The following is a 60,948-nucleotide window of genomic DNA, read 5'->3' on the forward strand; positions in this document are numbered from 1 at the left end:
GTCGAAAGGTACAAACACATTGCCACCTGCATGGCAATTTTCCCTGTCTTGGGGAGGAGCGAGCGACGAAGAAAGGCACCGAGCCCCTGGCTGACGCGACGGTCAGGCTGCTAGGGATGCGAGGAACAGCACCCAGACCGCACGGGTTCGGCGGGATGCTCTCCTCGCAAGCTTTCTTCTAGCATCTCCTCCACCGAAGACTATGCGGGGGGTCGAGCTGGCGGACAGCACCCTCCGCACCGGCTCCACGAGAGCAACCTTGTTGTCGGGGGGGACGATGCGAAGAACAGCCACCAGACCTGTCACTAACGCCACGGTCAGGCGGCTCCATCCCCCTTCAGGCTAGGGGACATCGCAGGAGCAGGACCCCTTGGGCCCAATGCTCTTCTGCTGATCCCACTGAAGCTGAGGGATGGTGCGCACGCCCTCTCCGGTCTTCTCCCGCCGCTCACAAGCATTCTTCTAGCACCAAGGCATAAAAAAGCCAGGCCACCCCATCTGGGGGCCGGTTACGAAAGGCAAAGGAAAACATTATAAGACTCGGGCGATGCTGGAAAAAAGAGCAGGGAAGCTGGAGAAGAAAGGGAACCCCACGACCCCTATTTATGGCTGCGTCGGGCGCCAAGCTTCAAGCCTGTCGAAGGACAAGGGTTTGGACCGCTCGTGACGGTGCGGCGCTCCACGAGCAAAGGATGCCCTCGGTTACCGCGCCGAGACACGACCGAACGAAATAAAGCGAAGCTGAGCCCCTGGACGCTAAGCGGCGCAACATCGGCTCAGGCCGACCGCCCTCGAACGGCGCGCCACAAGGCAACCAGGAGAAGCGGGGCCAAGGCCCTGAGCGCGGGACAATGCGATGAAAGCGCCAGCTGCCGAGCAGCAGGCGCCATCGTCGCCCTGGCCCCCCTCAACGCGCAGACACGTCTTGTCCCCGGAACAAACAAACAAACAAACAAAGAGGCACACGCCTCGAAGTACTCCCCCCGTGGACGTAATACCCCAACCGACGAGTTGTCGCATCCGCCGGGCTGGCGTTCAGGCGCGCCTGGCGGGTGCACGACATTGACCGATCACGTCAAGGGAGAAATTGCCGAATTACCCTTTGGCCGAATCACTTGACTCGACCAAAGCCGCGGGGGCTACTGTCGGGTACCACGATCAGGGACACCCTAATCGGGGTACTAAGATCACTCTAAAACACAAACACATGATTAAGGCAATTGGACCCACGAAGACCCACTGCCTCCTTCCGATCTGAAAGAAAGGAGAGAACTCGAAGAAGCCCTGCATACGGCCCATTCGCCCCCTTCTCGGGCCCACAGGAGGATCTCCGCCTCGCTCGAGGACTCCCGTCGAGACCCCTCGACTGCGCCCCGCATCTCCGCCTCGCTCGAGGCCACCCCTCGGCGTAAGGGACAAAGGGCCCTGCCACTCACCCGCTCGTCGTATAGAGGCTTTAAGTGCCAACCACTCTTCCACAGTGCACAGAACAGACGGCGTCAGGCCGCCATTCCCCACAGTGGCTGTGACCGGAGTCCCATCCGCCAACTCCTGTCACTGCTCCGCCATCCCGGGCACTGTGGTAGCACTGCGAGACCTGCGACGCGGGATGCAGCGTGCTCGGCACTGCTCCCCGTATTATTCTGCCAACTCCGGCCGTCCGGACTCCACCTTATCACGCGCATGGCCCCGGACCCATCTCCCGCTTGGAAAGGGGTCCGGCGACGCCACGCGCCCTTCCAAGAGGGATGCCCATCACTCGTAGCCGGGGGCCCGGACCTCCCTCCTCGAGGGGTCCGGGACTTCCACGTGTCTCCCGGACCTCCTGATGTGCATGCCACCACTCCGTCCTGGGGGGTCCGGGACCGCCGCGTGCCCCGCCACCGCTGGAGCACGCAGGGCCCTGACCTGTAGGACACATGGAACGACACGCCTGGAGGACTGAACACCCTACAACGATGACCACGCCGCCTGCTAGGGTTGGTAAGACGCCAGCGCGATCTCCGCAAGACCATGGACGCTATCCAGGGCGACCGCCACGCCTGCCGCCATGCCCCACAGTGTACTTCTTACAGTGTTCGACCACTACACCCCCCGCGATTCGGGGGGAAGACGATGACTTCCACGTTCCCCTACTCATGTACGCCGCCCCTCCTTGTGACTATAAAAGGGGGAGGCGGGCTTCCTTTAAGGGGGAACGTTCTGGACATCAGCGACCAAGTTACCAACACTCACGATCATCGTCACCTCTCAGCACCAATGCGCACACACTGCAACTGATTCCTCCTCTAACAGAGACTTGGGAGCATCTCTCCTTCTCTCGCCTTGCTTGTACCCCCTACTACAAGCACTCCGGGTGCAAGATAATACAGTGCCCTCGCACACCCCTTTGCAGGACGTACGGCCCCGCGGCCGGAACCAGGATAAACCCATGCGTTACTGTGTTGCCTCTTGCATCATCATTTGGGACGAGAAAACACGCAGCATTTTACTAGTTGGGATCCGGACCCCCCGGGTCAGGACGCCGACATGATGATTAGCACACCATAATTGGACTATGAAAACTGTAGCTATGAATTAATTATAGAAAAATATATATCTAAAGCTTTAGGAAAAACTTTAGTAAAGTATATCATATCATATGTTCACTTGATAGATCTACTCATGTAGAGTCCAATAAAATTGGATTTTCTATTTTATGATGTTTTGTATTTACTATGATTTTTCAAAATTTAGCCAAAATAAATATAAAGAAAAAGAGAAAAACCACTGAGGGAAAATAGTCAGAGAGGTCATGAATCTGATATCACAAGTCTGAGGAGTCCAGACAAATGGTTTCATTGTCCAGGGAGGCAATGCGGACTCGTCCCAAAGTTCAGAGAGGTAAAAAGAACTTTTTCCTCCAAAAAACATATGAAAAAAGAACTTATATCCTAACCTTACTAACTAATTCCTCTGAGACACGGTAGAAAAGAATTTTAAAATACTCATAAAAATAGTAAATATAAGGCACCTATCTTTTAGGCTCTAATCATCATTTCTAAAAAAAGTACACCCTGTATTATTACAAAGTAATATAAAGTAACTTCATACTTCTATATTTAAATTAGACACTTCTATCCTTACAAAAAATAGCCTAAATAATTATTAATTTTCATCTAAATTTCTTGCCTATTCAATTACACAAAAGGTAACCCTTTAATTTGCATATAAATTAAACACATATGCTATTATTAAAAATAACCTAAGTGGAATAATTTGAATCTAAATTACTTACATATGTTACCATGAAAATATCTCAAGGTATACATTTAAAGGATCCTAACTTACCTAGCTATTTATTTCAGTGATTTTTTTTGGAACAAAAATATTAACAGTTTAAACGATGTGCACTAACATATAAATTGTGTATACATGTATAGGGGAAGCGATGTGAACGTGGATTTTTCATGTTAAATGTGTAGCTCACATTAAAGGTTCATTTAAAGAAATATCAAACACATATGCAGGTGTGACATAAAGTGAGAGAAAAAACTATGGATGTGGATGAAAAAGTGTATAAATCAATTACTAACTAAGTCTATCACAATTCAATAAAAGAGATGAGTATGTATCTATATGTGCATTGCACATTTAATAAACTAGGTGATACCCCGCGCGTTGCTGCGGGATTTCTTAAATTTAACGTGAAATTTGAAAGTAGAAAAATTAAGATGATTGCATGGCAACATTCATAAAAAAATTGATGGAAAACATAAATAGATGGCCCTAGTGGACATTGATGTGGCATTTGATATAATGGATTCCTATATGATGCGAATAACTTGCATGTTAAGAGAAATAGAGTTAATGACTTTAGTAGGTGTCATCTATATAGGCTATATAGTTGATATGAATTTTACTTGTATGTTATTTTTTATCAAAATCTGGTAGAAATCGATAAACTAACGTCAATAGAATATTTGATCACATTATAAAAGAATAGGTGCTCAAAGAAATAGAGTATGTATATGAGTCTTTACCTTAATAGATTAAAGATTAAAAGTATTGCAAAAATAGAGTATGTATATGACTTTATGTAAATAGATTAAAGATTAAATGTTTTGCACATAGTAGAGATCATATGGACATTTTCTTGTTTATTGAATCTCATAAAAATCGATAAGCTAAAAGAAGAAACACCAATATATTATTTGATCACTTTATAGAAGAATAGGTGATGAAAAAAATAACATATGTATATGATTTTATTTTAGTTAATTAAAGACTAAAAGTATTGCATATTGTAGAGATGACATGAATATTTTTTATAATTAATAAGGTAGTTGAAATTTAGTGGGACACTTAGTGGGGAATGATGTGGACACCTTGTATGAAGAGAGAAATAGTTAGTGGGTGCTATCTATATAGGATATATAGATGAGAAAGAGTGAGAGATAGACAATTTAGGATATTAGCTATAAGCCCTAAGTTTTAATAAATTTATAATACTTATGTCTTAAAATTATTAGCCCGTGTAGGAACACATGTTGGTGACTAGCAAATATAATGCGAGTGTTGTTTTACTTTTCCTCAGAGAAAGAAAAAAGAAACTTCTTCTCTAGGGAAAAAATGCTACTTTCAGCTACTAACCTTATCACCATGAATTCTGAGTCGGTTGTGGGCATTTCTTTAATGAGACATTTTTGAAAACTAGAAGCCATATTTTAAATCTGGGTGTCACTTTTAACATTATATTGCTTCAAACTCATAAATATGGCTTGACATTTGACATGCTAATAGAGTTTCTTGGTGTTCAAAAGTCCAGAGCTAAATCTTAAATGCTTGAAAATGAAACTCCAAAAATCATATTAAAGTTCGGAGAGCGTTAAAATGTGGCTTATGATGTGTTCTCCAGGACTTCGTATGTATCTTGTTTATAGTTTTGGTTTCCCATGTGCATGGATATTGTTGCCTAGTACTTTTCATAATAAAGATGAAAGAAGGTATGAGTTGTGTTCCAAGATTATGTACATTTGCATGGGACCATTCTGATACTTTCTGCTTATGATTAAATGGTACAACGTAAACAGCTCCACCACATCATGTACCTTTTCGCTTATATTAATTTGCAAGGTCCTTTCATCACACTACACCCAATTCTATGATATAGAATTTCAAGAACAACTAGTGAAAATAAAACAAATATACGACACAATGTGAAGATGTTTGCATTGGCCACGCCCTTGAAGTTTTTCCTTTTCTCTCCTCTCCACGCCCTACAACATAGCCCCGATTGTCTTCTCGAGCGGACTCTGGCAAAGACAAGGTGTTTGGGTTAGGGTTAGAGTCATAGGTTAAGGTTGTTGGGTTCAAGCTCTGCTAAGCCTCCCTCATATCGAGCATAAAATAATCTGAGAGTAATTATTCCAGCTCAGCACTAGAGGTGATTGATATCGGGCAAGAGTGGTGAAGAATGCCCAATCAGTAGAGTCAGAGGCAGGTCATCAAAATGAGGCTGAGCCGCTGTTGGTAGTGTCAACTGGCATATTGCACAGCAGATGAAGCAATGATGGAAACAACAGGACTGGTCAGTAACAGTCGTGGTCTCTTGTTACATTGGCCAAAAAAATGCGAATAACAATGAAGGCATACGTTATACACGGCACAGCAACATGCATGTATCTAAACTGCTGCTGGTTCTTATTCTTTAGTCATATGATCAGCACCCCCTCCCCATGCTTGTCCTTGTCCTATCATCAATGAAAGACTCGTCGTGCTTAAACCAGTTCCCCTATAGAGCTGCGGTCTCCATCTCAAGAACGACGCGCGACACGCGCCCAAGGCAGTCATGCCATGCGTTCGCCACCGGGGGATGCCACCTGACCCGCCGTTCCCTCCTCCTCGTCGTCGTCGCTGCTCCTCCCGGCGTCCACCTTGCCGCTCCCGTAGCGGCTCGCGCACACGAGGTACACCGCAAAGTCCGCGACGGCCAGCACGGCGAGCAGGAAGTAGAACCTGTCGAGGTGTCCCTGGTTCAGGTCGGCGGGGATCCACCCTGGCCGCCCGCGCGTCGTGGTGACCCTGGTCACCGCGCTCACGATGACGTCGCTGAAGTAGTTGCCGAGCGACATGGACATCATGCAGAGCGCGCTCCCGAAGCTCTTGAGCCCGTCGGGCATCTGGCCGTTGAAGAACTCGAGCTGGCCGACGTACATCATCACCTCCGACACGCCGATCAGCGCGTACTGCGGCACCTGCCACATGATGTGCAGGTCGCTGCTCATCGCCGTGGTGGCCCCGGCCTTCCTGAAGTGCTCGACCGTCCCGGCCGTGGCCATGGCCAGGGCGCCGACGACCAGGCCGAGGCCCATCCTCTGCAGCTCGGTGGGGCCGGCCGGGCGCCCGGTGAGCCTCGCCAGGAACGGGCAGATGGCGCGGCGGTACAGGAAGATGGTGGTGGCGACGGCGAGGATGTCGAAGGCCGACATGCTGGAGGGCGGGACGGAGAAGCCGGCGAATGGGGTGGTGCGGCGCATCGCGGCGCCCTGCACGACAAAGAGCGAGGCCATCTGGGTGAAGACGACGGAGTAGAGGATGGTGCAGAGCCAGATGGGGAGGAGCCGCAGGATGCTCTTGACCTCCTCCACCTGCGTCACCGTGCACAGCTTCCAGGGGTCGCGCGCGCCGAACTTGGCGTCCGCGTCCACCTGCGCCGCGCGGTCCAAGAAACTGAAGCCCTGCGTGTGCAGGAGCTTCTTGCCACCGGCATCCGCCTTCTCGTCGTCCTCGTACAGGGTGACCACGCCGGGCGACGCGCCGACGGCCTTCCAGTTCCTGCAGGCGGCGAAGGCGACCTGGCAGACCCTGCCGATCGGGTTCCCGCCGGGCTGGAAGTAGCGGTACCGGAGCGTCCCGCTGAGGAAGAGCAGCAGCGCGGTGGCGGCGGCCGCGGTGGACGCCCAGAACCCCAGCGCCCACCGCCCCTCGTCCTCGAGGTAGCTGAGGAAGGTGTTGGAGAAGAGCGAGCCGAGGTTGAGGGCGAGGTAGAAGTAGCTGAAGAAGGAGACCTTGGAGTGCGCCTCGGCGGGGTCCTCCTCGTCGAACTGGTCGGCGCCGAAGGTGGCGATGTTGGGCTGGTACCCGCCGTTGCCGAAGGCGATCATGTACAGCGCGATGTAGAAGATCCCCAGCTCCTTGCCGGAGTGCGCGCCGCACGGCGCCTGCTCCATCCCGCACCCCTCCGGCCTGATCAGGTAGAGGCGCGACGACACCGACAGCAGCGCCAGGCCCTGCAGCAGCAGCAGCAGCAAGGGTGGACAGCCACCGGTCAGCCCTGTAATCTTGGATCGATCCATGTACGTACAGTCCAACATGACCGACGGCGGTCCACTTCGATCGGATCGAGTAGCTTTCCATGGGGACGAAATCGATACTGTGCTACGAGCACCAGCACGTACAAAAGAGCACGTGTTTGCTTGCACGTACACATCAGCAACTAACTGCTCACTCCTAGCCTCTACCAAAATTTCAGATTCGATCCGAGACGGTGCGCGACTTACGAGCACGAAGATGGCCTGGAAGATGGCGCAGGTCTTGTACCGCCCCCAGAAGGAGTCGCTGAGGAAGGCGCCGATGAGGGAGAACATGTACACGGTGCCCGTCCACTTGCTAACGTTGTTGGCGGCGTCGCCGTTGCTCTGCCCCAGCACCCGCGTCAGGAACAGCACCAGGTTCACGTTCACGCCGAAGAAGGCCAGCGTCGCCAGGCCCTGGTTCACTGCAGCCACACACACAAACACACCACGTCAGCAACCGTCGACCGACTCGATCGATCCCCACTAACCAAGGCCTAGCCTTTCTCGATCGCCCCCGGCGTACGACGTGCCAATTAGGTCCGGTGGCCAATCGACAGACGTCGACGTACGCACACACACACAGAGTACCGGCAAAAAGGTGCTCGACAAGCACGCAAACAGTATGGGGAGGCTCGGCTTTCGGGGGGTTCCGATCGACCGATCGAAAGCAATGCGGAACCGGCCGCCGAACAGACAGCCAGCCGGAGAGCGCGTCGCTTTAGCCGTTCCGGCGGCCGGCCATGGGCCTGCGGCTGCCGGCAGCCACACATCACGACAGGGCACGCAGATCAGCTGGCAGCTGGTGGATCATGGACCTCCGTCCCCTAATGGGATCCTGATGTGGCATGAGTAATGCGTGCAAGCAGCCTCCCCGTGACCGGGAACCCCCCGGTTCCGACCCCGGGCGCTGCTGCTGCATGGCCGATGTCACCTCACTACCTCAGCATGCAGGATCTCCATAGAAAAGACCTGGCGCCCCACCGCCACTTCGAGGAGCGGCACCTCGCTCGGAGCAACTCGGCCGATCGTGCATTCATGTGTGTTGCAAGAGTTAACCGGCCGAAAGGCCAGGGCGTAAAAAGTTTTCTCCTTTTGTTTCCCTTTTGCTAGAAATGAATTTGTCGCGTGCTGCTAGCTACTAGGAGATTAGCTGCAGATTTTTTTTCACAAATTTTTAGTAAGAAAGCAGGAAGGGCAGGAATGGTTGGGCAGCAGAATTATTATACGTACAGAGGATGAGGCCGCCGGCGAGCCATCCTCCCGATTTCCCCTTCACGGCGGGGCGGTTCTTGATGTCGACGGAGCCGTCGAGGGTATACTCGCAGCACTTGGACGGCGTCGGCGTCGGTGCGGCCATCGTCGTCTCCTCGTCTTCCACGAGGATCACCCTCATCTTCATGTCCCCGTCGTTACTGGCAGGCTGCAAGCAATATCGAACTACATACTGTTAGAAGCCAGTGTACCTCTGAATAATTAAAGCTCTTACACATGTCCATCACCTAGCTATGCAGAGAACTTCAGGGGAAAATAAGAACAGCTAAAAATTAAGCAGCATGCATGATGGCTGTACCAAGAACGTACGAGCAAGGGGAGAGTGTATTCGCACTAACCATTTCTCCCCTCCTCTCACTCGCGAGCAAGCTAGTCGATCAAGCCGAGGCAGCTAGCTAGCTGCTTGTGTGAGGAGGCCGGCCGGCCGGGAGGGAGGAAGGGGATGGTGATAGATGGACCTGATGGCTGATGGTGGTAGAGCGAGGGGGAGGGGGTTGGTGCGATTTATAGAGCTCGGAAAGGGGCCGCCGGCCGCGGGCAGCGTGGCTTACAGCTTAATGTGCAGAAAACAAAAAAGAAATGAAAGGGCTGGCTGCAGCGAGTGTAAGTCTTACTCACGTGATGTCACTCGTGCAGGTATCTTAGGTAGATGCACCACAAGGTGGCGTCGCGATCAGCGGTGACTGTCGCCGCCCCTGCTAGCCTTTTCTATTTCTCCCCTGCTTCCATTTTTTGGGGGCGTTTTTGCCTGTCCGCGCAGAGCTCCCTTCTGTCAGAGCTTTACTCAACCTCGGGGTTGAATTTGGGTTGGTGGTGCGGGCAAACATGTTCTGTTTCAGTAACTCGTAGTAGTGGCCGTGGCTTGTCACTTGCCGGATTCCGGTAGTATTGACCGAATAAACTTTTTTTTTTAGTATAGCTTGCTATCGGTCTGCGTTTAGCCGAGTGACAGCCGTGATTCCTTCGTAGAATCGCTTCTGCCGCGAAACGTGGCAAGAAGCGCGCGTCGAAGACGTTGTTGCTCGCTCTGGCAGCCTACATCATGGACTGCAGCAGGAGTGGCCTTCTACTGTGCATCCGGCCGGGTTTTGTCATCTTACTATTACTAGAGTAAAATGCATGGCGGGTCCCTAAACTTATCTTGTTGTGTCATCGCAGTCCCCAAACTTCCAAAAATACGATTCTGAGTCCCCAAAGTTGTTAATTGGTTCATCGTGAGGTCCAAATCACAATTACCTTTGTTAAACGTGAACCTGACATGTGGGGCCCACATGTCAGATTTACCTTCCTCCTTCCTCTACCTGCCATGGCGAGCCGAGCTGCTTGCTGCTGCCCTCCTCCCTCCCAGCGTCGGCCGCCGCGCAGCTCTCTCCTCCTTCCCCGCGTCGGCCGCCGCACGGCCCTCATCCCTCCCGCGCCGGCCATGGCACGCGGCCCTCGAGATCCGGCCATGGCGAGTGGGCCGGCTCGAGCTCCCTCGCCGGTGTGCCCCACCTCCGGCCTCCCGCGCTTCTCTCTCCCTCCGCCACTGCGCCCCTCCTCCCCAGCGCCATCCGCTGCTCCCTCGACCGCCGCCCACCTCCACTGCCGCCGCGCCGCCCCCCTCTGCGCCCTCCTCTCTCCCCGACGCGCTCCCTGTCTCGGCGGAGGCCGGCACCGCGCCGAATCTGCGCGCGGCGGAGGCTATGGTGTGGCGGCGCCCCGCCGGCCGGAACCGCGCACGTTGGACACGGCTGCGTGGCGAGCAGGTCCAGGTAGCTCCGGTGCGGCGGCTTCCAGCGAGTGGCGACGCACGCGCGCGGTGCGTCGGCGTTGCGGTGCGGCGGCTTCCAGCGTGCAGCGTGCGAGGTGCGGCGGCAATGCGGCACGACAACGCGCGGCAAGGCAGCGGCGAAGGCTCCTGCTCCCTTCGTCGACACGCTCGAGCTCGAGCTCGGCCGCCGGCGCCCGTCCTCCCTCCCTCCCCTGCGCCGTTGAGCTCGGTGGCCTCGAGCTCCGCCGCTCCCTCCGCCACTACGCCCCTCCTCCCCGGCGCCCTCCGCTGCTCCCTCGGTCGCCGGACACCTCCGCCGCCGCCGCGCCGCCCCCTCTGCGCCCTCCTCCCTCCCAGGCGCGCTCCCTGTTCGCCGGAGGCCCGCACCGCGCTGGATCTGCGCGCAGTGGAGGCTATGGCGCAGCGGCGCCTCGCCGGCTGCTCCGCCCCGCCGGCAGGATCCGCGCGCGGCGGACACGGCTGCGTGGCGAGCAGGTCCGGGTAGCTATGGCGCGGTGGTGCAGCGGCTTCCGGCGAGCGGCGCGCGGTGCGTCGGCGGCACGCGCGCTGAGCGGCCGCGGCGCACACGCGGTGCGGCGGCTTCTGGCGAGCGGCGGCGCGCGCGGTGTGGATCTGACATGTGGGCCCACATGTCAGTTCCACGTTTAGCATGAGTAATTGTAGTTTGGACCTCACGTGAACCAATTAACAACTTTGGGGACTCAGAATCGTATTTTTGGGAGTTTGGGGACCGCAGTGACGCAACAAGACAAGTTTATAGACCCACCATGCATTTTACTCCTATTACTAACTAGATGATACCCCGCGCGTTGCTGCGGGATTTCTTAAATTTAACGTGAAATTTGAAAGTAAAAAAATTAAGATGATTGCATGGCAACATTCGCAAAAAAAATCAATGGAAAACATAAATAGATGTCCCTAGTGGACGTTGATGTGACATTTGATATAATAGATTCCTATATGATGCGGATAACTTGCATGTTAAGAGAAATAGAGTTAATGACTTTAGTAGGTGTCATCTATATAGGTTATATAGTTGATATGAATTTTACTTGCATGTTATTTTTTATCAAGATCTGGTAGAAATTGATAAACTAACGTCAATAGAACATTTGATCACATTATAAAAGAATATGTGCTCAAAGAAGATCACATTATAAAAAGAATATGTGCTCAAAGAAATAGAGTATGTATATGAGTCTTTACGTTAATAGATTAAAGATTAAAAGTATTGCAAAAATAGAGTATGTATATGACCTTACGTTAATAGATTAAAGATTAAAAATATTGCACATAGTAGAGATCATATGGACATTTTTCTTGTTTATTGAATCTCGTAAAAATCAATAAGCTAAAAGAAGAAACACCAATAGAATATTTGATCACATTATAGAAGAATAGGTGATGAAAAAATAGTGTATGTATATGATTTTACTTTAATTAATTAAAAATTAAAATATTGTATATTGTAGAGATGACATGAACATTTTTTTAATTAATAAGGTTGTTGAAAGTTAGTGGGACACTTAGTGAAGAATGATGTGGACACCTTGCATGAAGAGAGAAATAGTTAGTGGGTGTTATCTATATAGAATATATTACTAATTAGAGGCTCCTTTGGAGTCTTCACATGAAACCACCTAGGATCCTAGGTGGATACTCTAAAAAAATAGAGAAATCCTATAAATTCTCACAAAAATAAAAAACATCGTGCCATCAATCCAACAACTCTAATTATAAAAACCATCAGATCTGTTAACTTTTCTAATAAATTACCCACATTTGCCATTATAAAAATAGACTAAAATAATCTCCTAAACATGTATCTAAATTACCCACCTCTGCCATTATAAAAATATCTAAAGTAACCCCCTAATCTTTGTATAAATTACCCACCCATACATTACAAAAATAATACAAATACCCCCTAAATTTGCATATACATTATCCAATTATGTCATAATTATTACAATTTAAATTACTCCTAAATCTGAATCTAAAATATTAAAGTGTGCCAATATAAATTCTAAATTATTATTTCTATCATTATTAATATATTATTTGTATTATTATTTATATAAAAATACTACCCACGATATATGTCACTATATATTTATGTATGATGGAAGAGATAAGAATCTCAATTCACAAATAAATAGTTGAACTAAATATATATCAAATACCTATGGATGTGTGATGCAAAATAAAATCTATTGTAACTAGATATTAATAAATAAATATTTTAGAGTATGTGTTAAAATATTTAATAGATGAAAAAGGGCGTGAGATAGATAATTATAATTATTAATCTTATTCTTATATTAATTCTAATTAGTCCGTGCGGGAGCACGAGTTGATAGACTAGTGTACAAAAGTTGTCCAGTCGTGTGAACCTGATGTATTTTGGTCCAGGATATAGTGATGACAGGTGGGCCAAGCTGCTGCACGTACAAAGAATCGGTTCCAATGTGCGATTCTGCAACGAGAATAAAATCACCTTCAATTATCCAAGTTACATTATCCCTTTTATGTTATAATACGATGTGGATCATCTGTTTAGAAAATTTGAAATTGACATGATTCAGAAAAGTATTAAAATGGAAACAGAGAGAATCTCTCTAACTCTTTGAATGCAACTGTTAAAATTTTTATATTTTTATTTGAATAAATTGAATAAATAGGAAAAAACTACCTATTAGATCTAACTAACCTAATGAGGCCTAATTATCTATCACCTATTAAATCGAACTGAAATAACATGACCTGATCATCTGATTTGTTAGTTGTGTGACAAGTCATATGACAATTGACAAACATTGTATTCGTGACAAACTTGCAAAAAAGATATATGTAACTCTATTTTGGAGTGTGCTCATCATAAATAACTTTCATAACATGACAAGTGTACATGATGTTTCATGACACAATTTAGTGATACCTGAAATGAAGGGTTATATATTTTAATTTTTTTTTTGCGATAAGGGAAGATATATTAATGTGGAGCACAGTACATCCCTCTTTTATAACTAGGTCCAGAAAGAAACAAAAAATTACAAGGAAGTCCCTAGAAATCATGTTCATCTTCTTCCTTTCATCGCCCGGTTGATCGACGCCCACACCTCCAGATCCTCCATCAGCAGACTCCAAGCCTTGGTTAAGCTGCATGAGCCACCACCTGAGACCATCCAAGGTGGATGTAAAGCGTTGAACGAACCTCAGCAGTCTCACCAACAGAGGAAGAAGAGGAGTAATCTCCAAGCTCATCACTGCAGACTTGCCGGAGAAGGAGCTGGCACCATTGCCTCGGCTAAGAAGCAGTAGCCCAGCAGATAATCCACCGCTAGCGAAGAAATCACCAGTGCAGAAACCAAAGCCCCCGGGGGAGCACCCAAGATCTATCCCCATCGCCACTAGTAGCAGATAGACCAGAAACAAAATCCACTCCGCCGCATCGGTAGCAGCAGCAGGCACAGAAGCGCCGACAGCCCCAAACAGCGGAAGGAAAAGCAGCCGTAGCAGATCCAGCGGATCCCCGAACGAACGACCTAAATCGGCCGACAGAAACCGCACCAAATCGCCGGCAGAGGAGAGGTGCATAGACCTCAGCAAAAGACCTCCGAGGACGACGCCAAGACCGCCATCGTCGTCGGAGAAGACCTTTATTCTCCGACGGAGCAGCTCCTCCAACGCCACCGCTCCCGGAACTGTAGCACTGCCGTCACCGAACGACGACGAGCTAAACCTAACTACCCTAGATCTACAAACTACCTAGGAAGTAAACACAACCGGCGGCCGATTCCTCGCCCTCCTTCTTCTCCGGCACCGGACGCCGGAAAAGAAGGAGGCCGCCGGAATCGGCCCCGGACGCGGCGTCTCCCTCCCTTTCGCCCGGTACTGTAGCACTCCAGAAAGAAGGGGAAGGAACTGGAAGCTTATAGATTTTAATTATTGTGCCCTGACATGACATGTAATGAAAATATGTAACTAATAGTTGGAAATGAGTCGGTTATACATATGTAGCATATATTTCATGACACGTGATTGTTCAGTTTGTTTTGGGGAAGTGACAAAGTACAAATAAGCAATATACATAACTTATCAAGACAAATCGTGATAATGCACATATGGTTCTAAGAGATAAAATAAAGTAGTATCGTCGGTAAGGAATACCTTGGATGCGACATTAAGTTCTTAGAAACATTATAAATTAAACCACATACATGTTTTGGGCCTATTGACAAGGACTCGACTCATTCGACAACTATCTTGCTAGTCATTGGGAATTGTGCTGAGATAGTAGTAGTATGCATGAGGTAGGCTGCAGTTTTGTGACATATAAAAAAAACTTTGGATAAAGTTTTTTTTTAAAACTTTGGAAAGGCCGTTACAATTTCTTTAACACTAATAATTGAACTACTAAATTTTTACACTAGTTGAAATAATAGACTTTATAAATATAGTGTACTCCACGGTAGGCTGATAATATTTAGTACACCCGCAAAAAAAAAAGATAATATTTAGTACTAGTTGAAATAATAGATTTTTAAAGTAATACTGTACAAAATGATGTAGGCTCACGAATGTATACCTTATTACAATTTATTTAATAGTAGTTTAAATAATAGACTTTTGAATACAATACACTACTAGGTCAGCCTATAATATTTAGTACTAGTTGAAATGGTACGCATTAGAATCATGACTTATGTATACGTACGCGACATTTGTTTTGAAATTTGTGGGTGGAATTTTTGTTAAGATGCATGTGAAAAATATTTTAAAAGATGTACGTGAAACTATGTACTCCCTCCGTTCCAAATTATAAGTCATTCCAAGAATCTTGGAGAGTCAAACTTTTCTAAGTTTGACCAAATTTATACAATAAGATAATAATATTTACGATATCAATTAAGTATCATTAGATTCTTTGTTAGTTATATTTTCATAGTATACCTATTTGATGTCATAAATCTTTGTATTTTTCTCTATAATTTGGGTCAAACATTGAGATGGTTTGACTCTCTAAGATTCTTGGAATGACTTATAATTTGGAACGGAGGGAGTATGTGACATTATATGGTTGTCAAAGATGTACAAATCAGGAGGTTGTGGGCAAAGGTTAGGCAAAGCGTGGCAGCAACCGATTGTATGGCAAACGAATCATGCGCCACATTATGGCCATGTTTGGCGAGAAAACGGCGCTATGCAATGTGAAGTATATATATCTAACGAAGTTTGGCAAGCCGTGGGTGTTTTTCTTGGGCATGTATTTGACGAACAGATGTAGTAGGTATTTTTCTTGTATAGAAGGTGGCAAAACCGAGATGCCCAATTATTTCTCTTTTACCTTTAGTTAATTGTTTTATCTCTTCTAAAATTTAGGGTTCATATTTATTTGTTCTCGTCCCTCAATTATGCAGTGGCAGCAGCAGCCGAGCGCGACCAATGTTCCTGAATTATTGAGGCGCATTTCCTCCGGATAACAATTATTCAAGCACCTGATATTGATCTCGGAATGGTGGTGGCCTCATGCTTTGGATATATACATCTGAATCTATTCAAGTGGCGGGAGGATGAGTCAGAATCGAAGATTATCCACCAAGTACATGGCATGACAGGCGCAGGCTAAGGATCGCTCGTAGGGGATCGATGATTTGATTCAGGACTGTAGATCAACAGGGAATGGCGCATTTACTGCCACCCACAAGGCCACAAGTAAAGTTTCTGTGGGCGAGGGCGCGAGCACGGGCGCGCCGCTCGGCCGCTCGCTGTCGGAGGTTGCGTCGACACCGGCGGACTGGCGGCAGTGGCTGCCGATGCGCCACCAGGTTTTACCACCGGTCCCTGAGCCCGCGCACTCGTCGCTCTCGCCGCGAGCGCGGGGCGGCAGCGAATTCGCCGGTGGCGCTCCGGCCCTGCCGATCTCAGTGTCAGTGAGCAGTGCGGGGACTGGCCGCGGGCTCTGTGGCTCACAGCGCCCGCGTGTTTTACAGCTCACCATTGGCCACTGTTTGGCTGCGATCAGGTTGGCACCCTCGTACACGCGCGCGCGGGCCGCTGGGATCCGTCAGCTTTGATGTGGATTCTATTTCTATATGATCTCTCTTGAGTGAGTGGCCGCGCGCTGTCAAATCCCCGTCCCGTCTTCTCGCCCTCGCGGTGTTCCATGTCCTCGACTTGCTGACTTGCAGCGCTCAAGGCTAGAGAGGTCAGCTATTCAGCTGTTTTCAGCAATCAGCAAAGCCAAATCATAGCCGAACGGATCGTGACAGATTCCACCCCCTCCCTTGTTGATGGCACCAGCAGTGGCTGCGCGAACTACTAGTACCCTGTTGATTCAGGCTATGGCTTACGATCTGCCCAAGCCCAGCCCTAACTTAGCCTTGGGCGGAGCCGGATTTGCTTGTTAATTAGTGCCTCGCTCCTTATTGTGCTCAGCCCGGCACAAGGCCATCTTTCGTGTCGTCAGTGCAGGTTGCTACTTTGCGCTGCAATGGCCACAGGCGATTACAATCTGACAAAACCTCTCTATCTACCATTCTACCTTTTACTTTACACATCAAACAAGTAGCGTACAGCTGATTTCCCAAAAGTAACCGGTGGGGAGCAGACGGGGCTATAGCTAGTGAACCCGCAACAGAAAAGAGCAACTAGGAGCACGCCTTTTGCCACGGCCCAATGGCGTCGAGCGACGCCTGCTTTCTTCGGGGCGCCCTCTGACGAACTGCACGTTCTGAGCTTCTCACCCGGACATACATTCGATACGATTGCAGCACGTTGGCATTTGGCAATTACTAACCCGACGACCATTTGGAGACCTAAAGGCCTCCGTGAAAGTTCACATCAAGCGGCAAAGCTTACCGGGAGGTAGGACACTACTCCAATCCTCTGCCACCTTTAACGCAATTTAAAACCAAATCTGCAGATCATCCAATGCAAAAACGTACTGAGATCGAACTGCTGGTGATCGAACCCCAACTAAGCCGGCCGGGCATTTCGGCCTTTCCTGTTAGGCCAAAAGCAGCAGCAGACTCATCCCCCCCAATCCCGTCGTCGTCGTGTACTCCATCTTTGGACGCCGAGTTCGCCGTGCCGCCATGGACGTGCAGGAGCTCCGCGTGGCGAGCGCCGCCGGGCGGAGGCCCACGTCGGCACCCGAACCGGCCGTATCGCCCCCGCGATCTGCCGATCTCTCCCCGGGCGGGACGGGCGTGGAGCGTCCTCCGTTCTGCTCCCTCTTTTCGCCCGGGCGCGCGCGCGTATAAGTGGAGGGGAATATCAGGGCGTACCGCGTACGCGCACGCCCTGTTGTTGGCTTATCGCTCGCACGCCTGCCCGCCATGCCGCCCCGTCACGACCCACTTCTCCGCTCGTCGCCCGGCCGGCCCCATCGACCGCGACCGGTACGGTTCCGACGACGACATCGGCGTCGACCACCCGATCGGCGCCTCGGCCGGTCATGCGTGCGCCCGTGCCCCACCACTCGGCCGGGACCCGGGAGATTGCCAGACGCGGGCGAGCACCGCACGCTGCCTGCATGCGCACAGCCACAGCCGCCGGCTGGATAGGCAGCTGGCGACCCGTGTGCCGTGCGCGCGACTGCGACGAGCTGGCCGCCGGCCGGGCGCCGCTGTTGTGCCCCGACACGGAGGCGTTGGGCGAACTATTTCAGGTTCCGGTCGTCCGATCACAGTCCGGTTGTGGCGGAATCGCGGGCGGACGCACAGGCCGACAGGACATACCAGCGAGCAGCGACTCGCACAACAGTGAGCGCGCACGAGCGAGAGGCTGCCCGCGAAGCTGCGTTCCAGGCAACTTGCCCGCGCGGGTGTGTTTTGGTTCGACATGTGCAGCTTTCGCTGGAGCCTTTTTCCCCCTCCTCGATCGCTCGCACACTGATGAACTGGACGGCCCTGCTCCGGTAGACGCACGCATAGTCGGAGGGATCCTGACCTACCGTTCCTCTGCGGCGCGAGTCCTTTTACCTCCTCAGCAGGGGTGGGCGGTCGGGCTAGCGCGTGACAGCAGTGTGTGTGCGTGCGTGCTCCTTGTCATCTATTCATTCCTACAAGAAGCCCCTTTCAGTGTGGGGGTGTACCGTTGAATGCGCCCAAACGTTCTTGTCGGCAAGTCAGGTATGATGGAAGGGAATATATGCATATAGCCCGCATAACAGCATCGTCAGATGTGTGTTTGCATTGTGTTTGTGTGCATCCGCACCGCTTTTGTCTGTACTACTGTGGGTCTGTGGCGTATAGCTAGGCGTGTAGCATGTGGTGCGTGAATGTACGAACGAACACGTCTGATATATGGTGCAACACTGATTATAATGAACCAGTAGTATGCCCTCTCAAAAGATAGATGAATAATCCAGTTTTTTTTAGAAAAACTATTCAAACATAGTATACTAGCCTATCAATCTGTGCCTCCGCACGGCTAATTAGAGTTGATATAAAAAAGCTTATAACTAATAATTATATTATCAATTTCACGTCCTCTATCATCTACTCTAAAATACATATTTATCATTATCTAGTTGCAATAGAATTTATTTTGCAGAACACCTCCATATATATTTGATATATATTTAGTTGACCATTTGTTTGTGAATTGGTATTCTTATCTCTTCCATCATACATGAATATATGGTGATACATATCATGGATAATATGATTATATAAATAATAACATAATAATATATAAATAATGATAGGGATAGTAATCTAGAATATATTGGTGCACTTTAATATTTTGTTACAATTACATAATTTAGATTCATATTTAGGAGTTACCAACTTTTAATACATAATTGGATAATTTATATGCAAATTTAGGATGTTATTTGTATTATTTTTATAATAAAATAGGTGGGTAATTTACATGAAGATTAGAAGGTCAATTTATATTTTTTTTATAATGCCATAGATGGATAATTTGCATGAAGATTAGGGGGTTACATGCTTAGAGAGTTACTTTAGTCTATTTTCATAATAGCCGAGGTGCGTAATTTATTAGAAAAGATAACCGATTCAATGGCTATTATAATTAGAGTTGTCGGATTGATGGTAGGATGTTTCAAATTTTTATAAGAATTTTAGGATTTTTCTATTTTTGAAGTGTCCACCAAGAATTTTAGTTGGCTTCACGTGGTGGCTTAAATGGAAACCTCCAATTAGTAATAGTAAGATGGATCTTAATGAAGTAAGGTTCTCGAAACAAAACATATATATGTACACAACATTTGTTAAACTGATAAAGTAAGTAATTGCATTGTGCTTTTCCAGTGCATAAAGATCGATTTCATAAAGCGGGCTAGAATTAGGTAATCCATGTCGTTACCATCTCCTTTTCCCTTTTCTCCCGTGCTATTGATTTGGCAAATTTACCCGGACCCGGCATCTGACTACCTGAGCTACGCCCTGCATTTTACAGGAACACAACTTCCAGGCTAATAAACAAATCCAGCCTGTTTTAGTGCGTTCAGATGAGTAAAGAGCGATGAGTAGGTTTAATTGAACGACATCGATTTCAAATCTATTTAACTAGCATGGATTAGGACTTCCAATCATTGCTTTCATATTCATAGCTCCTCTCCGATATGAGATCTGCATGCCACCAGACATATCTGGTACTATTACTCTAGCACGGAGACATGTATGACACGCACGCATGCAGCTGCGTTTTCAGGTCGCCAAGGAGCAGCTGGCTAAGTGCATTCTAGCAGATCGTCTGACAGGAGGCTGATGGCTCACTTTACAGTCCGGGGGAGCAACTAATCTAATGTAAACGACGCATTTCCACACTAACCTTTCGCTTTACTCCTAATCCTCGCATAGTCGTCATGGATCAACAACACTTACACGAAATCTTCCAGACCTCGCCAATCTGTCGTCGCGTCACACCAGCTCTCGATCGCCACGAAAAACGCCGGCAGGCCTGCTCGCTGCTAGCTACCTCTACCAATCTGTTACGGCTAGTAGGGCTGCTAGCTAGCTAGGAATACCGGTTTCTTGATGTAAACCGCGAGACATGACACTAGGGTGTGTGACATACCTAATTCGATCGCCACACTACCCACGGCCAGGCATTTTAGGTGGTGGTTACTGGCTGCATACGAAAACTCGACCGACCTGCCGCTCACCTGAAACCAAGCGCGTGACGTTGCTGTCGTGGCGTTCGCGCAGCGAGCGGCGCCGGGCACTCCTCCCTTTAGCCCGGCCGTCGCCCTCCGATGGCGCCCCACCACCACCCCCGATCCCTGTCCGCCGCTCGCGCGCGCGGGCGGACGGCGAAGTGGACCTGTGGACGGGACGGGTGCGCCGGATGTATAGTAGGCTAGTAGCTGTAGCCACGGCATCTGCATGACAGCTCGAGCCGTCACTCGCGTCGCCTCCGATGGAGAGAGGTGCGATCCGTTCCGTAGTCTGGACGTCGACGAGGCGGGGGGCGGAAGCGGAAGAGCACCAGTACGGCGATCGCCTGACCCGACGAGGTTTCGGCTAGTATACCTGCGGCGGCTGTGGTTGCTCCGGTGGTTGGTAGCTGTTGGGAATCGTCGTGCCTGCAGGTGGTGGAGATGGCGCGCACCTTCGCGCGCGCGCTTACGGCCATGCACCACCATGGCCGTGATTTACTGATTTTTGAAGGCCTTTCAGTGTCTGAAATCCGTTGATCAGAGAATAAGACAGCCTCCTGCAGCGCCGCACCGGCAGATAAGTGAGGGCGATCCATCATCCATGTATCTGTGATATGGTAGGTAAGGTCCATAAATACTTGTTACCTTTTTTTTCCCCTTCTGATTCCCGATGGCTTTTCGTCCTATACTCCTATGCGCCGACGATGACATGCTTGTGTGTGTGTGTGTGTTTTTGATGAAACATGCTTGTGGCTGGGCATGCTTGTGTTGTGGTCAGTGTCACTGTGGCTGGGCATACGAACGATGCCTGACGGTTAAAGTTTGTCCATGCATCGTGCAGGACTGCAGGTAGCTAGCCAAGTGCAGGGTATAGGTACAGCATTCCAGCATCGTAGCGCCAAATTTCCCCACCACTTGCTTCAATGTGTCACTGTACCCTGTAAAAACAGCTCAACCTGGCCGAAGATAAGTCAAAAAAGCTGACTTTTTTTTTGCAGCAAAATCTTTGGTCTGAAATCTCTAGGAAAACGAATCCGGTATTTGACAGCAATAGCCAATACTAATAGCTAAGGTAGGTCTGCTCCCTGCTTTTCTTTCTTGTAACCTTTTTCTATTATCAAAATTTGACAGAAGGAGCATGCATTTGCATGTAAATTTCGGACAAAATACAAGAAATAAACGTTAGAATCTGTCACATCGAATCAATTCCCAATGATTAAAATGTCATGTTTGCTTTTGACAAAGCATGCCAAAACATAAAAAGGTGCTTTCAGATTTGTGTGCTGTGGGACTCGACAAACAGTACATCCTAAGATTTTCAGTATCCTGCGGGAGCATAAGCTCCTCAAACCCTTTTCTACAGACACATATGACCTAAAAGCCATATAGTTTTTCACTTTTTCTTGTACACAAAACGTGCCCTGAAGGCAAGCTGTCAACATGATCCGGGCCAGCATACTTCCACAGTTTCGGTGTTGCCAATAGCTCCGAGTCCAAAAATAAAGTCCTGCTAATAGTTCAATGCCATTCGATTTTGGGGGCCATATCCGAAACGTCGTTTCATTCCACATCACCGTGGATCCAGGTTACACTGATATGGATAAGCTAGAACAGTTCCAGGAATAGGACTCTGGCCCTGATAAAATGCTACCATACTACCGTACAGTCACAAAAAAGGAACCTTCAATAAACAAACGAGAATAGGAAATAGCCAAGAACGCTTGCAATGGTGGAACTGGAAAATTGAGACTAATGTACATGTGTTTTTTTATAAAAAAAGATCGATGCTATTTTGATAAACATATACAAATATATTGTAGATATAGTTGTGAAAGATTTTGATGGGCTTTTTTCAGTTTTAAAAATGGAATTGATGTTATAAAACTCTTACAAGGACGGACATATAACTATATACAAGTATATGCAACAACTGTATATTAATATACAAAATATTTTCCTTATATAAATATAATTTTTCCACATATTATAAACTAATCATATCAATCCACAATGTTCTATTACGCCGTACCGAAATGAGCAACATAAAAACTTTCCTCCTCTCAGGATTGACAATTATTTTGTAGTCTTATATCGTCGGTCCACGTCGTCACGCCCTAATCTGTAACCACACACCAAATTGTCTATGGGTGTGTTTTGTTCCACCCGGTAAACGCAAAAAAGCCGTAAACGCATTAAAGTGAAAAGGAATCTTACTAATTTGAAGTACTAAATGAAGTCTATTTATAAAACTTTTTGCATGGATGGGCTGTAAATCGCGAGACGAATCTAATGAGCCTACTTAATCCATGATTTGCAACAGAGATGCTACAGTAACTATCCGCTAATTATTGATTAATCATGGATTAATTATGTTGGGATCTTTGCTTCTTAGAAGCCCAGACAGGGAGCATGAACAGTAAGTAAGATGATAGAGAAAATAAATGTCGAACTCTCCAATAATGATCAGAAAAATTCCCCCCTTTACACTGTGGAGTGAGGGGGCTATTTATACCCCTAGCCCTCGGCCAGGTTTTCCTAAATTGCCCCCTCCCATCTCATTTACAGCTCACTCTCAGCCGGTTCCGGGGTAAAATTACAAGGTGAGAGGTTTACAAATCCGACCTTCTCACGTATTCGGGAGGTGTACAGATCCGACCTTCTCACATATTCACGTTTTGCTCACATGTCTTCAACCGATGAAGGATACGACAACCTTCGGGTACCTCCGGGAGTTTGGGTCATGGAGGTTCCTTCGATCGACCAGCCGTCATCCTCGTTCCCGGTCGTGGGATCTTTTCCCGAAGGTCTTGATCTTCGAGTTTATGCTTCCGGGAGGCCGGTCGCCACCTTCGGCACGACGGAAGTGGCACCCTTCGGTCCGAAGGTCTTGATGTCTGGGCTTGCGCCTCTGTGCAGCCATTCGTTGCCTTCGGCCTTCAGAAGGTTATGTCCTTCAGACCGAAGGTCATGGTTTCTGAGCTTCCGCTTCTTAGAGTTCATCCGGTACCTTCGGGTATGCTTGGCTCCATTTCGTTGTGGCCCTGCAAACAGGTTAGGGAGCATTTCTGAGGGTGAGGGCTTGACCCGAAGGTCCAATCCCCAACAGTAGCCCCTCGAGGGCGAGGTCCGAAGCCGACAGTCCGAACCCTTGTTATTAAAGAAGATTGCGTGTAACCTTCGGGAAGCTCCCGAGGAAAAACGTCTCCCGAACCGTCGGCTGCAATGGTCGGTTTTTGTTGTATACGTGTCGTTCTCCGATTGCGCCGCTTGGGCTGCCGTCTCCTCGGTTTTACCGCTGGAACTGTTCCTTTTCACCGCCTATATAAGCGGAGGAGGGGGGGTAAAACATAGCCCTCTCGAGATTTGCTTTCCTTCGTCGCTTTTTGCTATAAAGTGCTTTGTCCGAAGGTTCTGGTTTTGTGCGTGGTGAAGCTGCTCGTTTCTTCGGTGTAAGTAACTTTGCGGCTCATGGCTCACACTAAATAGACAGCGAGGTTGATCGAAGGTTTGTTTGAGCCTTTGTTTCTAATTTGGCTTTGTTTTTATTTATTTTTGTAGTTATGGCATTCATTAAGAGGGCGGTTGTAAGCATCTAGGCCCTCAAGGTATGTTTCGGTGATTAATGACAACCATTATTGTGACTAATGAGTTTGTGCAGCTTAATAGATCATTATCGCTCATTTGGTCATATGTCAAAAGAGGCCCCTCAATTTCATTATTCAAAAAGGCGATCTCGGTATTCAACTCATATATATGTCAAGACTAAGGATCTTTCTAGTCCTAAGTGTCATAAGGTTGAGAAGGACACTTAGGTTAGTATAGATTTTATAGTTTTGTAGTGATCGCACTATTAAGAGGGGTTAAGGCCAAGTAACTTGAGCATGGACATGGTCAATCAAAAATGGATGCACACTATGGTCACTCAGGTTCCTAGAAGTTCAAATAAGTGGTTTTCAACTCATATCTCAAGAACATTTGGATTTCATTCAAGACTCAAATCAGAAAAAGGCAAAATCAGAAAAAGTCTTTAACACCGGTTTAACCGACGCTTATATTTTTCTATACGTCGGTTAAACGAAGTCAGCAGAGTCTGGACAAGTCAACACACCGGTTAAACCGACGTGTTTGAATTTAACGTCGGTGCATTAATCCAGAGTAGGTTTTCTCCAGGGTGTTTCAAGGTTCTATACACCGGTTAAACCAACGATGTTTGAATTAAGACGTCGGTGCAATTGACCAGTGAGATGGTTTTTTCAGGGATTTCTGAAGTTGTTCTCACCGGTTAAACCGACGATGGTTTTGAGTTAACATCGGTGCAGTTGTCCAGAGACTTAGTTTTTCAGTTGATCAGTGGACAACTACACTCACCGGTTAAACCGATGATACGTCGGTTAATCTGCTCAAGTTGTAACGGCTAGTTTTCAGAAGGGACAGTTTACATTCATCGGTTAAACCGACGCTGGCTATTGGAGGATCATCGGATTAACCGGCGTTGCGCAGTTTTCTGGCAGTTTTTCTCCAACGGCTCTATTCGTATGAGCTGCCTATATATACCCCTCCAATGGTCATTTTGCCACTCTTGACACCAGGCAACATTCATACACTTATACTATAGTCAAGAGCCGCCTTGAGCTTCATCTTCCATCAAATTGATCATTCAATCATTCAAGAAGCAAGGCTAAGGACTTGAGTAGAGAGAAGCTTGTGTGCATCCGTTCTTGGTGATCGGTTCTTGCTCAAGTGAAGGCCCTAGCTTGTTACTCTTGGTGATTGGCATCACCTAGGCGATCTTGGTGATCGAGGTGTTTCTCGTGGAGCTTGCCAAGGATTGTGGGAGCCCGGAGAAGAAAATTGTACGTGGCTTGATCTCCACCACGCCGGGATGGTGAACGGAGACTCTTAGTGAGCACCCACATCTCGGTGACATGGGAGGTGACAAAACTCTTTGTGAGTGTCACAACATGGATTAGGGGTGTGTGCCAACACATCGATACCACGGGAAAAAATCCGGTCGTCTCTTGTCCACTCTCTTTATTTCAAGCATTTTCTTTCATGCAATTTATTCATGTGCTTGACTTAGAGATCATAACTTAGCTCTACCTTACTAGGCTTTACTTTTCGTTATTTCTCTCATAGCTTATGTAGGTAGCTTAGTTATCCGGTTGGTGAATTGGTGCCTTACTAGCATTGCATAGGTTAAGGTTGCTTTATTGTGTTTTAGAAATTGAAAAAGGCCCAATTCACCCCCCCTCTTGGTCCATCGATCCTTTCAGCGGTTCTCCGTACAGACTCTGGTCCAACTTCCGAAGGAGAGGCGGGTGGTTCGCAACCTTCTCAGCAACAGCAGTCTAGCGAGAGCCTTTTTGCTGTGTCTGCGGACCTATCGAAACTGATGGCTCCGGAGAAACGTAAGACTATGCTTTTCGAGCCATCTGTCGTATCTCAGAGCATGATAGACTTCTACGTTACGAAGGGCTACTTCGCCGAGGGGGTTTGTCGCCCTCCGGGGGCAGAATTGATTCCCGTACCGGAGACCGGCGAGGTTGTGGTTTTTAAGGATTTTTTTACAGCGGGACTTAGACTTCCGATGGATCCAATTGTGCCGAAGCTTTTGGAGCCATTCAACGCAAAGCTACATCATTTCACTCCGAACGGGATTGTTACATTGGCCAAATTTCTGTGGGTAGTGCGAAGCTTCGGAGGGGAGGTGTCTGTGGATGCCTTTTGCAGACTTTTTCAGCTGCACTGCTAGCCTCGTAAGGTATATGTAGATGATGATGCCGAGCTTAGCGAGGTTCAAAACGGCTGCTGCACCTTCGTTCCTCGTAAGCCGAATAAAAGGACTGGCCTGTTGAAGGTTATGCTCTCGATAGCTTACAAGAACAAGTGGGAGGGTAACTGGTTGGGGTACTGGTTCTACGCGAAGATTGGCTTCCCTGATTCCGAAGGTTCTAGCGAGGAGAAGTATCCTCTTGCTTCGGATATTGAGTTGTTCGATCATGTTTATCAGCCTGCCTTCAACAAACGTGGGCCAGGTTTCAAGTCGTGCCTGGAAGCTTTTATGTCGGCTTGCCAAGTTTGTGGTGGCAGGGATGCTGTCGAGGAATTTCTGGCTGCCAAGGTTTGGCCATTGGCTGCTGGCTGGTCTCCGTTGAGGTTCGAGTGCAAGCGTTTTGTTGGTTTGAAGTACGATGTGATTTCTCCGGTTTTTGGGCTTCAGAGACCCGAAGGTGCCAGCGACGAAGTTATTGTTGATGAGCTAGAGCGTCGGGCTGCGGAGATACTGGGGCCATGGAACAAAAAGGAGTACCGTTCTTTGGTGGAGGTGTGCAGAGGGAACCTTCGGTTGAACCGGTGCCTAGCTGAGATGGGCGTCGCTTACGAGCTTCGGCCAGTTCCGGCTAACGCCGTTCCAAGGATGACGCCGCCAGGGAACGTAGGTTCGGAGGTCCCTGAGGCGAAATCCAGAGGTAAGGGTAAGGTGGAGGAGGCGGGGAGCTCCGGGGCTACCAGTACGCGGGGGCGTGGTCGTGGACGGAAACCCTGAGCACGAAGGTTTCAGTTGCGCGGGCTGAGAGCGCCAAGAGAAAGGCGTAAAATGAAGAGGTTTCTTCGGGCGACAGCGGTACGCCCTCATTTATGGAAGAGCTCATGGGGACGGTGGGCGGGGAGATTGTAGTTCCCGAAGGGAGGCTTTTTAGATCCCGTTATGATCTTAGCGATGAGTACGGGACCATGCTTTTCGGTTCCGGTCGTCGGGTTGAGGTGGCGAAAGCGTTGATTAATCTTCATTGTTCATCCGAAGGTACGACGAAATGCCGGAGGATTCAGAGCCTCGTCAAGACCGGGGCCAAGCCTGCGGACCTTCCGAAGCCGCCCGTGCCGAAGGGGGCTTCCCCGACGGCTGATGTTCTGAAGGACTCGGCTCTGGCGCCGAAGGACGCGCAGCCTGTTCCTGCGGTGAACATCGAGGAGGGGGAGATCTTGGTAGGTGAGACGCTGATGGCGCTCAGAGGTGGGGAGGCTCGTGGAGGTTCCTCTATTCCACCTTCGGACAAAGAGGTGGAGGGTTTGGAGGGGATGCCCTTCGACGAGTCTGGTAAGTTTCACCTACTTGGCTTTTCCTTATTTCCTGGCTCGTTCGCCGCTTCCGAGGGGGTTTTTGCTTATGTTATTTTGTGCAGCTGTATCGGCGTCGATGCAGCAGCTCTTGGCCGTGATCCATTGGCCAGGCGCGACTGGGATTCTCCCTCCCGAGAAAGGTCTGGGGTCTTGCTTTATTTTTGTCTCTTGATAAATTTTTAGTGTTTCCGAAGGTGATTTTGTTTTTGATTCAGGATTTGATGCAGCCGTGGCAGAGGCGTCTACCTCCGACGCTGCTTTCATTGTTGCTGAGCTGAGCAAGAAGCTTGCCCACGCCAGCCGAGCTTTGATGTAGAAGGCCAAAGCGAATGCGGACCTTCGGGTGGCGAGTGCCACCGAGAGACTGGGTTTGGCTGATAAGCTCCGGCAGGCTGAGGTTGAAATTCTTGTTTTGAAGGACGAGAACCAGCAACTGAAAACCAGGTGCTCGAGGCTAGAGTCTGTTGCTTCGGATAATGAGAACGTTCTGGAGAGCCTTCGGAGGACCGTGGAGGGTGATGCGAACGAGAAGGCTGACCTTAAGAGTAGGATCACGGAGTTGGAGTGGGTTCAGACTAGAATGGTTGAACTCGAGCGGGTCATACCCGAGGTTGCCAGACGGGCCGAAGGAGTGTACCAAGAGTACAAGAAGGCTCTTGGTGCCCTTGGAGCTGAGCCTTTGCCCTTGCCTGAGCCGGTCGAAGGTCTTCAAGTTTTCTTTCTGCTTTTGTACTGGTTGATGTCGGAATTCGAGGGCCTTGGTGAGGTGATGAGCGTGGCAAATGACAACGCAGCCTCTGTTTCCTTCGAGGGGCTTGTTGGGAATCTTCTTCGTGCCGGCACAATTGATCTTGCCCGACTCGATGGTTTTCATTATGTGCCCTACGAAGGCTTGGCAGTGGAGGTGTCAAAAATTCAAGAGTTAAAGGCTGCATTTTTTGAGTGGTTCTGGGAAACTTCTGGGAAGGTTGCTGTTCGGACTCTGGCGGCCGCAGCTGCTGAGGTAGGGTTGTTTTCAGCAACCTTTCGCTTTGTCTTTTGTTTGTTTTTTGATTGGTTTTGACTATTTGGTGCAGGAGGCGTCTCCTGATCGGCCTTCGGAGGATATTCGAATGTCCGAGGATCGGAGATCTCCTTCGGGGAATGTTGCTGCTGGTTCTTCCGGGGCTCAGGTCTAAAGATTAGCTTGTGGGGATTTGTTTTGAGGACTTGGAATTGTTTGTAAATATTCCCGTACTGCAGGACGCAAACAGTGCTAGGGTATTGATGAGTTGGGAGGCTTTCAGCCTTGCTCATCCTGGATGCAGCGTTGCGGAGTACTTATGCTGGTCCAGTCGTGATTCGTTGTAACTTTCGTTTTGTTGTCTGAACGCTACCTTCGCAAAGCTTTTCAAAGTGTATAAAATTCTTTCTAGGCCTATTATTGCACCTTTCGGGTTGCCTTTCTGTGCGTATCCTTCGATTTGTCCTTCTGGATGCAACCTTCGAGATTCCTTCTTCTCATCCTTCGAGGTGCTTTGAAATGCGCATCCTTCGAGATGCTTTGATCTGCGCATCCTTCGAGATGTTTTGATGTGTGCATCCTTCGAGATGCTTTGTTCGCATCCTTCGGGGTGTTCTGATAAGTGCATCCTTCGAGATGATTTGATGTGTACATCCTTCGAGATGCTTTGATGTGTGCATCCTTCGAGATGCTTTGATGTGTGCATCCTTTTAGATGCTTTGATGAGTGCATCCCTCGAGATGCTTTGTTCTCATCCTTCGGGATGTTTTGATATGTGCATCCTTCGAGGTGCTTTGTTACACTTGGTAAAAACACTTCCTGTATTCTTCGGCTTCGTTAGTGGTGTTAGGACCCGAGGAGTTAAGTGCGAGAGGAATTTTAAGAAAAACGTCTCCCCCCTTTCTCGCACTTGGTTCGTTGGTGTCCCTATTTCGAAGGTTTGGGGTTTGTGCTTTTGGTGCGTTAGTGCTTTGGTGGTCGTGATTCGTTCGGGTAACAAGTTGTTGCCATAAGAGGCAATGCGCGCAAATTTTGTTGGAAAAACGTCTCCCCCCTTACCTGCGCAGCGTTGTCTCATTGGTTTGTCGAATGATGGATGCCGAGGGTTCGGAAAGAAAAAACGTCTCCCCCCTTTCTGGCATCCGTCTTTCGATTCTTTCGAGTCGCTTTTTTTTGCCGTAGGTTTTTTGGTTCGGACCACTTGTAAGGTCTTAGCCCCTGCTTTTTTGCACTCATTGAGCGTTTGCTTTTTTGCCGAAGGTTTTTTGGTTCGGACCATTTGTAAGGTCAAAACCCCTTGGCGTTTCTGCACTTATTGTGCTCTTGTGCCGAAAGTTTTTGGGTTCGGACCTTTTGAAAGGTCGAAGTCCCTTGGTGTTTTTGCACTTATTGTGCCTTTGTGCCGAAGGTTTTTTTGGTTCGGACCATTTGTATGGTCGAAGCCCCTTGGCGTTTTTGCACTTATTGTGCATTTGTGCCGAAGGTTTTTTGGTTCGGACCTTTTGAAAGGTCGAAGCCCCTTGGCGTTTTTGCACTTATTATGCGTTTGTGCCGAAGGTTTTTTGGTTCGGACCTTTTGAAAGGTCGAAGCCCCTTGGCGTTTTTGCACTTATTGTGCGTTTGCATTTCTACCGAAGGTTTTTTGGTTCGGACCATTTGTATGGTCGAAGCCCCTTGGCGTTTTTGCACTTATTGTGCGTTTGTGCCGAAGGTTTTTTGGTTCGGACCTTTTGAAAGGTCGAAGCCCCTTGGCGTTTTTGCACTTATTGTGCGTTTGCTTTTCTGCCGAAGGTTTTTTGGTTCGGACCATTTGTATGGTCGAAGCCCCTTGGCGTTTTTGCACTTATTGTGCGTTTGCGATGATAAGTATGCAAAGTTTGCGGGTTCTGCATACTTTGCTAACTTACTGTTTAGTTTAGCATGCAGATGCTTGCCGAAGCTTGCCATTTTGGCTGCTTAGGCGAGAGTGACACTGTTTGGGGAAAATTCATTGTATTTAGATAGTTTACACTGGGTCCACCTCGTCAAAAACCCCACCTCCTGTGCGGAGTTTCCCCTTGTGAGGAAAAGAGTACGGCCCGTTTACATTGTATGAAATAACTAAAAATAAACGCGAAGGTCCGCGATCGCTTATAGATTCGCGATGCGTCCTTTTTACAAACTTAAATGTAGTATTTTTTGAGGCTGTCGGCATTCCATGGATGCTGCAGCTCTTTGCCTTCGGCGTCGGACAAGTGAAATGACCCTGGCCTGTTGCTTTTTATTACAAGGAATGGTCCTTCCCACTTGGGTTGTAGTTTGCTGGAGGTTTCGGCATTTGACTTCCTTTTTAGGACCCAGTATCCGACTGCGATGTCCTTTTTCACTATTTTCTTGTCTCTCCACTTTGTTGTTTCTTGTTGATACTTTTCTAGATTTTCCGAAGCTTGCAAGATGTCTAGCTCTATGAGGTCTTTGTCCTCAGAGGGTGTGTCCTTGACTTGATGGGTCACCCTTAGGCTTCGATTTTTAAGCACTTCTGGTGTCATTGCTTCAGCACCATATAGTAGCCTGAATGGAGTGAACTTGGTGGTTCTTGATTCTGAGGTGTTGTGGGACTAGATGACCTTCGGGAGTTCATCTGCCCATTTACCCTTTTTCTGATCAAACAGACACTTCTTGATGTTGCCGAAGATGATGCCATTGGCCCTTTCGACAGCCCCGTTTGATTGTGGGTGGTACACCGAAGCAAAGATTAGCTTCATGCCCAGACTGTAACAGAATTCTCTGAAGAGCTGCGAATCAAACTGTTTTCCGTTATCGATGGTGATCTCCCTTGGGACCCCGAATCTGCAGACGATGTTCTGCCAAAAGAATTTTCTGATTGTTTCCGATGTGATGTTGATGAGTGGCTTGGCTTCGATCCATTTTGTAAAGTACTCAACAGCAACTGCTGCGTACTTGTAATTACCCTGAGCTGTGGGTAGGGGGCCCACTAGATCAATTCTCCATCTTTGAAGAGGCCAGGTGGGGGGTATCAGCTGAATTGGTTCCGAAGGATTTGTGGACTTTGGGCCCATCATTTGGCATGCTTGGCATGTTTTCACTATGTGTTGAGCATCCTTCAGGGCTGTTGGCCAGAAGAATCCTTGCCTGAAGGCTCTGGAGACAAGTTGTCTGAAGCCAATGTGGGATCCGCAAGACCCGGAGTGAATTTCCTTGAGGAGCTCGATTCCTTCGGTCGTTGAGATGCACTTTAACCATGGGCTGGTTACACCTGACTTGAACAATTCTCCCTCGGAGATAACGTATCCCCTAGCTCTTTGAAACATTTTCTTTTCCTCTTTCTCATTTGACAGCTCAATGTTTCCCCGAAGGTACTCCATTATAGGTGTTCTCCAATCTTCGGCTGAGATGACTGAGATCTGTTTTTCTTTCTTCGGCTTGATCGAAGGTTCTGTGATTTCTTCAAAAAATAGATCTGATGGTAACTGCTCTTTTCTTGATGCTGCCTTCGCCAGTTTGTCTGCTTCGTCGTTCATGTGCCTCGGGATATGAACGATGTCGAAGCCTTTGAAATATTTCTCCATGGATCTAACTGCATCAAGGTACTCGATAAGCTCGGGTTTTCTTGCCTCTGAGTCCTTTTCGATGTGATCTCTGACAACCTTCGAGTCTGTTTTGACTATGAAGTTTTGATGGCCAAGGGCTTTCATTTTGCGAAGTCCCAGGAGCAAGGCTTCGTACTCGGTTGTGTTGTTGGTAGATGACTCTAGGTTGCCGAAGGTAAGGCGTGCTGCGTATCTTGTTTTTGCTCCCGAAGGAGACTCTATGATTACAGCAATTCCCGCTCCGTCGTTACACCAGGCCCCGTCGCAGTGCACGATCCAAGTTTCAGTCGTAGGTTCCTCCTTGAATGTTGGGGATGTCCAATCGGCAATGAAGTCTGCTAGTACTTGTTATTTAATGGTTGTTCTTCTTTCGAAGTCTATATAGAACTCCGAAGCCCATTTTGCAATTCTGACTGAGGCCTCTCTGTTGCTGAACAAGTCATGCAGGGGTTGATCTGTGACCACGATTATCTTGTGAGCTTCGAAATAGTGTTGAAGCTTCCGGGCAGACATGACTACTGCATATGCGATTTTTTCTAGCTCTGAGTACAGGAACTTCGAGCCTGCGAGAGCTTCGGATACGAAATAAACAGGTAGTTGCTTCTTTTTTCCTTCGCTCTCTCTCTCTCTCTCTCGAGCACGAGCGTTGCGCTGACTGCGGAGTAGGATGCTGCGATGTATAGGAGCAACACATCCTTCGGGTCAGGTGAGGTCATTTTGACCATGTTCTGAAGGTGGTTTTTGAGCGCCTTGAGGGCTTCGCTTTGCTCAGGGCCCCACTCAAATTTGTTTGCGTTGCGAAGGACCTTGAAGAATGGTAGGCTTCGGTCTGCAGAGCGTGGGATGAATCTGTTTAGGGCTGCAATCCGCCCTGTAAGTTTCTGTACGTCCCTGATGGACTTTGGCTCCTCCATGTTCCAAAGAGCTTTTACTTTGTCAGGGTTTGCTTCGATGCCTTTGGTTGACACTAGGCATCCTAGCACCTTTCCTTTGTGAACTCCAAAAATGCACTTGCTGGGGTTCAAGGACAGTCCTGCTTTTCTTAAGCTTGCAAAGGTTTCGGCCAGGTCTGCCACGTGGTTGCTTCTTATTGAACTGGTTACAACGATGTCATCAACGTAAGCCAGGACGTTCCTTCTAAGTTGATGCTCTAAGACGACAGAAGACATTCTTGAAAAGGACTGTCCTGCATTCTTTAGTCCTTCGGGCATCCTCACGAAGCAGTAGGTGCCGAAGGGGGTTATGAAACTTGTTTTTTCTTCGTCCTCTTTCCTCATCCAGATCTGATGGTATCCGGAGAAACAGTCCAGTAGAGACATCAGTTGACTGTTTGCTGCATCATCGACGACTCTGTCGATCCTTGGCAATGGAAAATCATCCTTCGGACAGGCTTTATTGAGGTCAGTGAAGTCAATGCACATGCACCATTTGTCGTTCTTCTTTTTGACCGGCACAGTATTTGCCAGCAATGTTGGGTACTTGACTTCTCTAATGACATTTGCATCTAGCAGTCTCTGGACTTCGGCCTTGACTGCTGCAACTTTTTCATCTGCCATTTTGCGAAGCTTCTGCTTCTTCGGCTTGATGTTTGGGTTGGTGTCCAGGCGATGCTCGATGATGTCTCTGCTGACTCCCCGAAGGTCGTTGGCGGACCATGCAAAAACATCTTGGTTCTTGCGGAGGAACTCGAGAAGTTCTTTCTCCTCTTCAGGCTCTAGCGTTGCATTGATAGTCACCATTTTGTCGGGGAGGTGTACATCGAGGGGGACTTTCTTGACTTCACAGTCTTCTTCGAAGGTTGTTTTCTCGCTGTCCCCTTGATGCTTTTCGATGGTAACTGGCTTGGATTCAGTCCGAAGATTGTGCACATTTTTCTGTCCTGGGGTGTATCCCCGTTCAATGTCCCGAGCAAGTTGCTGATCCCCGCGAACGGTGATGACCCCTGCGGGAGCTGGCATTTTCATGCACAAGTATAGTTGATGGACGATAGCTTCGAACTTGTTACTTGTTCCTCTTCCTAAGATTGCGCGGTATGGGTACGACATTTCTACCACGTCGAAGGTGATGTGCTTTGTTCTTGTGTTGGCCGTATCTCCGAAGGACACGGGGAGTGACAGTTTGCCTATTGCGTTCACTCTCTTTCCTCCGAATCCCATTAAAGGGATTTCCGAAGGCTGAAGCAGGCTTCGGTCGATACCCATCTTATCGAAGGTATCGGAGAAGATGATGTCTGCAGAACTGCCGGTGTCAACTAGTATCTTGCCAATCCTCCAGCCCTGAATGTTTGCCTCGATGACAAGAGCGTCCGTGTGTGGGTAGCTGATGAGGTTGACATCTTCTTCAGAGAAGGTGATCGGAGAGTGTGACCACTGGGTTCTCTTGGTTGGACCTTCGGAGACGATGCAATGGACTTGCCTGAAGTAGTCCCTGCGTTGCCTCTTGTTTTCGAAGTCCAGGGTAGAACCTCCGGAGATGGGCATGATCATGCCGAAGGATGGTAGTGCCGCGGGTTGGCTGTTTGTGTTTTGGTTTTCTTGTTTTGGTGGGTGAGCTGGGGGTGGTGGTAGCTGCTCCTGAGTGGGTTGAGCTTGGGTTGTGGGTTGAAGGGTTTGCGTTGGAGGGTTTGGCTGCGGCTGCCAACTGTGATTGTAGTTGTAGTTAAACATGGGTGGGCGGTATGCTTGTGTAAATGGTTGAGGTGGAACGAACGGAGGCTGTGTGTACTGAATTTGTTGAGGTTGTAGGGTCTGTGGCCATGTAGTGTGCCCAACTAGCTTGGCCTTTTTCTCGGCCTCCATTCTGTCAAGGGTTTTTTTTCTTCTCCGGACACTGGTTTGTTCTGTGGTCGGAGTCAGATCCATGGAAGTGACAAAAGAATTTTTTGGGATCATGGGAAGGTCCACGACCTCGGCCCCTTCCTCTGCCGCGACCTCTGCCTCGTGCCCCGGACGAAGGCTGCTTGTCGTTTGAGCGTTGGGGCTCCGGCTCTGGTGGTGTCATGAGGGGATCGAAGGTTATCTGATCCTCATCTTCGTGCGAAGTTTCCAGAGGTAAGATGAGCTGGTGTGCTGGCTGCTGTTCTTGCTTCCATGTTTGCTGGTTGTATTTTTCAGCCTGACGCATGATTCTTCTTTGCTCGACCCTTCTGCGATGGTCGGCGTCTGACTTCGCATACTTTTCTGCTTCTGAATAAAGTTCCTCTAGAGTCCTCGGAGGCTCTCTTATGAGGTGAGAGGCAAGCTGACCAGGCAGGAGTCCCTCGATGCATTTTTCTATCGCATCTTTCTCTGGGAAGTTTGGAATTTGAGCCTTCTTTTGGACGAACCTCCGGAAGTAGTCATAGAGAGGTTCGCGGTCATGCTGGGAGCACTTGAAATCTTTGACAGTGTTGGTAGTGAGCCTTCTGAAGCCCTGGAAGTCCTGGAGGAGCCTTCCTTTCAGCTGATACCAATTGTTGATTGATTGCGGAGGCAGGTACGAATACCAGTTAGCCACAGAACCTTCGCAGGCCATGACGAAGGACTTGGCCATGGTGGAGTCGTCGCCTCCGGTCGAAGCGATGGTTGCTTCGTAGGCCATGAGGAACTGAGTTGGATCTGTTGTGGCGTTGTACTTGGGGAGCTGAGTTGGCTTGTAGCCGAGCGGCCATGACGTTCGCTGCAGAGCGACTGAGAGTGGTGAGGTCGGGTTAAATGGGAGGTTGACCGGCGGTGGCCTTTGGTTCTCATTATGAGCGAAGGCTGTCTGTAGGATGACGCGGTTTTCTTGCTGGGAGGAACCTTCGGGCATTTCTTGGTATGCCCTCTGTAAGCTTTCAACTTCTGCCTCCATCTCTGCTAGCCTGCGCCTGGCCTCGGCTAGCTTGTTGGCTTGGTCCATTGCCCTCTTTTTGGTAGCAAGCTGGGCTTCGATGTTCTTTTTCTTCATTTCGAGGGCTTTGAGCTTGAGTGTTGTTTCTGTGAGTTGATGAACTTCGGCGTTTTCAATGTTATCAAACAGGTCTCCATGAGCAACTTCGTTGTTGATGTCTTCCATTTGTGGGTTGGCTCCTTCGTGCTGTGGTTGGGGGCCGTCGAGGGTGCGGCCAGGCTCAGTGGAGGTGCTTGTGGTGCCGGCGGTGGCTTTCTTCTTCGCTGGGGCCATCGAGGGTTGTCTTACGTGCTGGAACGGTGGGCGCCGTTGTTGGGATCTTTGCTTCTTAGATGCCCAGACAGGGAGCATGAACAGTAAGTAAGATGATAGAGAAAGTAAATGTCGAACTCTCCAATAATGATCAGAAAATTCCCCCCTTACACTGTGGAGTGAGGGGCTATTTATACCCCTAGCCCTCAGCCAGGTTTTCCTAAATTGCCCCCTCCCAGCTCATTTACAGCTCACTCTCAGCCGGTTCCGGGGTAAAATTACAAGGTGAGAGGTTTACAAATCCGACCTTCTCACGTATTCGGGAGGTGTACAGATCCGACCTTCTCACATATTCACATTTTGCTCACATGTCTTCAACCGATGAAGGATACGACAACCTTCGGGTACCTCCGGGAGTTTGGGTCATAGAGGTTCCTTCGATTGACCAGCCATTATCCTCGTTCCCGGTCGTGGGATCTTTTCCCGAAGGTCTTGATATTCGAGTTTATGCTTCCGGGAGGCCGGTCGCCACCTTCGGCACGACGGAAGTGGCACCCTTCGGTCCGAAGGTCTTGATGTCTGGGCTTGCGCCTCTGTGCAGCCATTCGTTGCCTTCGGCCTTCAGAAGGTTATGTCCTTCGGACCGAAGGTCATGGTTTCTGAGCTTCCGCTTCTTAGAGTTCATCCGGTACCTTCGAGTATGCTTGGCTCCATTTCGTTGTGGCCCTGCAAACAGGTTAGGGAGCATTTCTGAGGGTGAGGGCTTGACCCGAATGTCCAATCCCCAACAAATTAGCATCATTAGATTCGTCTCGCAATTTACAACCCATCTGTGCAAAAAGTTTTGTAAATAGACTTCATTTAGTGCTTCAAATTGGAAGATTCGAAACGCAAATTTTTTTTGCGTTTACACCCTACCGAACTAAACACGGCCTATGTATCAATGTGAACGTTGTAGCAATTTTTGTTCCTCATATGAACATGGGAAATATAAGTGCCTATATTGCGGGGTAGTGTCTTGAGTTGCACGGTTTCATTTCTAGGAACAGAAAGGAGTTGTTTGGATGATTCTCCTTAAAAGCGCACTGAACTCTGAGCATGAAAGCTCTCGTAAGAGTAAGTATTATGGTGGATTATAATGGCGACCGCAATAGTTAGCTATTTAGCTAGTTAGATCTAATGTGACAATGAAAAAATAGGAGAGAGAGTAGTCACTAGTGACGAGCAAATAGCTGATCTATTTCACGTAGCTCAAGAATATGTGAGAGGAGCGTGTGGGTCCAATAGTATAAAATAGTCTTTTCTTTTCTCTTCCATTTATACATTAGCAAACTACATAGCTAGTATTAGATATTACTATTGCGGACGCCCTAAATAGGTTGAATGTTGAGGTGGAGGAGAGAAAAGAGAAGAGAGAGGAGAAGTGAGTTGTTAGTTCACAATCAGTTTCGACACAAGAATCAAGAAATTTTATGAGATAGACAAATGAGTCATGTATTAATGGTGGAGAGTTAAACCACTATATAAATGGGCTGAGAGATGAGCTGCAAAGATTCTTATAATCAGCAGGAGACTACATCATTAGTCCTGCTCTAATAAAAAAAACCCACTTGTTCTATCTTTCTACAAATACTCCCACTCGGACAGTCTTGATTGAATGAATTCTTGATAACAGGCCGGACAGCCAATTTAGGCACGTGTCTTCTTGGATCAAACCACCATCACTTTTTTTTTATTTATGCAGAGACAAATGAGATGATAGCCTGTTACTGTTGGATAGCCTGGTCCAGCAGCCCATCTAGGCCCAATTCTGAACAGAGCCTAGCAGACGGACAGACGGGCCGCGTGCGGGTGGTGTGACTGTGTGATTACCAATCTTTCCGCTTGCGTGCACGGCAACCTTCCAACACACAACTGAGAGCAACTCCAGTGGAGGCCGGACAAAAATACTCCAGTGGGCTCCTATTTCGACTTGCATTTTGCATGGTCTCCAAATTCCACTCTCAAAGCCTCAGGAATAGGAGCCTCCTCCTATTCACCCTCCGATTCGTGGGTCCCACCTCCTCCATCGCTGCTCCCCCTCCCGCTCTCCCGGGCTTCTCCCGCGCCGCCACCCACCGACGACGTCGACAGCTCCGGCGAGGCCGACGGACCGGCGGCGGCCTTGGCCCGGGCCCCCGCGTGGCCGGATCTGCCGCAGGCGGTGGCGGATCCGCCACCCGATCTCCGCACCGGCCGCCTCCCGACCTCCCCGCCGGTCGCCTCCCGCTGCTTCCTGACCTTCGCGTCGTCCGCCTCGGACCACCCGCCGGGCCGCCGCTCCTACGCCGTCGCCGGCCCCTTCCCGTCGCCGACCCCTTCCCGCAGCCGCACGCCGCCGTCGTCGATGCCGGTCCCTTCCCGCTCACCGCCGCCGAATCTGATTTTTTCCTCGCCCTCCGGGAGAGGGATGCCGAGGTGGAGGAACTGGAGGCGGATCTTGGAGGCTTCTCGCGCTGCAGGCGGATCACCATGGCCATGGTCTCGCTGGCGGCGCTGGCCGGCATCGGGTGCGCGGCAGAGGTGGCCGCAGCGGCGGTCGCGGCGGAGTCAGGCCCTCGCCACGCCTGCTCGCCAATCCGTCCACCCTCGCCATGCCAGCTCCTTCGCGCCATCCCACAAGCCGCTGTCGGGCCCCAGCTCCTTCGCATCGCCGTGCATGCCGCCGTCAGGGCCGTGCTCTTCACACCGCCGCGCTTGCCGCCGTCAGGGCCATCCCCTGCTCCTGCTCCTCCGCAGCGCTGCCGTGTTCCGGGCCAGCCGGGCGCCCCTGCTCCTCCGCGCCGCGACGGCCGAGCTGCGACGCACATGCCGCAGCCCCGAGCAGCGGATTGCTCGCCGCTCAGCTCCATTGTGTCGCCCACCAAGAACGGCGCATGGTGAATCCACCGGAGGCTCCAGGAGCTCAAGAACGTCGATTTGATCTGAGGCAAGAGAGAGATGTGACAGAGATGCCCGTCGATTTGATACCTTCCCCAAGAACTGGCCGAGCTCGGTGCTAGTCTCCATGGAGAGAGGCGAGAAAGATGTGAGAGAGAGAGAGAGGCCAGAGAGATGCGAGAGAGACAGACCAGAGAGAGGCCAGAGAGAGGTGCGAGAGAGATGCATCGGGAGGGGAGAAAAAAAAAGCCAAAAATTGATGAGACACTGACAGATGGGTTCCACATGTCATATGAGAGTAGGGACTGAAATTTGAAGACTCATACTAGAGTAAGGCCCTGTTCTCTTGGCTTGTTTCGGCTTGTTTTTTCTCATAAAATACTATTAAATCAGTCAAAATCAGCCGGCTTTCAGATCAGCCGAACACCCCCTAAAAATTATAGTCTCTAAAAATAGAAGGAGTTCCTAATCAATAAAGTAGAAATCGAAAATAGGGACTAATCAATAAAGTAGAAATCGAAAATAAAAATTATCGCTGGAGATGCTCTACGCGGCTCTCTCCCCTAAAAAAACAAAATACCAAAACTCGCCGCTATCTTTCGTTGGACATGAATCCCAAGAGATGCCGTTGCCATCAATCCCTGTCCGAGGCAGCGACAGCGAAAGGATACGCAAAAAAATTTAGCTGCCTTGTTGTTGTTTAGATCCTGTAAAAACTTGAACCAAATTTACCGTTACAATTTTCAATCCAAGATTAGTTGAATTAAATTTATATCTATTTCTAAAATAAGTAAGGTTTTCACCTAAATTTTTGATTTAGTTCGTTATGTGTCATTAACAACTGGATTTTAATCCATCTCGTATGAAAATCGGAACAACCCTCTTTAATCGACTACTATATATATCCGATACTTATAGCAACTCTTTCCGTAGCAACGCACGGGTATAATTTCTAGTATAATCTAATTACAAAACTAATTACACGGATGAACAGAAAAAATCGCGAGATGAATCTATTAATCTAATTAATCCATCATTAGAGGTTCTTTACTGTAGCACGATATTGTCTAATCATGGTCCAATTAGACTTAAAAAATTGGTCTCGTAATTATACCTGAAAGTTATGAAATGAGTTTCTGTCAATTATCAATATTTAATATTTCTAATTAGTGGTCAAACATTCAAAGTTACTGTAGCACTGAAATTTTTTTGGATCTAAACAAGGACAGCCAAATCATTTTTAAATCGACAATGGGCCATGTTTAAATCTTTTCGTAATTTTTTTGGAAAGATAATCTTGCTATTTATGAGTATTAAATAAAATTCATTTACAAAACTTTTCGTTCGGATGGGTTATAAATCGCGAGATGAACCTAATGAGTCTAGTTAATCCATAAATAATTCATAATTAGCGGATGATTACTATAACATCACTGTTGCAAATTATGAATTAAATATGCTCATTAGATTTATCTCGCGATTTACAATCCATTCGTACAAAAAAATATAAATAAATTTTGTTTAATACTTCTTCGATGGGACGTTATTTTTAAATTTTTTTATCTAAACACGGCGTATCAGTTCATTTCGAACCGGAAGTTTCGCCCATCTAGCGCCCGTAAAACACGCCAATCGGCGCAGAAGATCCGAGCGAAGATGTCAAGCAGCGATGTCAAACTCGTGCAAAAAGTTGCTTTCAAAAAAAAAAAAACTCGTGCAAAAAGTTGCGACCCGCTCCTCTCCCGGTGGGACCCCTCTCCTCACCTTGCGCCCGTGGCCGCCCGGCCCAATTGAGCCCTTGTTTAGTTAAAATTTTAATTTTTTTCTGGCACTTGCATGAGACTTAAATTTAAACGAAATAAAAAACACATGCATAGTTTGTATGTAAATCGCGAGACGAATTTAATGAACCTAAGTAGGGCATAATTAGACGCTAAATTAATACAGTAATGCTACAGTAAACAATCTCTAATAATACATTAATTAGGTTCATTAGATTCATCTCGCGATTTACAGACGAGTTATGTAATTAATTTTGTGATTAGTTTATATTTAATATTTTAAATATAAAAAATTCACTTTAAAAAATTTTACGACAACTTGTAAGGCCTGATCCTCCGCGGCTCCGCCGTTGCCTTCCCCTTCCCTTCCCTACTAGACCTGCCACGGAACAGAACACGCGCGCGCTTCCATTCCCAAGCCCCCGCCGAAGCGGAGCACACGCCACCGGCCACCAAGGGACCCTTCCCGAGCAGGCTAGCGCCCTTCCTTGGCTCCTTGCCGTCCTCCACCTCCTCTCCTCCAGGGGACCGCCGCGTAGCTGGGATCCGCCCCGGCACAGCCCGACTTCTCCGCTCGCTGGTAAGGAATCCCTGTCCCGCTTCCTTGCACGGGTTGTTCGGAGAGCGAGCGAGTTCCGTTGCGCGCGGTACATAGGACAGGATATTTTCTCTGCTGCTACGACTCCGAGTCCGAGCGATTGGATCCGGTTATCGCCTGCTGCTGCTGGGATGGATGCCCCGATACATCCGCCCATCCAGCCTGCCGCGGAGTGATTCCGCGCCAGCGGCGGGAGGGCGTGCCGATTGATGGGGTTTAACTGGCTGCGAAACTCGTGTAATCTTCATCTTTGACTCGCCGTAGAAATCCGTCTATTCTTAGCCTCTGCGGCTGGTCCAAATTAAGGTCAACGGATGGCGGGGTAGGCAGGCTGGCCGGAGCTTGGCCAGCCATGTGAGTGGTTTGGTGGCTGTGGAGACACAGATCGTACCTAACTTAAACTAATTGAATAATTGAGTGGATTATAGCATGGGTAGATGGTATTAATAAACTAGGGTGGAATCTCCCTTGCTAGAAGGTTCTGGGGGAGAACCAACCGCTGTCTCGTTAGAGATCAATTAGTTCGTCGAGGGACTAAACTCTAACGAGGCTCCAGGTTGGTTCTTGGGCCAGACAGAGATTGTTCATACGATGCATTGCTCTTTCTAGTTTTCTAGCGTAGCTGCTTCAATAATTTCGGCTTGCTCCTTCAATAATTTCGGCTTGCTCCGGGTAAGCTGTTCTGCAAATTATTAGCCTTGTTATATGTTGTTAAATTTCGTGGATCTAATAAAATGGACGGTTGGTTCCCAATTTCTAGTTTGGCTAGGGATTTTCATGAATATCAGTACATGAGCAGGCCAGTCATATTTATTTGATTAGACCAAAACTAGCACAATAACAAGATCTGTCCTTGGCCTCACCCCTTTTCCAGTCATATGAGGTGAAAATATATGATGCAGTAGGACGTATGCAGATTCCTTTACGCAGTACAACATATAAACTTGTTTTTGCTTCTTTTGTCCATGTCAGCTATTGAGAGTTTGATACATTGCTTTGCCTTGAGATCAGAAGAATAGGACATATGCATACCTCTGATTTATCTCAACTGATAAAACGAATAATAACCAGTTAACCCAACTGCATCACATATATGATATGCAATCAAGATTGAAACACTGGCTAGTTTATGCTTCACCCACTGAAATGCTCACACAAAATGATGCTTTGAGTCTGTGATCGCCTGTCTTGGTAATGCATAAAGTAAACACAGTGATACATTTTCCTTTTCCTATTCAGCTGGGACCTTTCTTTATGACAATCAGTTAGTCAGTTGCACCATAACATGTAATATAGTCCAGAGCTTTCAGCAACCAATTTATTAGCCAAATGATGATTTCTCCCTTATATTACCAATTGTTTCCCCTCTAGCCTTCAGGGGCTTCCTTACTGCAGAAATAGTAGTGTGTTTTTTTTTGTTCTGTTCCTTGGTTATCTTGCTACTTTTACCATGCCATACATGCATTATGTGCTCTTCCCACTTCATCGCATCACAAGTCTCTAGAGTTCTGATGGCCTTCAACACTCAAAATGCAGCCTTCAATTGATGGCCTCACCTTCAGCACCGACCGAGCTAAGTCGGGAAGCTGCTCGTCAGTCTCTGATCGCAATCTCCCAGTCTGTTCCAGAGACACCTTCACCCCAGACGGTGAAGACACCGATCTCCATTGCAGAGAACGGGAAGCTGGACGATGGGGCTGACAAGTACAGATCAAAACTGATGTCCATCACAGACCTGTCTTCTGATGCCCAACCTACGCTGTGCCCTCCTAAGGATGTTACCGCTTAACCGTGTGATGGTCGCTGATTGATGTGGATGTGCGGACATGATGCATCAGTTCTTATGCTGATGCTTTGAACATTTCACTGTCTTGCATTGAACTGAGCTTATGTTACTAGCCCTTTTTCTTGGCAGTTGGTGCCTGTTTTATGATACATTAACGGAAACAGGTGGAAACATACTGTACAGTTTCCTGACTGATGATAAGGAACAATTTAATCTGAACATGCTTGGATTCTTTTCAAGGACATTTTTGGACAGGTAGGAATCTAGCCAAATCATGTCGGATTGGCATGCCAGTCTGAAGTGGCTTAGTCTAATCCCCGTGTTTCATTGCTAAATATGATGCAACCCGTGAGGATCTTTTCCCTTTTTTGCATTCTCAAATCTCAATCATGAATTCTCAGAAAACGTTTTCTGCAAAAGAAAAAAAATCTCAGTAAACGCAGCAGAGAGCTCATTAGCTCATCAGAGAAACAGAAACCAAGGCTTAACCAGATTATTACAGCGTTATGTGCAATTGAGCGAGTGAAGGGCTACTACACATGTCGATCGAACAGGCAGGCGGGCAAGACGCGTCTCATTGGCAATTCTGCCAAACGGGAGACCCGCCATCCATGTTCAACCGACCGCAACACGCGCGCGCGGCGCGTACGGCACGTGAGCGACAGGCGACTCGTCCTCGCCGGAGGCGAAGGCGGGCCGGGGCACCCGCGCGCGGAGCTCCGGATCGCCTTCATCCACCCCGATCGCGGGGCTTCGGTAACGGGTCTCTCTCTCATGTCTGCACCCGCCTCACTGTTGCGCATTTTCTCATTTGAGTTCGGCTCGATCTGACAGTTAGCGATCGCCGGGGATCTAGGTTTTAATTGCTTGGGGGGTGTTAATTGCTTCGCATTTGAGAGGATCACGCCGAGAAGACCGGAAATTAGGGCGAAGTGTTATTGCTAGACGCTAGTGTTTGATGAGGCAGAGCGATTGCAATTTGCACAGATGTAACGTCGCAACTCCCTATTTTCGAAAACATGGCAAACTGATAGACTGCGGTCTATCTGAAGACTCTGGAACTATTCACATTATGAGCCAAACTCTGGAACTTTTGCAAGCATATGGTTTAATGCTTTAATTTTAGAAGACTACCATGTTCAACAATCAACACTTAATATTTTCACATATTTTTGTTTGATGCGACTAATTCTTCAAGTAAAACTTGGTCCGATTGAATAACGCCATCTTCCCCTACTTGCAGGTGGTGCAGAGATGCTGATAGTTGACATGGCATGCCAGCTCACCGCCCATGGACATAATGTCCATGTTTTGGCATCAAACCATGGCAAAACTCGGTGCTTTAAGAAGTCTGTCTTGTAAGGTTCTAAGCTCTAGCAAACGTGTATATTCTTATTACTCTTCTGAGTACATTATCTGCAGTCCATTCTGCTGTACCAAATGTCAACCCCCCTTCAAATAGATTTGCAAGAAGTAACAACCTTGACCATTAAACTTATTGTAGTGGCTTAGATTAGTTTCTAAATGCCATCAATATCTGTCTGGAGATCTCCTAATTATTCCATCTATATTCCCTAAAAAATATTATTCCATCTATACACTTTTATCCTTCCAACTTCTAGTGACAATGGTCAATCAATACACTGTAGAGCTTGATGCTTTATAGTTTATTCTCCTATTTGTTAGTGGCTCTTACCACATAAGTTCCCACTTTGCATTGCCTATGCTCTGTTGATCTTTCTCTTGATGCACTCGTATGACCTGTTGTTAAGAAGTGTAATTTCCACACAATTTCTTTTACATTTCCATTTTGTACATAAAAAATCCGAATCTTCTGGCAGTCTATTTTGCAGATTCTTAGATAGTTTCAGGTAAACCGATGCATAAACATTACACAATTATGACTGCTATTACTGTATTTTTGTTATCTCTAATGAACCTACGATGAAGTCATTCTTAAGCCTCTTGACTTTCTGTCTTCTCTAATAAATGTCCAGGTCATTTTCCAGTTACTGTTTCTGGTGATTGCTTACTTCACCATCTTTTTTTTTTACCTTTGTCATGCTGTCCATGTATATCTCCGATGTATAATTGCGGTATGTGTGCTACTTTGCTTTCCTTCATTTGACACCATATTAGTGGACCAGGATTACACAATGATTCCACTGCTTAAACTAAAGGCCTATCCCGTTGCACTAACATATATTTTCAAAAATAAATCCCCTTGATTTAACTTCAGGTGCCCAATAGATATACCTTTGTGTATCTTTTCAGATTGTATATTATTTGCATTTCCCTGACGTGTTGCTTGCAAAGCACACTACTATTCTTCTGAAGTTATCGCAAGCCCATTGGTAAGATTGAAGCCACGACTGATCTTGTCTTATGTCACTCTATTGCAATTCGTTTCATTCCTCGTTCATAATCTAGACTGTTGTGACACATGCTAAAGGTGTCCATTTTTGTTTTGAAATCAAGGTACGGCGGATTTAATTCTAGTAAACAGCAAGTTCACTGCATCTTCATTTGCTAGGAGCCTAGGACCTAGATGGGTGCAAAATTCTCCACTACGATATTTGGTGATTTGAATATAGAAGTTGATATTGACAGCTTTATATGGAAGAGTTTTCCAGGCTAGACAATGTCTTCTCTAATGTTATTCTTCTACTTTGGACCTCTTGATACTTATATAGTAATACAATGAACCTCACCTGGAACTTGGGCCCAGCTCTTGTCTTGCTGCAAATCTGCAGTAGCCTTTACATTTGTTGGTTCCTTATGTTAACATGTCCTTTATAGTTCTTCAGGCTTCACATTTCACTTATTTTGCTGGCATGGCACATCTGGACATATGGATTTTCATGTGTTGAATTGCCTATCGGATTCCCTGTGCTGGGCAATTGTTGCAAATTTATTTCCATTTACACAAAATCTTTGAGTAAAGGATAGCTGATGCTGTTATGAAAAACACCGTGGATATGTGCCAGACAATAGGCTTGATGGTGTATCACTATTATCTTTAACGCGACTGGTCCAAAGTTTCGGGCAGTCATTTTAATTCATACTTTCATATTACCCTCCCCCCCCCCCTTTTAACAGTATAAGGACCTATCTTCCCAAACAGCTATTGAACATCAACAACTCTTCTTCTTATTTCTTTTGAATTTCAATATTATTTTTCCTCACGGATCAGATAGCAATATCCTGAAACTTCATCTAATTTATCCATCTACCATATGCTTTGCCTTGACTGTCCAGCTTTCTGTTGACTACAATTTTCATGGTTCATGATATAGGCATTTCTCAGCTCTTTGAGTGGATCAAATCGCAAAAGAGTTGGTTGATGCAATGGTAAAAATCAAATGCAATATGTGATTGGTGTAGGTTGCATAGGTGCATAGGATTATGTACTACTACTACTTAAGTATAGCGGCCAGTTTTCATTCAGTAGGGTTCATTCTCGAAGCTATTCTTTTCTTGGCACCGCAGGACCAATGATTCCCAGAATAGTGGATTTGGTCTGCCGGGTCCTGCTTCCTGAAGCTAAGCAGCTTTGCTGCCGGTACCATAATAGATATGCTGCCTTTTGGCCGTCAAGAGGGGCATAAGGCTAGCTTGATGATACGTTTGTTTGATCTCTAGTCTCAAAACAAAAGGTCAATGGTCTGTGCTGCAAAAGGTGCACCGGGCTTTCTTTACTTCATTACCGATGTCCTAGTTCTCTTAAGGGCCCATATCTCTCTCTACACATTTATAATTGTTCAGTCCATCGTGCTCCAGTCCGGCCATAGCCCCAGGCTAGGTCCTAACCATTATTCTATCTGCCTGCCTTGAACTTGATAAATTATATTGCAGAACTTTTGGTTTTAGCCCCTATTCCCATGTTGCTCTATACTAAATTAATCTATGCTTATCGTAATCCAGGGACAGGGAGGGCTAACAGAAGTCCAAGATTCCTTTCTCCCCCGATGGATGGTCCCAGTTGAGTTGGACGTTTTTGGTGGGAAGCGGACAAACCAAAGCAGGTTCCCATTTGGCACCTATATTTTCCTAAACAAAATTAGTCCTTGGCTCCTTGCAGGATGTTTTCCAACAAAAATAATTACACCAAGACATCAGTTTGCAACCTGCTAATCCATATATTCTCCCACCTGGATTGTGCATTTGTGCCCATACTTTAAAGCACAGGAAAGTCTATTCCTTGCCATGGGAGCAATCAAGAGATTGCTTAGATCATTAGCTCACTGATAGTTGACTCGAGCAGGGGCGGATACAGGAGGGGGGCTAGGGGGCTCAAGCCCCCCCTAAGCTCCCCTAATTACACGTAAAACACTGTAGCAAGACCTCCAAATCACCATTAAATCTTCACACAAATCAACATCTCTATTGTTTCAGCCCCCCCTTGCCTCCAATCCTGCATCCGCCACTGGACTCGAGTGTTGTTCCGAACCATCAGTCGGTGGGTGATTCGATCTGTTTATAGCTTGTCATGATTATTTAAGAAGTTGATTATGTCGAAATGTAAAATCTTAATAGAACCAGTTTGCTGCTGGCAAAATTGGATTGGAAGTACTTATACAGGTGGTTCTATACTTTATGATCTTAAGGATGCCTTTTTTCCTTTTGGTGGCCCAGTGGGCAGTGGGTTACAAAGCACTCAAACCGGTCAACCAATCTGACCAGCGCTGCATCGTGGGTCCCAACTAAGTTTAACCTACTTGGCTTCCACTCATCAAGAACTTTAACTACTGTCTTGTTACTTGCAAACAGTTTGTTTTTTCTTGGTCTGTGAGTGGTGTCGTACTCTTTAGACTTTTTGCTTGCATGTGATAGTGAGAGAGTGGTGCAATGGCAGAACTAGGCCCTGCTACCCCTGCCTCTATGCTAACTTGGTCTCCTGTCTCTCTCTTTTTTTTTCTTTTAAAAAAGCAAAGAAAAATCTGGGTCTGCCTTCATGGACCCTGCACTTCCCCGCTCAAATGGAAGCTCCGGACTAAATGAAGAACAAGAATAGGTAGGTGGGACTTGGCAATTGGTATCCTTTCTTATTAAGAAGAATATACACAGTTGAATCCAAGCCAATTGATGTTTGAACTTGCGATTGGATATGTACATCCATATCCTCCATGGATTGCGATATGCTTGTTCCTTGGTTCTCCAAATTTTAGTGAAGCTGCAAAGCTCTTATATACGAACTTGTAAGTACTTAGGTGTGGTTTCTTTGTTAGCTTTCTAAACGTTTGGCTACTGGCTTATTGTTCTCGAGGCAGATTGAATTACACAGTTTATCATTATTTTCTTTCCAGAAATCTTCTTCAATATAACTGAACGTTTTTTTCTCTTGCTAGGATTGAAATAAGTCCATAACGTTGTTTTCCTAAATCGTTCTCCTTGCCAATATGCTTCATTCTGGGATAATTTGTTTTAAATAAATGAATACATAACGCTACCGTGCTCACATTAAAAAAAAACTGGATGGGAAGGTGCAGACTGCTCACATGATTAAGATCCTCTTCTGTTTTTCTTTGATGCATCTCTTTCTTTAAGGGTGGTTTTATCCTATACTACAGCACTGTTCAAACTTGGAATGAGCCACCTACCCAGTGTTAGAGTTAGATGTGCAGGATCATCTAGACTAAGAAGGAACCACTCATATGGATCAAAATCAATACATACCTTGAGACTTGAGCTTCCTGTCTCTGTTCTTGCCTTTAGGATGTGAAGATCGGTAGAGGAGAGTCCTTCCTGTGATTTCTGTGCATTGGTTATGTGATTGGTAGCTTAGAAAAATCAATGGAGAGGTCTCTCCCATCTTCTATTTATATGCACAGCACCACAGGGGGACAGCACCTTGTGGGGTTATGTAGAGCCAGGGGCGGAGCCAGAAAGTCATTTTTTCCATTGTTAGGGGGGGCCAACCATACAAATTTATATAAAAATTTAACCAAAATTTAAATTTCTAGTGTAAATTTTTGGATCATAGGGGGGGCCAGGCCCCTGCCCGCCCCCCTCCCTCCGCCCCTGTGTAGAGCCTTCCAATCAAAGGCACAAGTCCAATTTGGACCTGTATACTAACAGCCATTAGTCAGCAGTAACCTTATCTTTAATGCTGATGTTACTGCCGATATGATCAACCCAACACCCAGGGCACCCACCTGTCTTTCAGGTCTTCAGATGTTAACATGCTGTGTCGTCAAAAGATTACTTCGTTTGTCTGTCTTGGCACAGGTAGAGTCTGATTTTTTTCCAATCAACTTTTCGATCTCATACATTTGTCTGTTGCCCGCTGAGATTTTCAGAGTGGGACGGGGGGCAAGTACACGGCAGAAAACAACGGGGGCTGTGTTTAGTTCCCCTGAAATTTACTGTAGCAGTGCGAAAAACACTGTAGCAATTCGTTTGTTTGTGGTGGATGTTGTCCTGCCATGACCTAACTAGGCTCAAAAGATTCGTTTCACAACGTACATCAAAACTATACAATTAGTTTTTTTATTTACCTACATTTAGTACTCCATGCATGGGTCATTTGCTACATTTAATGTTTCGATGTGATGGAGATGTGATGTTTTTGTGGGGGGTTTTTGTGTCAACTGAACACAGCCGGGAACGCAGTTCGGCACACTGTATCTTTCACAGTACTGTGAATTTTGACTTGCCAGGTACCCTCAGAATCCAATGCCTCCTTCCTCTAACTTTCGGCCCCCTGCTATCCTCACGTGAAACACTCTGCAGAACTCTTCTGTTCCTACATTTGCCCATGTTTATATCCTTCTGTTTGTTTGCGCGATTTTGAAAAGGAGAAATATGCTGTCCAAACCCCCCTCAAACAGTGAAATCTGTTATTTCTTTATAAAAAAACAATGAAACCTGCTGAGCATTCAAATCAAATAGAAGTTGAATTGATGATGCAAACGGCTTTATGAACAACCATGTGTAAATTGTAATACAGGCAATATAAATTTACATGGTATACTTCCTCCTCGCCATTTTATTCTTTCTCCCATTCACCTCGTGCTCACAAACTGCTATAGCTTTTTTGTGCTTTACGAAACTTTAACTTTGTAAAACACCATGCTCCACTGAGGCACCCACAAGTCAGAGCGTACAGTATTTTTGTTCGGGACCGAGGGTGAGCCCACTGGTCAGCCGGCCAGCCATCCAATTCGAGTTTCCTACGCTCTGGCTGGCCCGCCAAAGCCATCCAATTTGCCGCGCCATGCCGCGCGGATTTACGCATCTGCCCCTGGGTGGAGTCCCATTCCCCCGTAAATAAACCCAAGTGCGGGTGGCAAGCTCGAGGCGGAACGTTGACTCCTCTCCACTCCCCATGCCCTCCACGTCTAACACCTCGCCGCCACGTCACCGCTCCCCTTCCCCTGCTCTGGGGCGTGAGGAGGCCAGGAGGGCGGGTGCGGACAAAACGGCCCCCACCATACCAGCTCCACCTGGCACTCTGCATTTCGACCCCTCAGTTCAGCATCTATTTGCATCTCGGTGCTCAGGATCTCTGGCGTTTGCCTAGGCTTGTGTGTTTCCAAATTTGCAGGGAAGGCATCGACGAAGAGTGATTTTATCAGACGGACCCTTCCCGGCTACGGCGCGGCGTCTAGTAGTCATAGCGCCCGGCGCACTCACGCACGGCGCCCTCGTCTCCCTCCTCGGCCAGTGCGGCACTGCGGCGTACTGGTAAAAAAAAGGCACTCGGAGTAGCTTGGCTAGTGCTCCCCACCGCTCGCTTTCCCCCGCCGGAGACGGAGCCGGAGCGTCGGATGCCATGGGCAGCGGCGCGTCGCGGCTGCTCACCGCGTGCGCGTGCTCGCGGCCGGCGCCGGCGCCCGCGGACGACGGGCCGTGCCTGGACGACGCGCTCGGCCACTCCTTCTGCTATGCTGCCAACTCCGCCGCCGCGGGCCACTCGTCTTCCTTCCGCCACGCCATCTCCGGCGCCGCGCTCTCCGCCAACTCCTCTGTGCCCGTGCCGATCTACCACTCGTCGTCCGCCGCCGGCGGCATGCCGTCGCAGTACTCCTCCTTGTTCCAGACATCCTCGTCCTTCTCCTCCGCGCCGCTGCAGCTTTCCAACCTCTCCTCGGGGCCGCTCTTCCTCTCTGGGCCCATCGACCGCGGCGGGCAGCTCTCTGGCCCGCTTGACCAGGCCGTGCCCTTCTCCGGTCCGCTCCCAGCGAAGCCCGCCAAGCCCGCCCCCTCGTCGTCGTCGCGAGGCTTCTCGAGGCGGTTCCGGAAGCTGTCGCTCGGCAGCTTGCGGCGGAGCGTCTCAGAGAAGAATCGGCCCTGCGTCGTGCCGCTCCGTCGCGAGGACGGTGTGCAGTGGGCGCACGGCCGCGCCGGCGAGGACCGCGTCCACGTGGTGGTCTCCGAGGACCAGCGTTGGCTCTTCGTCGGCATCTACGACGGCTTCAACGGCCCCGAGGCCCCCGACTTCCTGGTCGCCAACCTCTACCGCTACCTGCTGCGCGAGCTCCGCGGGATCTTCTACGAAGAGGCCGACCCGGACTCGAAGCGTCTGTGGCAATTCCTGGCGGATGGCGACGACGAGGACAGCGAGCTCGACTTCTCGGGCTCCGGCCGGTTCGCGCTGTCGCTCGCCAGGCTAAAGGAGCGGCGGCATCCCATATGGGCCCACGCTGCTGCTGCTGGCGACGGTCAAAGCGGTAGGGAGTGGGGAGTTAAGAGGTTGACGGCCGCGCCGGCGGTGAGGGACCACAGTGCGGTACTGACCGCGCTCACCCGGGCGCTAGCTGCTACAGAGTCGGCGTACCTGGACATGACCAACCAATCGATGGGAACCCACCCGGAGCTGGCGGTGACTGGTGCGTGCCTGCTTGTGGCCCTGTTGAGGGACGACGACGTGTATGTAATGAACCTTGGGGACAGCCGCGCAATCGTTGCGCAGCGACGGGATGACGATGATGATTGTGTGCTTGGAACCATGCGCGTGGAGGACATTGGTGTGGGCTTGGAGAACGAGGCAAGGATCCATGGGTATTCTGCGATTGGGCTTGAGGCATTGCAGCTGTCTACTGATCATAGCACAAGCATTGAAGAGGTAACCTTTTTGTAGACACAGATGATTCACTATATTTGTGTGTGCTGACTTGGCTGAAAAGATGTGGCTGCGTCCAAGATAATCATTCAGACCCAATTGCATTCTGTGAAGACATGTGCAGTATGTGCATTGCCTGTTCAGCAGCATGGCTTTATAATCTGCAGATGATAGTTCGTTTTATAGTAGTAAATAGGATTATTCGGGAGGCAGCGATACTAACGTCTCAGCACAATAACCTTATAGAGCAATTCTCTGGTTCACGCTGTATTTGTCAATATATCATCCCTCTTATCCTTCATCATTGGCCTTTTACATTGGATCCATTAGCCAACTTTTTTTTGTTTGAATGTGTTAATGGAAGGGAATATGGATGTTTTAGTCATGAATTCTTTCTGCATATGAACTCATATTCTTTTATGTCTATGTGCAGGAAGTGCAGAGGATCAAACGTGAACATCCAGATGATGATCAATGTATTGTAAATGACAGAGTTAAGGGCCGTCTAAAAGTTACCCGTGCATTTGGGGCTGGGTATCTCAAACAGGTAATAGGGACTGCAGGTTATTGATATGGTAGGTCCAAAATGATAAGAGAAAACCAGCAATTTTAAGTCTGTGTATGTTTGTACAGGCAAAACTGAATGACGGATTGCTAGAGATGTTTCGCAATGAGTACATAGGTGACACACCATATATATCATGCACACCTTCTCTTTGCCATCACAAGCTCTCCACAAGGGATCAATTTCTGGTTCTTTCTTCTGATGGCTTATATCAGTATTTGAGCAACGAGGAGGTAGTTCTACATGTTGAGAATTTCATGGAGAGGTTTCCTGAGGGTGATCCTGCACAGAGTTTAATTGAGGAGCTACTCTCCCGTGCGGCAAAGAAAGCTGGTAAGCTTACAGTATGACCCTCTTCTTCTATAATCTAAATGCATTCATTTCTTGATCTATTGGCATTATAGTTATTCTTGCTACAAACATTTATGTACTTGGGTGCTCTCACATGTTCATCTCAGATGGCTTACCACTCTTTGTAGAATAAACATATGTGTATGCATAAAAACTAGAAGTAATTCTACACAGCGAAGTTAAAGATCAGTTGTCAACATCTCTTATGTCAGTTCACAACATGCGAGAATCCTTTGACCAAATTTTACTACCCGCACGGCCTGCGCTTGATCTGCCCTATAGTTTGTTAAAGAGTTCGGGTTTTGTCTGAACCTGTTTGATGCAATGATATGTACTGCTTTCCCTTCTAGCTTTTGACAGAGGATTTTTTTGGGGGGTCAAGGTTCAATCTTTGATCGACATGCATGATAGTTTTTTTTTTTTCAAATGGGATGGTGATTTGAAAGCTTTCATAGCACACTTAATATTGATAGCCTGTGGTTCTGTTTCTAGGCAAGTTTGTGCTAGTTTTAGGCCCTATTTAATTCCCAAAAAAATTTCTACAGTAGCTGTCACATCGAATCTTCGAGCACATGCATGGAACATTAAATCCAGTTGAAAAAAAATAACTAATTACACAGTTCAACTGTAAATGACGAGATGAATCTTTTAAGCCTAGTTAGTGCTAAACGAAAGTGCTAAACTACCCAAATTCAAAAAATTTCACGAATTAAACAGTCTTAATTGGGGTTTACTGACCTACCACCTAAAGCCGTCATTTATGGGACAGTTCCTCGCTGAAATGTGGAATGTGGCCCTGAGTCTCACCTGTCAATGAGGAACACAGATCCTCTGCCGTACTTCATATAGGAACAGTAGTGCAGGTATTGCTCTACAGTCTACAGTAGCTGGCAGTAGCACAGTAGAAGATGGGGATCCTCTGCAGTTGATACTATTATTGTAGAGGTGGCATTAATGTCCATCAAAGAGTCATTGCTGTGGCATCAAATGCATGTACTCCATCAAAGAGTATATGAGCTAAAGTTCAGAGTAGAGTTTCATGCAAACTTACAGTACAAGGTTTTGAGTTCAAATGATAAGCTTATTAAGTATTAGATTATTGGTGTAAAGAACAGTAGGCTCCACTTGATCATTTCCACCAAACCATGGTAAAGTTTTAAATGAGAGAAGCTATCATAATCGTCCTTTAATTGTGCTGCTGGCTATTAAAATGGGCATGCATACATTTAAAACATAATTATACAGTGCGCTAGGCAGCTGTGTAGACTGGAGGGAACAGTGAGCACCTAGGTGCCAACTATAAGAAGTTAGAGCAAAGCATAGTTGAAGATTTAGCTGTATTTTTCATACAACTATCGAGTTTGAAATATCTTTGAGGTCTTCTATGAGCAATTTGCCGATACTAACCTGGAGTTTGTCTTCTTAGGTATGGACTTTTACGAGCTATTAGATATACCTCAAGGGGATCGAAGAAAATACCATGATGATGTCACCATCATGGTTATTTCTCTCGAAGGGAGAATCTGGAAATCCTCTGGAACATATGTGTGATGTTCAGCTGATACACTGTCAGTGTCGGTATTCATTCTGATGCAATGTTCAGCTGAAACCTCTTCAGCCGGTCAGCATCTCAGGCAATTGCATATATGCTCGTCAAGAGAGAAAAGTCAGCATGGCATACCAATATATGCAGTCCTCATACACTTGTCAAAGCTGAATTCTCCAGATGGAGATCATCGCTGATCCTGATATGAGCTTCGGCACAGCTCATGCCCATGGATTAACTCCGAGATGCATTAACGTTGCAGAGATATGACAGCCCAGGTGGGGAGGAACTCCTTGGCAAAGCAGAGCCAATTTTGCTTTGTTTGCCGCCACAGCTTTCGTCGGTTACGTACTCACCGCTGACAATTTTTTCCACCTCGTTGTGCTGTCATAGAGGTGGGTCAATTCATCCTTGGGGAAAGAAGACATTTGGGTACATGCAGTTTTTTTCTCATTCATGTCAGGAATGAGTCTGTATTATATCGAGGGAACTGGTCAATGGTCATGGCAGAGATTGATGATTAGCAGCACCTTGTTTTGTCCCGAAGGTGGCTCTCCTTTGAGTCTTTGATTGGTCATATATATCTGAGATTGAGGTGTTGGTGGCCATGAAAGGAAATTGTGTGTATCGCCTCCCGCAGCAAAAACCACTCAATGCCTTCTCTCTTGGCAAGTTCCTTGCCTCAGAAAGGTTATTATCGGGAGTCCGGACTCTCTTCTCATAGCGTGCATGAATGAATTCATAATGATTTTCTTTCACCATGTGCATGCTTTATTTGTTTGCAAATGCTGACAGGTTTAACTTGCCAACATGTTGCAAAGGAATGATTAGAGGCTTAGAGCATGAGCATGTAATTTCTGCAGTGCAGACGGAGTTTGCAAGCTGCAAACCTAACAGCAACGAGAACTATTATGTTTAGATCGTATTTCCACCAACTCGACACCTTGTCAAACAAGATTTACCAAGTGCAACATGTACCGCAGGCGTCCAACAGCAGCTGCTTGGTTGGTCATGTGTCGATTAGGATATTCAAATTTCACTTGCAGTATAAGAACAGCAAGGAAGTATGAAATGGATCGTCCCCTTGTTGGGCGGATCAGCCTCCTAGGCGGGCCAGGGTGGCCGCCAGTTTGTTCTCAAACCACAAACACCCGTGCTTGTTGATTCGGTCAAGGACTTTGAACATTTGTCCAGCCAATTTCTGGCATTTGCTTTTGCAGTTGGCAAAGCACGAGCTGGCTAATCCAAAGCTGTAGGTGCCTCAGTGGCGAAGCTGTGAAATGAGATCTTCCTACTACACTCTCTTTTTCCCATCTTAAATACTTTGCCTCTTCTGCCATCTATTTCCCAACAAAAATAGCCTCTTCTACCATCTTAAAATTGAAGTACTTGTTCAACAACCCGCAGGCAACTGAGGCCTGCCATTTTCCAATGTTATCATTCCTTGAATTGCATTCTGACTTGTTTTTCCTAAGAATGCACACTTCAGGAAAGATCAATTGAGCGTAGGATGATACATCCACTTGCCTCCTTAGATTCTTGCAGGTACTTGAATCAGATGTGACTGCTGCATTTTTCAGCTTTCCAAAGGCCACTCAAGTATTAAACTGTAACGGGTAACTGAAATCCAAGTACCGAACTTCATAGCAACTTGGCAAGGCACTTGCTAGAATTGGATCCCCGTAATCCGCGAAGGCATCCGAAGACTGGGTGGTAGAACTGGATTCCAGGTGAGGTTCAGAGTCGCGCGCGGAGGGATCAGGTGAAAAGTAAACCCTGCCGCGGGGGAATCCCGAGGCGGAAAATATGAAATCACCGAGATACGCTTGCTTATGATTGAGTCATCGCGTAATAATCAACCCGGAGAACAAATCACTTGCACGACCAGCACGATCTCGCGGCAGGTTAGTCCCGAGTACCCGATGTTATTCTAATGGCATGCGGCCGGCGATAATTCCCCGCCCGATTATTCTACACGGGCCGGTCAACTTTGTCGACGATTCCTTTGTGATCATGAGACGCGTCTAAGTACTTTCAAATTAAATTCTCTCTTTTTTTTAAAAAAAAAGGGGGGGAGCAGTGGAGTTCATCGACCTGTGCTGTGAATTGTGATGCAGGTTTGTCAAATCGTGGGTTGTGGTTTGGAAAAAGAGATTCAAAAGAAGAGGTTTAGGAAAGCTGGACAGTGACGTGGATTGAATTTGCATAGAGTTGTCGCGCATTTAAGGAAGGGGAAAGCTAAATCTCACTCGAGTGATTTGGAAGCTCTCCTCGTTCGAATTTTTTCTTCCCCATCTACACCTTCTTCTCCAACTCCGACGAGCAACTCCGGCGAGGTTAGGGTTCGGGTTAGAGTTTCGGGTTATGGGGGGGGGGGGCTACTCACCACCGGCCTTAGAAGGAGGGCCGGCGGCGGCAGGCCGGCCCGGGCAGTGGAGGACGGCGGTTGGGCGGAGCCGGGGCGACGGCTGCGAGAGGCGGCGGCGGGAGGGGCCTGCGCGGCGGCCGGCGCGGGCGCGCTAGGGAGCGCGCCCTCGCCGTGGGTGGCGGCGGGGTGGGCAGTGGGTGGTGTGTCGGCGTGGAAGGGGAGAAGCTTGAGGTAGAAGATGAAGGGAGGCAGAAGATGAAGGAGAGCCCTTGGATTTTAATCCAGTGATCGAAAAAATTGAGTGAGAAGAGGTGATATTTCACTCAAGTGAGGGATAGACACAGCTTAAGGAATGGTTAGGTGGTGGCAGAAGGCTACTCTGATCGAACTATAGCCGCTTCTGCAGAGGAAAACTTCGCCTGCTAGTTGTGTTTGATGTAGTAGGGTTTAGAGGTCGTGACCCCACGGTCAGTTGTGAGTTGTGACAAGCTGCAGGTTTACCTTGTCATGTGTGTAATGCACGTTAGTCCTGGCTATCAGTTGTGCGTTACCACTAACTTCCAGTTGCGCACAGCACAAACAGAACCGGTAAGCTCCCAATCCGAAAGTTCTTCCCTTCAGATAACCAGTCCGGCTTTGCAAGTTACTACCAGGCTACCAGCTGCTTGCAAACACAAACCATTTGCAGTCCTGCAAAGACCAACCTCGAGCAAAGACCATCCTTACTCGAAAAGGAAAACGTACAACCTACTCGTGAGTTTGAATGTTGGAACCTTCGGATTTGACCTGGCACAAGTGGATCCGATTTGTTTACTACGAAAAACAGGGAATGCATCTCACACTGGGCCACTGGAGGCAGGAAGTAGGGGGCGAAACATCGCCGCCCAACCGCTCGCAACCAATGCACCGATATGACCAAGATGATCTCAGCGTTCGCAGCACCCAGCGCAAGATCTCATCCCACGACGTCCTCCCCCCAAATCTCTCTACCCTCTCCACCGAGCAACTCCTCTGAAGATGCACCTCACATTTCGAAAACGTCAAATAAATTCTGCAATCTCACATCATGTAGGGCCTCGTTTCAACAAAGCTTACATCACTCACTGAAAGCCTCATGATGAATGTGCCTGTTCATCAGTCTATAACAATCTTCTGAATTTCTCATGGCTCCATAACCACTCAGCAGTCACCACTAAGCCACTAATTGTGCTTTAAAAATGCATTTGATCTACGTACTAGTTTATTGGCCAACCTTGCAGGGTGCAAAAGCATCTCTTACCATTCCGGCCTCGCTGACTATTGACTTGCACCAACGCCAGCCCATCATCGTGCCGTGTGCTGGTATAAAGGCCTCGTCACATCACGGGCTCACGGCCGTGCCTGGCCAGCGCAGAGCAGCGTGGTGGTCTGCAGCTGCATCGCGATCTGCGGTGAGCCAGTCATGGAGGAGCCCCCTCACCTGTTCCTGTGCCCCATCTCCATGGAGCTCATGGACGACCCCGTCACGGTCTCCACCGGCGTCACCTACGACCGCCGCAGCATCGAGCAGTGGATCTTCGGGTACGGCCGGCCGACGTGCCCGGCCACCATGCAGCCGCTCGCGAACCTTGACCTCACGCCCAACCACACCCTCAAGCGCGTCATCGGATCCTGGCTCGACCGCGGCTCGCCGTCGACGTCGGCTTCCTCGTCGCCGTCGCCGTCGTCATTGTCGAGCCCGGCCCACGAGCTGGCCACGCCGCTGGCACGGATGCTGGAGGCGGAGCGGCTGCGGTCGGCGCTGGCCGACCTCGAGGAGACGCCGTTCAAGGTGACCGCGCTCAAGAACATGGGGGCCCGCATGGCCGGCGACGTGGCCATGCAGTGCGAGTTCGTGTCCTCGGGCGGGATCCAGGCGGTCGCCCGGGTCATGGCGCAGGCGCTCGCGGAGAGCGCCGCGGGCGGCGACTTCTCCGCCTTCACGGCGTGCGAGGAGGCCGCCGCGGTGCTCGCCCTGCTCCCGCTCGCGGACGCGGCGTCGGTGAGCTTCGTCCTCGAGCCGGAGTGCATGAGGCCGGTGATGGCATTGCTCCAGCGCGGCAGCGCCGAGGCGAGGCTGCACGCCATGGACATCGTAACCAAGATCTCCAATGCGGGCGCCGGAGACTGGACCGCCGGCATCGAGGTTGACGACGTGCTCAAGTCCCTCCTAGAGCTCCTGTCCGACGAGGTCTCCACGAGGCTCAGCTCCCGCGCGCTCGACGTGCTCCTCGACGTCGTGGAGCGGTCGCGGAACGGGCCCGCCAAGGCCGTGGAGGTCGGCGCGGTGCACGTCCTCGTCGAGCTCCTCGCCGACGCCGACGACCGCCACGACGCCGAGCGGATACTGCTGCTGCTCAAGCGCCTGTGCAAGTGCCCCGAGGGCCGCCTGGCCTTCGCGGAGAACGACCTGTCGGTGGCGGCCGTGGCGAAGACGATGCTGCGGGTGTCGCAGCTGGCCACCCAGCTAGCCGTCAAGGTGCTGTGGCTCGTGTCCGTGGTGGCGCCCTCGGAGAAGGTCCTGGAGGACATGGTGGTGACCGGCGCAGTGGCGAAGCTGCTGGGCCTGCTGCACGTCGAGACCCCGCCGGCCACGAAGCAGAAGACAGTGAGGATGGTGAGAATCAATGGGGAGTTCTGGCGGCAGTACGCCTGCTTCCCTACCGATCTCAAGGATTACCTGCGGCTGCTCAACTGATTCGTTCGTTGATTGGTTTGACCAATTGTATGTAATTAAGCAGAAAACTAAAGCTACTAATGAGAAGATTTGAAACTTACAGTGGTCATATACATCGAAATGTGAAAGGAATACGTACAGATACATACTTGATGCACACATGGAATCGCCTCATTCAATTGCCCTAGAGAATGTTTGAAGTTTATGCATTTTACAAGTATCTGGCAACAGACACTATATATAACATGTTTCGAAACTCCTAGCATGCATGAAATCGAACGAGAGAGTTTTCAACATCGGGATGAGTTTTCATACCTCGGGACGAGCGCCACATGGTTCAAATCGAACGAGAGAGTTTTCATATGACCAAGATCTAACTATAGTTTTTTCTCTTCGAATTTCTTAAACTTTCAGAGGTTGGCAACCAATAGGACTTCATCAATTAGTAAAAGCAAATGGAATGCAATGATGCGCAATCCTACTGCGCATTCGAGAAAAAGAAACAAATGGTATGTACTAATGATTTCCTCGCTAGGTCCAACAAAACAAAACACACTACCCTTCAAAGTTGAAACTAATGAGCTAAATTTGTGTTTTAGAAAGTTTGGCATCTTCGGCCAAAAACACCTAAAACATTGCGTGTTTTGGCTCTTCTACCTTTTACAACTAAGCAATTCTAGTATTTCTAAAATTCAACCTAAAATTCATTTTTTGAGGGGAAAATTGGACTCATAGCACTGAAAGATCGCGACTTCCGTAAAATACCACCAAAAGCGCGAGGCCCCGTAAAATACCACTGAAAGTTGCATCCATTACCCAAATTTAACATTCTGTTAGATTTCATGTCTAGATCTGTTAACTTGGACATATATACCCCCAAACCGTTTTTTTCACAGGAAAACAGGCACAACACATGAGAA

The 60,948-nt window shown here is 48.0% G+C and overlaps 4 protein-coding genes and 2 long non-coding RNA genes across 12 annotated transcripts; 4 read left to right on the forward strand and 2 right to left on the reverse strand.

Moving 5' to 3' along the window:
- Positions 1 to 5,508: 5,508 nt before the first annotated feature.
- Positions 5,509 to 9,103, reverse strand: LOC120656857 (protein NRT1/ PTR FAMILY 7.2-like). Of its 2 annotated transcripts, XM_039935054.1 has the most exons (5): positions 8,948 to 9,103; positions 8,568 to 8,757; positions 7,542 to 7,759; positions 6,621 to 7,271; positions 5,509 to 6,527 (listed from the first exon to the last, which is right to left on the reverse strand). In XM_039935054.1, the coding sequence occupies exons 1-5, from the start codon at positions 8,948 to 8,950 to the stop codon at positions 5,829 to 5,831; spliced, it is 1,761 nt and encodes a 586-aa protein (XP_039790988.1). In that variant the 5' UTR covers positions 8,951 to 9,103; the 3' UTR covers positions 5,509 to 5,828. The 2 variants fall into 2 exon arrangements, with proteins under 2 accessions (XP_039790988.1, XP_039790987.1); XM_039935053.1 differs by having other exon boundaries at positions 5,509 to 7,271.
- Positions 9,104 to 38,338: 29,235 nt separating this feature from the next.
- On the forward strand, positions 38,339 to 39,277 carry LOC120653705 (transcription initiation factor TFIID subunit 4-like). Its single transcript, XM_039931388.1, has one exon. The coding sequence runs from the start codon at positions 38,339 to 38,341 to the stop codon at positions 39,275 to 39,277; it is 939 nt and encodes a 312-aa protein (XP_039787322.1).
- Positions 39,278 to 41,388: 2,111 nt separating this feature from the next.
- Positions 41,389 to 47,696, forward strand: LOC120656858. 6 transcript variants are annotated; one of them, XR_005668021.1, is made up of 4 exons: positions 41,389 to 41,635; positions 43,190 to 44,202; positions 44,683 to 45,793; positions 45,918 to 46,224. It is a non-coding gene; the product is annotated as an uncharacterized LOC120656858 (long non-coding RNA). The 6 variants fall into 6 exon arrangements; XR_005668024.1 differs by lacking the exon at positions 45,918 to 46,224 and adding an exon at positions 47,364 to 47,696 and having other exon boundaries at positions 41,395 to 41,635; positions 44,683 to 44,797; XR_005668022.1 differs by having other exon boundaries at positions 41,395 to 41,635; positions 44,683 to 44,797; positions 45,437 to 46,224.
- Positions 42,426 to 49,304, reverse strand: LOC120656860. Its single transcript, XR_005668025.1, has 2 exons — positions 49,116 to 49,304; positions 42,426 to 43,850 (listed from the first exon to the last, which is right to left on the reverse strand). It is a non-coding gene; the product is annotated as an uncharacterized LOC120656860 (long non-coding RNA).
- A 1,774-nt stretch (positions 49,305 to 51,078) lies between these two features.
- LOC120656861 (probable protein phosphatase 2C 26) lies at positions 51,079 to 55,723 on the forward strand. The gene is made up of 4 exons (XM_039935055.1): positions 51,079 to 52,506; positions 52,937 to 53,050; positions 53,137 to 53,401; positions 54,846 to 55,723. The coding sequence occupies exons 1-4, from the start codon at positions 51,214 to 51,216 to the stop codon at positions 54,968 to 54,970; spliced, it is 1,797 nt and encodes a 598-aa protein (XP_039790989.1). The 5' UTR covers positions 51,079 to 51,213; the 3' UTR covers positions 54,971 to 55,723.
- A 3,024-nt stretch (positions 55,724 to 58,747) lies between these two features.
- LOC120654208 (E3 ubiquitin-protein ligase PUB22-like) lies at positions 58,748 to 60,126 on the forward strand. Its single transcript, XM_039931742.1, has one exon. The coding sequence runs from the start codon at positions 58,775 to 58,777 to the stop codon at positions 60,047 to 60,049; it is 1,275 nt and encodes a 424-aa protein (XP_039787676.1). The 5' UTR covers positions 58,748 to 58,774; the 3' UTR covers positions 60,050 to 60,126.
- Positions 60,127 to 60,948: the final 822 nt, after the last annotated feature.

Source organism: Panicum virgatum, chromosome 1N (assembly GCF_016808335.1).
Source record: "Panicum virgatum strain AP13 chromosome 1N, P.virgatum_v5, whole genome shotgun sequence".
NCBI lineage: Eukaryota > Viridiplantae > Streptophyta > Magnoliopsida > Poales > Poaceae > Panicum > Panicum virgatum.

Coding starts and splice junctions, on each gene's coding strand:
- LOC120656857 (XM_039935053.1), bottom strand. Junction 7,760..8,567: donor CGCCGGCGGCCTCATCCTCT/GTACGTATAATA, acceptor GTGTGGCTGCAG/TGAACCAGGGCCTGGCGACG. Junction 7,272..7,541: donor TCCAGGCCATCTTCGTGCTC/GTAAGTCGCGCA, acceptor CTGCTGCTGCAG/GGCCTGGCGCTGCTGTCGGT.
- LOC120653705 (XM_039931388.1), top strand. CDS start 38,339: ATGGTCTCCAAATTCCACTCTCAAAGCCTCAGGAATAGGAGCCTCCTC.
- LOC120656861 (XM_039935055.1), top strand. CDS start 51,214: ATGGGCAGCGGCGCGTCGCGGCTGCTCACCGCGTGCGCGTGCTCGCGG. Junction 52,507..52,936: donor ATAGCACAAGCATTGAAGAG/GTAACCTTTTTG, acceptor GTCTATGTGCAG/GAAGTGCAGAGGATCAAACG. Junction 53,402..54,845: donor CCGTGCGGCAAAGAAAGCTG/GTAAGCTTACAG, acceptor TTGTCTTCTTAG/GTATGGACTTTTACGAGCTA.
- LOC120654208 (XM_039931742.1), top strand. CDS start 58,775: ATGGAGGAGCCCCCTCACCTGTTCCTGTGCCCCATCTCCATGGAGCTC.